At 40.0% G+C, this 51,523-nt stretch overlaps 2 protein-coding genes across 5 annotated transcripts; both read left to right on the top strand.

Moving 5' to 3' along the window:
* Positions 1 to 3,503: 3,503 nt before the first annotated feature.
* On the top strand, positions 3,504 to 21,812 carry dcp2 (decapping mRNA 2). 2 transcript variants are annotated; one of them, XM_084694058.1, is made up of 11 exons: positions 3,504 to 3,792; positions 4,218 to 4,369; positions 4,729 to 4,856; positions 5,736 to 5,834; positions 6,361 to 6,513; positions 6,654 to 6,766; positions 9,403 to 9,507; positions 11,986 to 12,112; positions 13,396 to 13,485; positions 16,294 to 16,345; positions 18,707 to 21,812. In XM_084694058.1, the coding sequence occupies exons 1-11, from the start codon at positions 3,740 to 3,742 to the stop codon at positions 18,844 to 18,846; spliced, it is 1,212 nt and encodes a 403-aa protein (XP_084550184.1). In that variant the 5' UTR covers positions 3,504 to 3,739; the 3' UTR covers positions 18,847 to 21,812. The 2 variants fall into 2 exon arrangements, with proteins under 2 accessions (XP_084550184.1, XP_084550185.1); XM_084694059.1 differs by lacking the exon at positions 13,396 to 13,485.
* Positions 21,813 to 24,063: 2,251 nt separating this feature from the next.
* Positions 24,064 to 46,373, top strand: ca9 (carbonic anhydrase IX). Of its 3 annotated transcripts, none has more exons than XM_084693967.1 (12): positions 24,064 to 24,388; positions 27,538 to 27,567; positions 28,323 to 28,493; positions 28,767 to 28,909; positions 29,162 to 29,254; positions 29,402 to 29,468; positions 29,632 to 29,789; positions 30,375 to 30,501; positions 44,652 to 44,726; positions 45,166 to 45,180; positions 45,342 to 45,435; positions 45,773 to 46,373. In XM_084693967.1, the coding sequence occupies exons 1-12, from the start codon at positions 24,271 to 24,273 to the stop codon at positions 45,831 to 45,833; spliced, it is 1,152 nt and encodes a 383-aa protein (XP_084550093.1). In that variant the 5' UTR covers positions 24,064 to 24,270; the 3' UTR covers positions 45,834 to 46,373. The 3 variants fall into 3 exon arrangements, with proteins under 3 accessions (XP_084550093.1, XP_084550094.1, XP_084550095.1); XM_084693968.1 differs by having other exon boundaries at positions 45,342 to 45,483; XM_084693969.1 differs by lacking the exon at positions 29,162 to 29,254.
* The last annotated feature ends 5,150 nt before the right edge of the window (positions 46,374 to 51,523 follow it).

Genomic DNA, 51,523 nt, shown 5'->3' with positions numbered 1-51,523 from the left:
TTGTACATTTTAGTAGCTTTGTAGAGGTGGTAGAGGAGAGGAAGAAGTCTTATCCTCCCCTATCAAGGTTGTGGGCTGTTGTTCTGAGGACTTGACTACAGCTTTGACAATGTCCATGTCAGCATCACCTGATGCATTGACAACAGTGCATCAGTGCAACATTCTCCAGCTCCTCGGTCATAACCCTAAGTCCTTGTTTGTTGCAAGATCTGGAAAGGAAATTCTTCCTACAAACTCAGTCTCTGCATTGAAGTTAACGATGGGGTGGGTGCTTTCACTACGTCTCTGATGCATTTTGTCTTTGATGGAAGGACCGTTGCTATAACTTCAAAAACAACATTATTGCTTAAGCAATATAGTACGAGTGCGAGTGGGATTGGTAAGGGTTATTCCCACGGGTGGGGTTCGGCCGTAGCCACGAGGCCAGAGGCCGAGTGGCGTAGGCAACATTGTGTACGGTTGACAAACAGTAAATTTAATTTTACAGTATGTTTGACAAGAAGATTTGCTAGCTAACCAGCCATGTCACTGTCCCAAAATCAATATAAACATTTTCACGAACAAAGTATCGGCCATACTAGTACTAGGCTTCAGTACGGCCACAGCCTGTGGAGCGAGTTGAATAGCAAATGGATGTGAGATGACCACATCAAACTTTACATTTTGTCCAAACAGTAATTATAATTTTACAGTATGTTTAACAACAAGACTAGCCAGCTATCGAACCCTGCATTGTCCCCAAATAAAATCAAGATTTTTAAGAAGAAAATAATCGGCCATGTGTAGAGTTGCTGCTGCTGTCGTGTTGGCCGCAGCCCGTCTGAAGTTGATTGACTACCGAGATGAATAGCGAATGGGATGTGAGATGAGCGGTTACGTGACACTGACACAGTACAATTTTTCAAATTGGTTAAAATAAATATTCTTAAAATCTCTCATTGTTGTAAATTCAAGTTAGCTTGTTAAAGTCTTTTCAAAATTGTAAATGGAGGCTTTGACAGGTTTACATCGTCAAGGATGAATTTTGTTTAAGCAAAATGGTGTACACTGTGCTTCCAACAACATTTCAACGAGGCAAACAATATCAAATGTCAGTATTCTCTTCCACCATCTTCTGAAACGCTGATTTGCTTAGTTTTGTTGGGTTTAGTATAATGCCACCTATATACTCAAAAACATCTAGGCGTAACAATTACTTGGCGGGCCCGAGTGCAGATCTCAGCAACGGGCCCCTTAACCGACCTATCGTCAGGCGAAATTATTGAGTGTTGATCTTAGCGAGGCGCATGGAAATGTACTAATGTATTACTGCCTGATGAACGATACTGTGCAGTGGACACATAAATTCTGGTGTCTGTGAAGGGCACGTTCACTCTTTTTAATTTCGTTTAATAATGTGCCTTATTTCTAGAGAAACACACCGTTAACAGTCTTGTGTCCAAGGTTACCCAACCTGTCAATCGCTGGTGTGCTTTCTTTCTTTCTTTCTTCTACTGTTTATGCATGGCAAGTGTGTGAACGCCGCATCGCGTAGAGGCAGAGAGTGATATTGCAGACGGCAGCCACATATTGAAAAAAAGAACTGAACTAACCTAAGCTAGTTCATTATTTGGAGCTTTGAACTTATTTCAACATTTTGAATTATGAACTTAAGTAGTTAGTTCATGTAGAAAGTGAACTTTCCCAACACTGCTTATTACAATACACATTGTGAATTTATTGGTGAATGTTTGATTAGATTTTTGTTAGCTAGATATGCTAGCTTAACGTTTAGCCTATCTAGCTTTAGCTATTTTCCAACAACATCCTGTACATTGTTTTCAATATCTAACCTGGCTGCTGCCTTGTGCCTATACGTGCATTTAATGACGTTTAATAGCCATGTCTAAATGCATTCAATAGGCTATACCAGACAGTAAACGTTAGCCTACCCTGGTCGCTGAGTTTCACTCATTGCTGTTGGGCTGGGGGTCAGACGTAGCGTCCTCTTGAACACCTAAATAAACAAAACAAATCCAAAAGAAGATAATTTTGCCGGTTTTGCCACCCTTTCATCCTGCTCTTTTCAATCGTGCCGCTTCCTGCAGCCACTTTTGTGTTTTTGAATGAAGGGCATGGGGTAGCCTACTTATCGCAATTATTCAACATGCAACGCAATGCAACACACCAGGATGGCAAACGATCACAACTTGTGGGTGGGCTATAGAATCTTTGACAACATATTACACAGACAATATTACTTAATAAAAACGAGATGTGTTTCATTCAGCAAAAGGCAAATGAGGCTAAATGAATTATTTGCTGTTGTTAAGACTGACTATTGTTAAAATGTTTATTGGACAGGTGGACCATAATTGAGAAATTTTTGCGAATTGATCGGACAGGATCATATGTTAGCCTTTCTGTGATTTACGCGGAGCGAGGGGCCCGGTCAGTTCTTCAGGTAGAGTTCTCACTTGAGATCGAGGACGGGCCCACTTTCGCCACGGGCCCTAGTGCAGCTGCACTCCCTGCACTCCCTATAGTTACGCCACTGTGCATGACATTACCTTATTCAAATTGAAATGAGTGACCATTTTAGAGGGTTTACAAGCCTGTGTTCGGGCTAATTCAGAATTAACTTTTATATTGAATGTCAAGTCTATGTTTTAGCAAAAAAGGGTATGTGTCCAAAAACATGTTCTGGGTAGGAGTTACATGACATAAGCTAAATTGTTTACATCTCACCCCAAACAAAGATAAAACCTTACAGTAATCTCACAAAATCATGTATTCCATAAGTATGTAATCATGCCAATGCAATTTAGACAAGTCCAATGGATTCATAGACCCAGAAAACATGGGGTTAGACACCAAGATTACCTGGCTTGGTCAAATAACGGAGTTAGGATATTTTAAGGGCTTCCAGCCCATCTTGGACGCCATCTTGAAAATGACACCTTTCTAGTGGTCAAACTTTGGTAAACTTTTAGTATGTTATTGAGGACACATTGTACTACAAAAAACAGCTGAGAAACCTTTTATTATAATTTTTTTAGGGCTAGGTGTTTTTTCATATAGGCAGCCGCCTAAAAGCACTGTATTCATGTCACATTCTCATTGGGGGCTGAGCACCCCTAAATGTCTGATCCTAGAATCGCCCCTGCAAGTGTGTATGTATGCTTCTCAGCTGTATAGGTCTTTTCCACCCCAGACTCGAAGAAGACTCACTGTTTTCTGTAAATACATTGAAATAGCTCGAGTCATTGACACGAGTCTGACATCCCATGAGAAATATCCATGTATAGGCTAGTATTATTGCGGTACTAACCAGAGAATGTGTAGTACTAACCGTTTCCATGATCTCTCAACCGAACCTAATTAGTTGCGCACGACTAGTTGCGCAATTTGATAGGACAATGGATTTAGACAGACAGTACAAGGATCGAATTGTATTTCAAGTTTTCTAGTTGGTCCGCTTTTCTCGACGTATGATTGGACGAATAACTTTTCTTTGTGCAAGTCCAGCCCTTATTTATTATGGTGCCATCGTGGTTTGTTTTTAGTTAGCTAACTTGATAGCTTCATGTATTTAGCAGTTTGTCTTATGATATATTTTATGAACCTGGTACTTTTACACGGCCGGATCGATATGCAGATGTTTAGTAACTTGAAGGAATCGTAGCCTGCTTGCTCTTGCGCTGTTTGTTTCTGCCAAAATTAGCTTACATTGCGTGCTCGGCATGTGTTTACACTCAACATGGAAACAAAAAGAGTGGAGATTCCAACAGGCGTCTTAGACGATCTCTGCAGGTAAACTGTTGAGCTTTCGTTTGTTATAATACTTAAACAGACATAATTTTTGGGAAATAAATGTATGTATGTTAATGCTAACAGCGTTTGTGGTCCGTATGCCTGTCAGCATAACAAAGGTGAGCTACGCGTCATGCGGATGTTGTCTTCCTCGGCGCTCGCCAGCTCGGTTCTGTTTTATGTAGTAGAACATTTATTTACCGAAATTGTTATTTTGTTGTTGTTCTGCCAGCTATGTAATTGTCTTTTGTGTGCGCTGTTGTTGGTGTTAAATGCATGTTTACAATATTACCTCACTTTAAGTAGACTGTTGCATTACATTTTGGGCCTAAAATCCATTTGGGAAACAGTATTTATGCTTCATATTTGTCCAGAAGCTAATCTCCCTCCTTAATATCCCTCTCTTCTTCACGTTTATCCTCCAGTCGATTCATCCTCCACATCCCTAGTGAAGAGAGGGACAATGCCATTCGTGTGTGCTTCCAGATTGAGCTTGCACACTGGTTTTACCTGGACTTCTGCATGGAGAATGCACCAGGACTACCTCAGTGTGGGATAAGGGACTTTGCTAAGGCTGATATCCTTTTCTGGCAATAATAATGCCAAGTAAATAGTAATTTTATCATGTGTCAGCATGAAATACCTTGATCGGAAATTTGATTGGCACGTCAAATTTTCAAGGTATTCTCCAGGTATTCTTTAGGCATTCTTTAGGCATTCTTTAGGCATTCTCAAGGTATTTTATTCTGATTCATAATGATGTAATGGTCAGATATGCATTGATCCCTCATAATTACCCAGTCCATTCACACCTACATGTATCAAGGACATTGTCAACGATTTAGCACTTCTAGCTTTATGATATTTTGATAAAACTGCCCTAGTCACTTTTTGTTGACCAAAGCGTATACAATATGCTCCTTGACCACAATATACTTTTTAATCATTGTCCATTCTTGCTTCCCCAAGGGGGGGATGTACAGAGAGTTTTAGAGCAATGGAAAGAGTATAAAATGGGTGTTCCGACCTACGGTGCAATTATTCTAGATGAGACGCTGGACAATGTAAGTATACTGGAGTAATATTTACTTTGAGCTACGGAATATGTTACAGTGTTTCCCCTAGGATTTTTTTTAGCAGTGGGGACAAGTGAGATCTGCCCCCACCCCCACCCCCCGGGCCAAAACAAAGTGCTATATTTCGAAGCAGCTTAATGTAATAGCTAATGTAATATTGCACATATTTTTGTCCTATTTCCCCTAAAGAAATAACATTTGCATACTTAGACACCTTACAGTTTCTAAATGGCATAAATGCTGCCAATTAATAATTGACGTAACAACTTATTGTAAATGCAGTGGCCCAGCCTATAGATTAAGGCCATTCGGAAGGATGTACACTGTCTGCTTCATTTGATCTTGATAGGCTAAGCATTCTGTAGCAAATAATAACAATATACCCACTATATTTATTAAAACTAGGATACTTAAGCATAATAATGCACCTAAAATACAAACGTGAGCAAGGGCAGCAATCGCTATCGAATCAACAGACGTGCAATTTTGCTAGCAGGGGAAGAATACAAACAATGAAAATCACCAGTTAGCTTAATTTAAATTTACAAAAACTATAGACTAATACAATAACAGGCTTAAATGAACTGACAACATAAGTTATACGACTTACAGTTGAGATTCACAGCGCAATCTCAACTGCGCTGTGAAGCGCGCCTGTGCTATTCTCCGACATGCGCTCTAACAATCACAGCTGATAGACGGTCTAAAATTTTGTACAGCTGTAATTCTGATAACGTGGCGGCATAAATTTTACCGTGGCGGGCCGCCACGGAAAAATCAACATAGGGGAAACACTGTGTTATTTTTATCATTAACATGCTAATTAAATATATGGGAATGGCCCATGCTTTGTATTTTATTCTGCAGGCATTACTTGTTCAGGGCTATTTGGCCAAGTCGGGGTGGGGTTTTCCAAAAGGAAAAGTCAATGAGGATGAGGCTCCCCATGACTGTGCAGTTCGTGAAGTGAGTAAATTGCTGAGTGTGAATAATTCCATATAATAGGCCATATTGATCACCACAGTCTGTCATGTAATCAGGGCTCCAGACAAAACATTTTTACAGGAGAACTGTAGGCACTAACTGAACTTAAGGGGCACAGGCAGGGAGAACATCATAACCAACTCAACTTCATCTTTATTCTTCACTTTAATGCAGATTTTTTGATATCGTCAGATCACCCAGCCCTAAATTCACAGTCACATTTAATCGTCATGTTTGACTTTTATGGACAATTAGTGTGACGCCATGAAAGCGAAACACATGAGTGTAGATGACGTAACCCACGCAGTTGACTAATCAATCAGCGACCCTCACCCCTCACACACATTGGCCAACTCTGGCAGACTTTCTCCCTCCTCGTTTTTCAACAACAACAAAATAAAGTATAATTTGCAGGTCGCACATATGCGAGTAGTTGTCAAAAATACTCGCATGGTCTAGAAAAACGTGGTCGCAGTCTGGAGCCCTGAGGTTTGTCTTTCCTGCAAAGGTTTTGGAGGAGACTGGTTTTGATATCAGAGATCGCATCTGCAAAGACACGTACATTGAGCAGAAAATCATGGATCAGTTGGCCAGATTGTACATAATACCAGGGGTATCTAAGGAGACCAAGTTCAACCCCAAAACAAGGAAGGAAATAAGGGTACAGTTGCTTCTCTATTTTCCCATCTCTTATTCCTGTTTGTGGTAGAATTTATCAGTGTAACTTTTAACATTTAACTCAAAGTTAAACCTTAGTGACATGATGACCAAAATGTATTTTTGTCAATTTTTTTTCCCCAGAATATTGAGTGGTTTCCTATTGAAAAACTACCTTGTCACAGGAGTGACATGACGCCGAAGTCTAAATTAGGTCTTGCCCCCAACAAGTTTTTCATGGCCATTCCTTTTGTAAGGTAGGTGCGTCCTGAAGAGTGGGGTCATCTACTGATATACACATGGGTATATGGGAAATTATGGCATCATTTTATTACCTTTTTTTAAATACTCAGGGTTCGAAATTAACGTTTTTGATCACCAGCGTGGCTGGTAAATTTAGAGTTACCAGCCACGCTGGTGATCAAAAAAGTTCATTTCGAACCCAGAGCATTCACAGAATTTCCACTAGCCAAATTTATTCCAGTGAAAATAAGAACAATTATGAATTTCACTGAATGCCTTTGATCATTTTATTAACATTGCTGCCATGAAAAACACATAAAATGAAGCACAGAAGTATGATGCAAGGGTATCTGAAATCACCAACACGTGACTAAGTAAGGACTAATATACTCGTTATTAAGAGCAGTGTATTTACATTACAGAAGACTGTCAGTAAGCTACATAATGTTTTTTTCCTCATAGACTACATGTGGCAATCCTTACAAAACATGACAACATTTTCATTGTCAAACACAAGCCATTCCCGACCCGTCAGCCATTTGGCATTACATTTTCTTTTCTTCGTTTCTCTAGTGCTATCAATATTCTCATCTCCTGCCTCGTTCCTCTTCTCGAACCCAGAAGTTTGTCTTAACCACCGCCGCATTAAGATAACTTTTTACTGTACTACTCTAGCTAGCTCTTATGACCTCCTATGATCCTCTATGCTTCGTTTGACTTCTTCCTTGTGTTTTCTGGTGGACGCTCCGTTAGGGCTGGACGATAAATCAATAAAAATAACTATCGAAGTAATGACTTCCCTCGATAAAGATATCGTAAAATTAATTCATTTTCAATAATATCGATAATGTCGATAGAGAATAATTAGGAACAGCAGTCCATTTAATTTCTGTGATGCAGCAGGAAGTTGCGGAGAAATAGCCTACGCTCACTAAAATATACTGAGCACGTCGAGTGGAGTAGCTAATGTAAACCGCGGAAAATTAGTCTTATTGCCGAAAACAGTGGCAGCAATAGCCATGGCGAGGGAGCAACTTCCAATGAAGAAATTGTTGATAAAAAGGGTTAGTCTTGTTCAGTAATTTTTAAAGTTGTTTGGCTTTTGGAAATCCGACAAAGAGCAGGCAATGTTCGGTGCAAGTTGGTGTAGTAAACAAACAGGTGGTTACCAAATCTGGTAATACGACAAACTGCAAATGTGGAGTTCTTGTTCATTGAATGTAAAACTGTAAAATTATGAACTTTGTGACATGACATTTACATTTACATTACATTTAGTCATTTAGCAGACGCTCTTATCCAGAGCGACTTACAGTAAGTACAGGGACATTCCCCCCGAGGCAAGTAGGGTGAAATGCCTTGCCCAAGGACACAACGTCATTTTGCACAGCGGGGAATTGATCCGGCAACCCTCTGATTACGAGCCCGACTCCCTCACCGCTCAGCCATCTGACTCCCACATCTGACCTGAAGACATGGTTGCCGCTCGACTATGCGTCTGTACCAGCGACATTCTCATTCAAATTTCAAGACTTTTGTGACCCAAATCAAAATTCTGATGCGACAGATCATTGGGTAATCGTTTTCTCTCTTAAAGGCTGTCCTCCTCGACCTTTTTGATCTTTTTAAATCTAACTATTTGTATTATCCGTGTGTTCCTTTTGACATTTAAAATGATATCCGTTCCCGGTTTTCTGCAACCACGTTGCGCGCGCATCCCGAATGTTTACAAACAAATAATTGGTCTATTGATAAAAAGCAAGGTTTTATAAAGCTTAAGTTACTTGACCCCAGGTACACGCTCCCTGGCTGCAAACATTTCTCTCACACTGCTCTGCTTAAACCTTATGCCGAGTGTAGGGAAAAAAGTTGAGGAGGAGACTTATTTAGCGACTACTATAGATCTGTGGTCTATCGTTTGATTATCGTTATCAAATATAAATATCTATATCGCTAATTTTTTACCCATATCGCCCAGCCATACGCTCCGTTCGTTTCCAAGGTTTCTCGCACTGGTTTCACTTCAAACTGCGCGCAGCCAATGGGTGTATAAAACGTTATGTAGCATTACGGCACAGTGTTAATGGGAAACTTAACTTTGGAAAGTACTGGGGAATAAATGACCGAGAACCATGCCGAGAACAGAGCCTTATGTATCATTCATGTATCACCGGCCAAACTGGCCAGTGAGTTTTTATTAACACCCTCCAAAATGAATTTTAACCCGCATTTGGCGGGTGTTAATTTAGAACCCTGTAAATAATGTACTGCAGTACATTATTAAGTATTATAAGAACTCATCATGGAGCTCTTCGTAAAGTGGGAACAAGATGAATCTGCAAGGTCATGTTTCATTTGCTCTGGCTTGTTGGTTAAGCCATCCTCCCATCCAAACAGATTTCCCTCTGGCATGGAAAGTGCCTGGCCAATCACAATCATTTATCTCATATGGAGTGGGTTTATTACAATGACTGCACAACGTCTGCGCCTGTTGATAATGTCACTTGGAAATCGAAAATTAACTGAGAGGTTCCAGACTAATACGCATGTGCGAATTGGTCTGGTAAGGCCAGGCTAACAGATTTAAAATCTCAATGAGCTTTTCCTGGTCAAATAGATTTGAGTATTCATTTTTCTCTTTTACCTACAGACCACTCAGAGAATGGATCAACAAGCTCAAGGGAGAGTCCACAGACAGCGATGAGGATTTTGCATCCAATGGCAGTACTCCATGCAAACCTCTGGACAAAACTTGGTAAATTTCAAGCCTTGATTGAAAGGATCTCTTTATGGCAGTGGCTCTCAAGTTTTCCTTTTAAAACAATATCAGTGTTTCCCACACACAGACTAATTTGTGGCGGCGCGCCACAGAATCAAAAACTGCAGTTTTTTTCACTATTTAGGTTAAAACACGCAGCATATTCGTTCAGCTGCATTTCCTTTTCCTGCTCTCCCTCCGTCTCTCTCACTCACGTGTCTTTCTCACATACACACACAGTCACAACGTCAGCACACGTTAGCAACGATGCATACCTACGCCGTTCTAGTAAGACCGACAGCTATATCAGCTAGCCTTCAGCATTAGTGCCGTAGCTAAAGGTCTAGGAAAGTTGAGGCTACTTTTCGCTAGGTACCTACGAACATGTCTTAACTGAAGGTTCCCCTTCGTTTGGTGAGAAGTCTCAGGAGATAGCTACTTACCCGGCGTCATGGAGCCGACCAGTTAAATAGTTATTTAGCACTAGCGTTGCTACCTGCATATGCAGAAATGATTTGTTTGTTGTTTTTAATTTTGTGACGGTGTGAATCATTTTGGATAAATATTTAATATAATAAAGTTCTGTGTAACTAATTATTAACAAAGGAATTATTACGACCCCCCCCCCCGTCTGACATGAAACAACCCCAACCCCCCCCCCCCCTCCCCCCGCCACAAATAGCTTTCTAATCTGTGGGAAACACTGAATATGGGATGCCCAGTTAAGCATATTATTGGTACCCTAAGTAGGGTATGAAAGCTGAAGATACAGTTAAACTTCATTATAGTTAAATGTAAGCACTCAATGAAATGTAGAAAGTTGTTTTCCCGAACCAGTGCTATGGTGGCTCCCCTTACGGAAAGAAAATATATTTACCAATATATGATTTTAAATACATTTTAATATATTGTAATTTATTATTTTCCATTACATTGACGAATATATTATATATGGAAATACATGTGATAATATATTGATGACAAATATATTACTAATATATTATAAACTATAATATATATATTCATGTAATATATATTTCAAAATACAGCAATGATTGCCGTTTTCCATATATTGCAATATATTGAACATGAATATATAATATATGTTGTTATATATCCCAAAATCTATGTAATTATGTATTCATAAATAACCACCATAATGTATGCCGCTTTATATGGGGAAATGTATGGGTTATATATATATATATATAAGATATAGTGTCACATGTATGCTTTATATATGGTAGAATATATTTTAAATATATGTAAAATTGTATGGAAAGATATATTGTACAATGCATGTGTACACATATGAGAACATGCCCATACAATGTACAGACATAAATGGTGATATTTACATTCAGTCATTTAGCAGACGCTCTTATCCAGAGCGACTTACAATAAGAACAGGGACATACCCCGAGGCATAAATACCGTAAGATTGACATTTATTTAGGGGGAAATGGCTAATTCAAAAGAAGTTTGCTGGAAGCGATCATTGTCAGTATATATTTCAAATATTTTTCCATATAATTTTACCCATATGTAAAATATATTCCACAATATATTGAACACATATCTGTACATTTATATCATGTATATCTTTCCATATAATTAGGATTCCCCGTCAGGAATAGGCTTTAAGGTGACTTCCCCCAGCAGTACCCTGCAACGTTTCACCTTAATATGTGAAAATATGACTGAATTAGTCACATTTGGTCCAAGCTCAAACAGCTCTATGATTGCCATAGGAGAAACGTCTTATTTTATTATTCAGTAACTGAACACTGCAAAGTCGAGATCTTGGAATGGCTCAATTGAATGAGAGGTTGTGCTGGTAAACGGGTGCCAGGTTCAACTCCAGACATGGGCATTTTTTTTTTTTTTTGACAAAACAAAGTTTCTAGTTTTCTGGGTAATCCCGGTGTAACTACCTATTATGTCAATTTACAATATTTTGCCATTTTGAAGGAGGAATTCGCCATTGCAGCTATGCAGCTATATTTTTTACATGTAATTCAAATATATTCTACCATATATTAAACATATATGTGACATTATATCTTTACATATATTACCAATACATTTTCCCATATAAATCGGAATACATTATGGTGGTATTTATAGATATAAAATTGCATATATTTTGGGATATATAAACACGTATATAATATATTCATGTGGAATATGTTGCAATATATGGAAAACGGCAATCATTGCTGTATTCTGCAATATATTACATGAATATATATTATAGTTTATTATATATTAGTAATATATTTATCATCAATATATAATCTCATGTATTTCCGTACAATATAAATATTAAATACCATATATATATATTGCCTAATATATTACATGATATTTTCGAATATACAGCAATATATTTTCCTTCCGTAAGGGTCTCCACACCAAACTAGAAAAATATTAGGTATTGTCTTTTAATATTGATCACGGCCTCTCCCACTTAAGGTCCAAGCACAGACGGGCCCAGCCACTAACTGAAGCTTCTCCAGGAGATTCTTGGGGCAAGCACAAACAAGCCAAGCCTCTCGGACAGCTGAGCCAGTATGAACTGTCGGAACTATTAACAGTCAAGGTTTGTCACTTAACTTGCATTTATTATGTTGTATAATTAGCTTTCAGTGAATCAGACATGGACGGATAAAACACAGAACCTTCTGACTTTTTTGTGTTTGGATACCGTCATATTATTTAACCAAGCAGTGTTTCCCACATAGTGATTTATATTTGTAGTGGTAGGCAGGGGCGGAGCCGGACATTGTAAACATTTGGGCCCCAGGTCAAACATATGTCCTAGTATCGGTTAGATGTGAGTATTTAAAGGGACTTCCAACAACAAATGCAAGTGCGCGTTGCTGGCGAGAATTAATTTTGCATTAGTTTTAGTGTAAAATAGTTTTTGGAGCTTTACGTAATATAAAGTTGGACTCATCGTTATATTTGCCGAATGTATTTAACTATGAATATTATATATTTAATTTGAATGTATCTGTTTTGGACACAATTGTGCAGAGAATTATGATACTAACTGTTCGTAAACTCTGGATTGATTCTCCTGCCGATTCTCTGAAAAAAACGTTTGTCCCGCTCATTGATTCAGAGTGTGCACGGAGAGAGGGGGCTATTCTCAGACGTGTCCGTTATAGTGAGTGAGAGAGAACGCGAGCGGGAAAAGAAGGGGCTGAGTGAATCAATATGCTGTGTGCGCAGCTCTACAATAATTTTTTTTTTTTTTACTATTTATTGTCGGCCACCACAATTAAATCAATGTGTGGGAAAATAAGTAAAACAGTTGTGCATTTGAGCATTGGTTCACTCGACAGTAATATGTTTTGGTTTATCAGCTTGACATTCTTGTCTGTGACCATCAGAGGGGGATGTGTACACACTTTCAGTGGATTCTAGCCTGACGTTGTCATACTCATAATTCTAGTCAGAATATGAGTCTGAAAACTCTCCGTTAGTCTGTGACTACCGAGCGTGTTTCAACCGAACTCGTAAAACTAATGTCTCTTTGCTCAATTGGATAGACCTACAACCAATCAGAGCAACGTAATATGTTGTTTGTTGAAAACGAATTCAACCCAAGGGCTCTTTCGTGACGTTGTTGATTACGTTACTGTTGATCTGTCCATCATCGTATAAAGCCCACCCTGGCAATTTCATTGGTCCGTCCCGATCCTGGTTTTATGTAGTTGTTCCCAATACGAGACCCTCCAGACCCAACTTTCCGACCAATTTTTTTTGTGGGCGGGGAGAAGTTGGGCTGGCAGCCAGGCTAAGTGTATTCCTCAATAGTTCCACAATATGCCTGTATACCTGTTCCAAACCTCTCAAATATGTGTTTTTTCATGACAGAATCCCAGTGTGAAAGGCAATGGAAAGAAACATCAGGACTCTGTTAACCTAAAGAAAAGGGCCAATGACAATGGAGTCAGCAGCCAGCAGGTGAAACTAGCTTCAATGAGTATCAATATCACCCTGGGTCCAAATTGAAATAATCATTTTTAAATGTGGTTTGACTATCATTTAGTCAAATCAAACATCTGTTGATGGATGTGGGCATTATCAGGGTTATTTAACTTCCCTAAAACATGAATGCTTTAGGGATGCATGATAATATCTGCCCGTCATGGGTATCAGCAAATAAAAGCTTCAAAACGTAATTATCGGCATCTGCAGATATGAAACTTTCTGCCGATGTACCTGGCTGATAAGGTGACGTGCAAATTCTGCGCACGCAAAGCAAATGTTTAATTAAGCAATAAGCCCTTTGCGTTGTGCCTAACAACTCCCCTTACATGTTCTAAAATCAGCGCAAAACACGGACTTGCAGGCCTTAATGCTTTTCTAAAACTAACTACAAATATTTGATATGGTTTCCTAAATAAAGACAATCAAAATTAAGAAACAAAAATATGTAATAATAAACCGTCATTCTTCCTTCACTTCAAAGTATAGTTCCTACATAAATCGTTGCCACGCAACAGATTGAAAACAGTGGGCGGCCCATATCGTCTTTATAGTGCCTGCTTCATTCCTTGCCTTTGCTAACGCTTCGATTTCAGCCTCTGTCTTCTCTGCATGCCTGGTCTTTTTAAACTCTTTCTCCTCCATTCTGTCAATAGTCTCCCACCACTCGTCAAATGTCAGCCCACCCAGAAAATCAAAATTCACAACAAATGTTGCCATTCTCTTTACGACTAGGTTGCTTGCTACCGTGTAACTTTGTAATGTCTTTTTTAATTTGAAATATTCGATGCGCAGTAATATGGAATGTTGAGAGGACAACTTGAAAGGTTATGCTGGATTTACAACAGCATGGAACGCAATATAGCCATCAGAATCAAGGATTGGAACAATCAGTTTTAGAAGTTACTATGAGAGCTTGAGAGTTTGTAAAGTGTCAGTGATGCGATACATTTTAAGTTTACAGAGTTACAGCTGCATTTCTGTGCATGTGTCATTGTCAACAACACAGTTTTAAGGAAACTGTAGTTGTTCAAGTTCAAATCGTGCAACCCTAAAATGCTTATATTGTTGATTTATGTAATTTTACTTAAATTGTGGACATATGTAATAATGTGTACACATATGATTATGATTTAAATTAGGAAAAGTCAAGAACAATGGCCACGAAAAAGATAACATAATCATCAAGAAATTATTTAATTCAGAAACATTAGTCTCACAATTATTGGTCTACCCCCTAGCCAATACAACATTTCTCAGAAACAGAGACAACTGTCTCTCATAATATTTGAGAATATAGAGGAACTAATAACTAAGCCATTTTAGCCTGGGTGGTCAAAGATGACCAAATGCTCAAATGAACTTAGAGTTCATAAATTAAAATCTTCCTTGGAGTATAGTAATTTGAAAAAGAAAGTACACCCTCTTTTAATTCTATGGATTTATGTATCAGAGCATAAAAAAAAGTAATCTGGTACTTGGCAGGTCTTCAAATTTGATTAATACAACCTTAGAACAGCAACACATGACATATTGTGTGTCATGATTTATTCTCCTCACTGGAGAAGCCATCTGTTCACCCTTGCTGCGTTCCTAGTAATTTAGAGGCTAAGTAGTAGCCATGTGTTTCTAATCAAATGCCCTAGATTAATGGATCATCAGCAAGTATGACCACCTCAATAAAAGCTGAAGTTTTAGTAGGTTGCTGGTCTAGAGCATTCAGGTGTGTGTTATACAATGGCAAGGAGGAAAGACATCCGCAATGACCTTACAAAAGCAAGTGTTGCTGCCCATCAATCTGAGAAGGGTTATGAGGCAATTTCCATAATTATACATACGAGATGGAAAACATTCAAGACAGTTCCACGTCAGACACGCCCCAGCAAATTGTCCACGACTTTTGGAACAATGTCCTTTCGACAGACAAGACCAAAGTAGAGATGTTTGGCCATGATGCACACTGTCACATTTGGCAAAAACCAGACACAGCATACACCTCATACCACCTGTCAAGCATGGTGGTGGATGGGTACAGTAATGATTTGGGCTTGTTTGCAGCCACAAGACCTGGGCACCTCAATCATTAAGTTTACCTTGAACTCCTGTATTCTAGAGTCAAATGTGAGGCCATCTGCCCGACAGCTAAAGCTTGGCCAAAATTGGGTCATACAACAGGAAAAGGTTCCCAAGCACACCAGCAAATCCACAACAGAATGTCTGTAAAATAAAAGAATCAAGGTGTTGCAATGGCTCAAAGTCCAGACCTCAACTCAATTGAAATGCTGTGGCGGGACCCTAAGAATAGTGGGCCAAAATTCCTCCACAACAGTGTGAGAAAGTCTTAAAGAAAACAATTACTTTAAGTTCTGCTAAAGGTGGTTCTACAAACTATTGAATCATAAGATGTATTTAGCTTTTCACACATGGCTTTCCATTTTGGCTTTATTTTTGTTAAATAAATCATGACATTGTGTAAAATGTCATGTTTTGTTGTTCGTCTGAAGTTGTATTTGCTCATTTTAAGACCTGCTAAGGACCAGGTTATTTTATATTATGTCCTGATGCGTAGAACCATAGAATTCAAGGAGGGTGTACTGTCTTTTCACATGACTGTACATCAATTCGATTTAGGTCATCCATTACTGGCAAGACCAAATGCAACATGCATATTTTTATTAAGTTTGTATACATTTTTTAAGGGATCTTTTACTTTAAATGTAAGATTGTTATGCTATTTTGAGTGTTTGTGTGTGTGTATATATGTATTATTTTCATCTTTTACAGAAAGAGGAGAAGAAACTTCAACCAAGAAGACTACAAGACAATTTCGACACAGGTATTTCAGGATTACGCTTACAGTTTAAAGCCCCAGGAAGCTCAAATCCATGAAATTGTTCAATGTAATTTAGGGTCTTATGTACATATCAGTAAACATCTAAAAGTATTAGACATTAGTTTAAATTTAAATATTGTAATTTAAGTTTGTGTAACGCTCCTGACAGTGGGTTTTAATTGGGCGGGTTATGCCAGGGTATTTGACAAAATAAATTCCGCAAACCAATCGTCATAGAAGTTGTCCCACCCCCAACAGACGCAACTGCAACAAATCTCAACTCAAACTGAAAGATATTTGGAATAAAATGACAATATGGCACTAGTTATCACTCCAGAGCCATCATTTAGCGTTGTATTAAAATTGCTAGCTTGAGGGTGGCATCTAATGTTGCATTTGTAATGTTGTCCTAACTAGATTTTACTCAGGAGTAATATACCGTAATTTCTACCGCAATTTCTATTCACGTTATTCCACCCGCCCACTTTTTTCATCTTTTTGCACTTCCGTTGTATTGGCACTTCCGGTTTACCGGGGATATCATTCAATTCAATGGAGAGTTGCCGAGAAGTCCCGCTGCTCTGCGCTCTGCTGTGCTGCGATAAGCAGGCATTACATTAGCCGCAAACATAAGATGTTCTAACGATTTCACCGCAGGGCATATGCATTTGTTATACCTTGTTTGGAAGCTTAGGTCCTCCAGAATTCAGTTGTGCGATTAATTTTAGCCACATTTGTGTTTTTTTTTTTCTCAGCCACGAACTGCACAGTTGACGCTGGGCATCTTTATTAGCCTTAAATTAGTACCAGAGCCTGTTTAAGACATTCTCTTTTACTACTGTTATAAAGCGGCAAGTAACTAAAACGGAAATGAGAATACGCGGATGGCCACGAGCCAGTTTATGGAGAGCCTGCCCACTCTCTATTAAGCCCCATTGTACCGAATTTTGTTGTAGTTTCACCAGAGGTCCACTGGGATCCCATCTCAAGCTTTCTGGCAGAGGCCATCAGGTTTTTATTTAAAATGTCCGGTAGTTCAAAGCATTCATAATGCCATGCACCCTAACAAGGTTCCCAGGGCATTTTGGAAGAGAAACAGGCCCACAGCATCACAGATCCTCCACCAGACTTCACGGTGGGCATGAGGTGCTTTTCGGCATACTCATCTTTTGTTTTATGCCAGACCCACTTAGTGTCTGTTGCCAAAAAGCTCAATCTTAGTCTCATCCGACCAAAACACACGATCCCAGTTGAAGTCCCAGTGCCGCTTAGCAAACTCCAGACGTTTATGTTTGTGAGTGTTAGTGAGAAAAGGCCTTTTCCTTGCATGCCTCCCAAACAGCTTGTTGGCATGTAGAGAGCGTCTGATGGTTGTTTTGGAGACTTTGTGACCCCAAGATGCCGCTCTTTGATGCCATTCTGTGACAGTGAGCTTAGGACTTTTTTTTTTTTACTACTCTTACCATCCTCCTCACTGTGCATTGGTGCAAGATAAACTTGGGACCTCTTCCAGCCTTGTTTGTCACTGTTCCAGTTGTTTTAAACTTCTTAATTATTCCTCTGACTGTAGATATGGGCAAGTCTACACAAAAATGTTTCAGCAGTCATAAACTCAGGGTCCTCCCATGGCCATCTCAGTCCCCAGACCTCAACCCAATCGAAAACCTGTTAGACGAGCTAAAGAGGAGAGGGCATAAGAGACCCAGGACACTGGATGATCTAGAAAGATTGTGCAAAGAAGAATGGTCAAATATCCCTCTCTCTGCATTGTGAAATATTATAGGAGGAGATTAAGTGCTGTGTTGTTGGCAAAAGGGGTTTGTACAAAGTATTAACATCAGGAGTGCCAATAATTGTGGGACACATGATTTCATTTTTTTTTTTTTTTTTTTTAAGGAACATTTTTAGAAATCCATGACCACTTCTTAAAGAGGGGTGCCAATAATTGTGGGCGGCACTGTATGTGTGACGGTACTCCTTAACCGGTCTAAATAGCATTAATTGAAAAAGTGTTTCGACTGTTGTTTTGTTATAGAAAAAGTTATATAAGCCGCTTCGAAATATAAACTGCACCACCACAAGAAAAATGTAAAATCGGGTTATAAAGCGCAGTTTTATTTCCGAAAATACAATAGACAGCAAAGCATTTTGTAGCCCACCATTCAGTGATGATGCCTACACAGTCTTGAGAATGTTATTTTCACTCAGATTTGTGTGGATGCTTAATGAGACGCTAAATGTTTATATCATAAATACATTTTCACTATTTGAAACCATGTTTCTTGTGGCTTTAGTTAAGGTTTCCTGTTTGTGACGCCTTCCACCAGCCTTTTACTTAACCTGTTCTTGTTCTCTCCAATGCAGTCCCACCACCACATCCAGGTAGTTCCATCAACGGCCACCAGTTGCTTTCAAATGGAGACTGTGATCATTTGCTTTCCTCCAGATCCTTCCTCAACTTCAAGTTCAACAGGGAGGCCATCATGAAATGCTTTGACTCCTGAAAATGAGCGAAATGGCAGAACGATGCTTTGGTTCTGTGACATCCCACTGGCCTCTCAATATAAAGGGGCCTATGAAAAATTGAGCCATAAGAGTTTTGACCATTTGCAAGAGCCTCTCAAAGGTTTTTGAAATTTTAAATCCAGTTAAAAACAAGTGAACGAGCTCACATTGTTTCATTATTCAGGGCTTTATTGTAACTTGAGTTATGCATTAGTTAGGGGTCACGCAGTGAATCATGCATTTATTTCAATGGGGTAATGTAGGTGAAAATGTAGGCCTTCACAGTTTTCACTATTTAGGATCCAGCTCCTAGGTCATGGTTTGATAAACCAGCTGCAAACACTTATCTGTTAAATGACTCAATAATACATTAAATAAACAAGAAGACATTTTATTGAAAGCTACATTATAAGACTGGGATTCAGCCCTTGTAGAAAAACAGGTGTAAACACTGTCTTGGTCCTATTTCAGCACCAGACCACGTCCTGTTCAATGTTCTATTGTGTGTCTTCAAATCAATATATTTCATTCCTTCGTCCAGATGTTTCAGTTTTGCCACTTTACCAACTGAGTTCCCAGTTTAAATGTTTCCAGGGATGCTTGTGTGAACTGAAGAGGGGATTAGTACAAGTGATGGTACTATGCTATGCTTTACACCAAACATGCTAGAGCTCAGTCTAGGTTGGAAGGATGGAATATTTCAAGTGTTCAGATGATCATTTCCCTGTCTGTTGGAAATGCGTAATATATTTCTCATGTAATAACGGCAACTTTTAGTTGTATACATGACGTTTTTACCTGCGAAGCTCTGAATGTTTGACTCAGCTCTGATGTAGCCTCAACCTTCTGTATCTAACTGATTTCTAATGGCCTAGTCTGTCTTCCTGTCAGGGGGTCTGTAGCAGAGCTGGGTGCAGCTAGCCTAACTTGAGAGGCAAATGGCAGAGTTGCAGGACTCTGAGCAGCTCCTGTTAAGATTTCTCAGACTACTCTATGAACTAGATGGCTTTCACAGCTGCACTGATTTCCTAAGCATATGCACCAGCATGGTGTTGTTTCCTTGCAACAACATGACAACAATTTTATGAAAAGCAGAAAGTAAAAAAGGACCAAAAACTTGCTATAAGTGTGTTTGGTCAATAAATTTTTGTTCTAGAAATACAGCTAAGTGTATGGGTCTCATGTAAGTATTTCTCCCATAGATAACAAGGTAATTGTTTACAGTATATATATGGTTGTGGCCCTGGCCTAATGTTCAGTCTGTCATACCCCTCTGTAAAACATGGTGTGGAACTGCGTAGTAAATCTAGGCCCATTTTTGTGTGGTGCTGTGCATAGAACAATGAATACAGTACCATGTTTTAAGTCACAGGGGCCCAAAAGTGACCGGATTCTATTTTAAGAAAAATAAAATAACAAAAACGCACCATACTTTTGAAGAATTGTTTTTCAGAGATAGAATCTTAGTATTTTGTGGGGTGAACAAAAGGTTCTGATAAATAAAGGGGCATTGTGCAGTGCAATTTTGCTAGAAACTTGTTGCATAGAATAGTCAAGTGATGATAATGAATCTTGTCAGGATGTGTTTCATTCTCTATCTGTGACTTGTTTGTTGGTTAGACCCCTGCTGAATAGGGAAAGTGATACAATCTGACTGTCAGCAGGAACCTCTTAAGAGATTGTCAAAATTCACCTCCCCACTTTGGGAGAGTAGACTATTTTATCTTGAGCTGATGTCTCATCCTTGCATGACAGTAATTTCCCTGTCTCACTGTGGTAGACCTTCATTTTGTGTGTGTGTGTGTGTGTGTGTGTGTGTGTGTGTATTAGGGACAGATGTCTATGTTTGTGTTGGTCGCTGTCCATAAATATTGGTGAGACCAGATTCAGCTTATATCAGTGGTTACATGGTAAATACATAGGTTAAAAGAAACCTTTACCTATTTTACAGCGTTTCTGTAGTACTAAAGTGTACCAACATGTTAGTAATACTGTTAGATTAAGTTGATTCCACAAGCTACTGTCTGTCTACTCCAAATTTTGGTTGCACAATATTTAATGGTACTTTTGATATGTGTGATAGTTTTCACCATCCACTACATGGTAAATATATCATGGAATGTAAGACTTAAGGTAGCAAGTTTCCAATGGGACACATTGAATAACATCCCAGAAAGTCTATTTTATCATCTAATGCACACATATGTTCCATAAAATAAAGTGCAGCCGAAAGAATGATAACTTGTCAACCGAATTGTTAGCTATTACTGTGGCCTTATGATGAATGGAAGGTATGGGGTGTGTGATGTGCTTACAGGAAGTATGAAATATCAAGGCTTTCCTTTGGTTAACATAGAGTTCTATTTTTGAATGGATAGTTGTGTCACTTAGGTGCATATAAGCATGTTTGCTGAGAGACAGGTAATGCTTGACTTTTATTACACTATTTGATTTATGTTAATGTTATTCATGTAGATGATTTAAGGCACATTGTCAGAGATGGTCCAGTTTTTAAGAAAGTTAAAACATCCTATTGATTATTATATATTTTTTTACTTTCTTTATTGCTGCTCTACTGTTTTCTCTTTATTCTGCTCTAAGATTATGTCTCATAAGTCATTCGTATATATATATATTTTTTTTAAACAGGTTCTGTTCCATGGCACTGACATTGTAAAACATATACAGTTAAATAGTTTGGTAAAGGAGTTTAGCATACATGTTGCTTCTTATCTATTTTCCCATTAAGCTATTTCCTGAGTTATGTTTTCTATAAAGATACTTTCCTTGTCAGTCCTAATGGCCTCTTTCTTCCTCATGTCATTACGATCATCTGATTAACCTGTCTTCATCAGTGGAAAAACATGTTTTTTTAGAGACTAGGAGTAACTTTCCAATGGTTTATACAGTTTCATATGAAAATGGTCTCAAATAAACTAGTGTCATTTTATTGGTCCTAAAAGATCATTGTTTTTGTGTTATTATTATAATTTTTCATGCTGTGTACAGACAGCTAAAATAATTGTTTCAACAGATACAAGTACACATGATGGTGGTATGTAGTAATCGCAGGAAATGTCTCAGAACACAGACCCCTAGGACCTCCTGTCTCTCCCAGCACATGTTTACCCCCCTTGTCTCTGTATACATACGCCTGTATGTCTACGTATACATGCGCTTCATATCCTCGATATGGACCATATACTGTAAAGATAACAGAAACTTATAGATCAGCATCAGACACGAACTCAGTGTACCATTTGAATAACACTGGCATTTCATTTTGGGAGATGCATGCTTTTTTATGTTTTTTATTTCCCAATGAAGAAAAGAAAGATATCTAGTGCAGTCTCACTGCAAGCAAAAACAAATTCTGAACCTTTTTTGAGCACAACCTATCCAAAGGTATCAATGAAATACACTGAATAACTGTCAAATGCCCAATATTAAATTAAAACATTGATTCCATACATATGGATTATACACTCCAATGTTGAAACCCTAACCCTGTTGAAATCTACATCCAGCAGTGTAGGCTACATACTTTCGCTATACTTTTGATTTCATATATTTTAACCGAAAATAAATCAATCACTCTTAATCTAAAAATGTGTGCTTGATACTTGTGCTATTTATGAAAGTATTTCATGCCATTAAATAGCTAAACAATAGTACCTTTTTAAACCCCCTTATTAAGTTCAGTCAGCTGGAAGTTTTACACTGGCCCATGTATAATTGAACAGACAGGAGTTATTCATTAAAACTTCCTTCAGGAAAGCGTAAATTTAATGAGGGATTACCATTGCGAATGTAGCTTTTAATCCTATTTATATCAGCAAAAAGCATCTTTTCCCAACAATCCACCCTCGGGTAGGCAGAAGTATTAAGTGTTGCTCAGAACTAAAATATTTGATTGGCCTTTTATGAAAGGTTCAAAATACATAATGAATTATGTGGATCTGTTACATGGCTTTCTTAGGACCTAGGCATTGAGATTATATGGTAGATTTATTGGACTGATGCTCTTTGGGATTTGTAGTACTAATGGCTTGTGGTCTGGTTGTGGTGCTACTTTGACCTCTGAAATATTGGGAGGGAAGGAGATACAAGGAGATACGATGAATGAGTAAGAAAGAACACTTGAGTCATTCCTCTAGGTGGAGGTGTATGGTTTAGTTACTGAAAAACATATTATTGTATACTCATACTAGACCCTATGGTATATAGAAAACAAGTACTGACATTAAACATAACATCCAGTTTTAGCAATTAACATAATCTATTTAAATCTAAGTATTATGTAACATTCACTTAGGGTCATGGAGAGTGCCATTTAATGTATTGTGTCAAACATGATTGATTGTGGTCACTCTTGACATTCTGTACCTTGTTATCAGTTTTTCAGGCATTTCAGGCATTTAAAAAAACATTCCAGTTCCATTCCTGGAACAAATTGTAATGTATTTCCCCGAATGAAAAAATGAGAACTAGGGTGCTTTATACTCATGTTTTGTCAAAACATAATAATATGTACACATAATAATAATTGGCTATTTGTCCATATTAAATCTGAAAATCACCACTAACTATTAACTAGATCAATGATATTATGGTATGGTAAAAGTTGAGCATGGAAAGTTGCAAATTTACAAACCACTGAATGCTCAATATATCTTTAAAAACGTATACGTTTTACATTTAGTGTTTCTTGGTATGAATTCTTTCAACATGGTCACATCACACTGGACCTGGACTTTGCTCTTGCCTATAGGTGCAGGTAGAGAGAGAGTGAGAGCAAGAAGAGAGGAAGGACACGTAGTGATGTTCTAGTTTGGGCTAAACTGAAGATTAGATAAAACTGCTTTGGATAAGAGCGTCAACAACATAGATAAAACGTAAATGAAAAGGTGACAGGGTTTGATCCCAGAGAAGAGGGGGGTTGAGACTTGGATAGAGGAGGAGGGAGGGAGTTAGTGAAAGAGAGATGGATAGAGGTAAGAAGATGGGGGCGGGATAAACTGGTATTTTGAGTCCCTCCTAGAGCCCCTATTGGTGGCTGGGCTGTCCTTAGAGATGCCTATATAAAGCCCAGCCCAGGTGTCTGGGCCGTACAGTCTGAGACGCAGGTCATTTATATTTGAGAGAGAGAGAGTTTGACAACTTGAGAGTGGACAATTACAGATCGCCATATTAATTCATGACCTGTCCTTTTAAAAACATTTTCTATTGTGTATTTGCACTAGACTGAGAAGCATATTGCTTCAGACTGACTGGCAGTTGATAAGATACCTGGATGTAGATTACTTTAGATCCTAGAGAAAAGATTAAGTAAGGACTGTCACACTGATTGTGGAAAACCCAGCCACTTGATTAATCCAGGAGAACCTCACTGGAAAGAGTTTTAAGTAGACCATTATCTTCAAATGCTGCTGAAAATAGTCCTCAACTTCCTCTTCATCCACAGTCTGATCATGAGTTCATCCTCGGAGGAGGAGGACACAGGGAGCAGTGAGAATGAGAGTGAGGAACATCACCCCAAGGGTAAGTGTTAACATGGTTGATTCCTACCATCATTGTACAACAATAAAGGTAAAATAATATTGTGTGTATCAAGTGCAACATGTTGTCTTTTCTTAATAATATCGAGAATCAGGGTTAAAGCGGTGCAAAACTAAAAACAAAACAAAATACTTAATTCAAATCAGGCTTTTGAAAATTCCTGAGTACTTAAAGTATGTTTGAAAGCCGGTAAGAGTTATTAGGAAAAGCTGCTGTTGAGCACACGTGTGGGTATGTTTGAACAGTAAGAAAACAGAGGTTGTGTTCATCACCCCTCTTTGTCGTAATCACATTTTATCACCAAGCTTTTAATACTGAATGATAAAATCATCAGAAAGCATAAAAATCTAAAAATTGCCAGAGACCAAAAGACACTCAATAGACATGGACTGAAATTAACATTTTAAATGGCATTGTTATTCTTACACATGTAGATGGATAATATATAATGGTAGATGGATGGACATCATATTGTTCTTTTATTATTACATTGTTAAATAGTACCTAGTTCAATCCTATCAAGATATTACTTTTTTTTTTCTTGGCTGAGGTTGACAACACTTGTCCTTATTGGACATGCTGTTGATTGATTCATCACAATATGTTGGACTGCTGATAACAATGGTCCCTGGTTATGGTCCAGAAGAATGGACTGTTCTGTGGCAGGAATACCTTGTCAAAACTATATTTTCTGAATCACTAAGCACATTTTTGCACACAGTTTTGAAATCCTGGCAGACAGATTAATGATTCAGAAGTTGCTTTCATCAACAAACCTTTATCACGTGACAAAAAACGAGACGCAACGTAAATATTGGTCATGTGACGATGACTATAATTAAATGTATAATGCAATATTGTTGACGAATAAAAACGAGAAGAAATGTGGTTTACAAAATAAAAACGAGACTAAATGTTACAATGTTATTTTGTCTTGTTTAGTCGCGTTATTATTATTAGCCAACTATGAGGCTGTGGTTAATGTGTCTCATTTTAACGTTAGCTTTAGGTGTCAGCTTTAAACGTTAGGCACTGGAGCTGAAAACGACTGAGACAAACGTGTGTGACTAGCGTGTGTGTGTATGTTTGTGAGAGAGTGTAAAGTGTGTTAACATGTGTGGCTTGTGTGTATACTCTGTGTGTGTGTATTTGTTTGTATGAGAGAGTGTAAAGTGGGTTCTTAGTTCCTACCTGACTGACTGCATGTGTTAAGCTAGCCTGGCTCTGCCGTAGGACGTACTAACCCACAATTTGGATTTTGCTGCTGTACTCGGCCTGGCAATTCGGTCCGTAAGACAGATTTTGCATGCTGATTTTCTACCGGCGAATCAGCGAACAGAGGGAGTGGCTGAGAACGATTACTTTGATGTCATGCGCTAGCTTGTGTTGTAGTTAAGTAATGGCGGCGGAGAAGATGCAAGCAAAGCCATTCGGTCCGTTGTGGCAACACTGCCGAATATTTATAATCTAAAGCCGGAGCAAGAACAAGTTTTGCTGAGTTTTGTTGGTGGCCATGATGTTGTGGCCCTCTTCCCCATGGGGTTTGGGAACAGTTTTCCAGCCACAGCAACTAGCTCTGTAATGGTGAAGGAATTGGCTAAGGCAAATGCTAGCGATTGGTTATGGCAGATCACAGTGGCTCTGGGCAGATCCAATAGTTTTAAACTTCAACAGAGTACCCGCCTACAAGGAAGTCAACGCTTGTCAATGGAGCGAGGCCAGACTCTGTACAAATGAAATGTACGAGTCTGGTTAGAACCAGGCTATTGTATGCCTCTCTCAGACTCGTTAGCATCAGTCAGACTCGGGTCGCTCACTGGCACTGTGCACAATGTTGTAAATCACTCCATTCTACACTATAAAAACGTCTGGGAGGACTGCCTATTGTAGATGCGAGCCTGCTAGCCAGCATCTTGGATTTCTTTAACCAAACCTGTTTCATTCATCATTTGCCTGAGAAAGCGACCTCCGTTAGCCAGGCTAGTTTTGCCCGTTCACTCCATTCTACCCCAAAAACATCAGGGAGGACTGCCTGTTGTAGATACAAGCCTGCTGAGGACAAAAGCCTCAAAACGTTAATGTAAAGCCCTGCAATCCAGGGGCCAGAGATATATGATGACCTGATCGACACTCCAAGTGTAATAGACCCAGGAGAAGTTTGTCTTTTGCAACCGACATGCGCAGTTGAGCCTGCTTGACAGTCGTGTGATGTAGGGTGATAATTGGTCTATAAACTCCCAATAGTTCAGTAAAATATTCAGTGACCCAAAATAACCCAGCAAACAATGAGTGAAAACTTTTCTCATTTGCCTTTTGGTTTACGACAAGAAGCTCATAATTTATAAAGAGATTTTTTGGAATATCTGGGCAAAACTATAAATATGTTTGCTGCAGCAACTAATTTTGGATAGGCTTCTCTCTCATTGTGTTCCTTTTGCCGTTTTTTCCTCTTGACCACAATCCAAGCATGACCTAAACTAACTGCTGTGAAGACCCTTTTCTTTGCTGCAGACAGTGAAAGGTGCAGACCCCCCCCCCTCCCCCCACCTCCTGCTGCACCAAGGGAACCGGACCCAGCACCATTTCTCCAAGACAGGCTTTTGAGTCCAGCTTAATAATGGACACATTCACAGAAGGGAAAACAGTGAGGGTTGTGTGTGGGCTTAGTAAACCCATGGAACTCAGGAAAGTTGGCAGATATCTTGAGTCATCTGGACAGCTAGAATGTCTTGATACCTTGTACTTTTAACTATGGTCACAGAACAGTTCAACCTTTAGATATCTAGTTTAGTTGGTAGCTAGTTGTTACCCATGGTGTGAAATATTATTTGGAAAGTCTGACAGTACTGACATTTTTAGGTGGCCTGTTATAATGTGTCATGCCCCCAAACTCCCCCACCCATTTCAGCCTTTGAACCAACTCAATAGTCCAACATGTTTGAAGAGCATATTGGTTTGCTTTTTTCAAGGTTATCTTTGAGCCTTTGTAGTAAGTAATTTTTTCATGACTGTGCCAGTGTTGCATTAGTTCTTTCCTTCGACTGCAAAATGTCTTCTAAATGCGCTCATTAATAATGAAATGACATTATCAATGATGAAAACTAATTTTAGTTTTCCTTGTCCATTCTCAGGTGCAGCTCATGGACACTGGGGATATGAAGGTAAATATAGATTGGTACAGGTCTTTTAACTGCTATGCTTCTCATGGATCGGTTAGTAAAAAAAAAAAAAAGGCACCCGCCCACTATCTTGGCTTTCATTTCTGCAACATTTTGATACTCAGACTTTTGTCAGGCATACAGACTTTTTGTCTTGAAGGCAAATTAGACTTTCCTCTCCTTATTAACATTGAGGCTCTTACATGGACAGTCTTATCATCACATAAGGTTGAGTTAAAAGCTTGCAATTAGAGATAAGATAGTCATATTAAAAACGTTGGTCAAATGATATAATATGGGCCACATGTTTGAACTACAGACACCTTATCAGCATATAGGCTACACTGACATCAGGGAAACATCCACAAAACTAAGACTTCGGTCACATCCTGGCAATATTAAAGTAAAACGTTTTGTTCAGCTTTATAGAAAAAGGCATCAGATAATTCATTATCGAATTAACCTTTGCTGACACACATACACACACACCACACATCTTATCATTACCCCAATGTCTGAAGTGCTTCAAATGGTATGTACAGTAATACATCACTTTTCCAAGTATTAACCCCTTACTTGATTGTTGACAATTTGACTAATTTAGAAAAAGTTTTATTATTATCAAAGATAAATGTCTGAAAGTCATGTCACGTCAATAATTCTCGTTTTTCACATTCATGCTTGTCCTTGTCCACCTCCTCATTTGATTTCTTATCTTCCTCCTTTTCTTCCTGCTCATTTTTCTTTCTCCTGTGCAGATCAGGACGAATGGCCGGCTGCCTTTCTGAATTGCAGTGGAAATTCCCAGTCCCCCATTAACATTGACACAAAGGCAGCCATCTATGGCCCGAGTCTGCCATCTATAGTTTTGGAGGGCTATGATCTGACAGATGGGTCACCACTGATGCTGCTAAATAATGGACATACCTGTAAGTGGAATAAGGTGTCATGATTTTATCAGTGGGTTCGCTGGTTTGTCTTCAATAGGCCATGATATAAAAAACATATGGTCTAAATATGTTTTTTCGATGTGATTGCACATTATACATTATATTATGTAGTACTTTTCTGTTCATGACCATTGTTTATATGTTTAAATAATGAAATAAAATGACTAGATATAATCTAACCAAAAAAAGACATTATGAACAAAGTATTGTAATTGGACTTGAAGTTCTATGTCATCTTGCATGTGTCTCCAGTGCAACTGAGTCTACCAAGTACCATGCACATTGTCAGCGGCTTTGACCATGTTTACCTAGCAGCCCAGTTGCACTTCCACTGGGGGACTGTTGAGGTGCCCGGCTCTGAACACACTGTTGATAACATCCACTTCCCCGCTGAGGTGAGGGGGACAGTTAGGGTGAGGGGGTGGATATATGGATATATATCCAATATATACTACACACAATGCCTGGAGATATATCAATGAATTATATGTAATAGAGGATAAACTGCCATCTTTGTTTTTTTCTTTTCTTAACTACCCACCATTCCTAATTGATTTACTAGTATTTATTCATGCATTCATTTGACCATATATTTCATTCGGTTTTTTGTGTTTTTTTACAATTTAAAACTTTAAAAAAAATTCCAGATCCACATAGTTCATTACAACTCTAAATATGCCAATCTGTCGGAGGCAGCCAACAAACCTGATGGCTTGGCAGTACTAGGGGGCTACATTGGGGTCAGTAAAGATTGTTTAATATTAGCAAAATAATTTTCAATTGCTGAAATTTTGACCAAACTGAGCAGAATATTGATGGTTGTAGTCATTTTTTGATTGGAAAATCTATTGTCATTATTCATAGCTTCAGATGTTTTTTCTTTATAGGTCGGTCTCCATGAAAATGCAAACTATGAGAAAATCCTATCAGCGCTCACTGATATCAGCATTGAAGGTAGACTCCTGAATAAGACAATACATGTTTAACCATTTAACTTGGAATATGCTCCCTCTGTACACTCCCTGTACCATTCCTTTCCTTGGGATTCTGAAAGCTCAGTGAAACATTAAAGTGCTTCTGGGTTTGTAATATTTTTCCTTTCACAACTGTATTCCAGAGTCAAACACTCAGATCCCAGGCTTCAACATGCGTCATCTGCTGCCCAAAAACCTGAAACGTTTCTATAGGTACAATGGCTCCCTGACAACTCCACCTTGTTTCCAGACGGTCAACTGGACCATTTTCAACGACACCATCACTGTGTCCAGGAAACAGGTCTGGTTCAAAAACAATCCAGAAAAAACACAAAGAAAATATAGTCTGACAATTTGTTTTGAACTTTCTGTTTTGAACTTAAAGTTCAAAACATTTAGAATTTGCACGAGGGACGATAGTCTCATGGTCAAGCAGACTAAAGGCCGAATATGCTTATGCGTCTCCGTTTATGGATGGGCAGGCGCACGGATACGGACGGATAGACTGCGTTCATGGTTCTTCGTAGGCTGTGGGTGCTGAAAACGATTCACTGCCAGAAGAGTAGGTGGCGCCTACCCGCCCCTGACGCAAGCGGTTCTTAATACTGACTAATCACAGGCAAGGGGGTCTCCGTAGTTCTCCGAAGTTACGACGGATAGTTCGAGGCTCTCTGAGGGCTGACGGAGAGCTCGTAGAGGGTGTTCAGCAGAGACGAGGGCGTTCCCATTTGTCAGTTTTTTGAAAAATGCAGAAGCTTATATCGGCCTTTAGCGATCCGCTGATGTCAGCTTTTGAAAGTTGAATTAAAGCTAAAATATGACAAGGTAACAAGGAGTTAACAGATTTTGCATTCCTTCGTTTATGCTGAAATTGTGTTTTATCCAGCTGGCAGCTTTGGAGGACACTCTGAAGGTTGGACTTAGTCAGCACCTAAACAAGAACTTTCGAGCTCCACAGTCTCTTCATGGGAGACAAGTTCTGGCTTCTTTCACAGATGCCTCTGTTCCCGAAGGTAAAAATTACTTGTTTTTTTATGTTCACCTGAGACTAATCTAATCGATCATTGATTTTCTAAAAAATATTTCGAGGTGTAGGTTAAAGGTTTGCCCCTTTATGGGCCCTGTACCCAAACACACAGACACACACATATACACACGTAATCTATGCAAGTGTCTATGGGCAAAGGTCCTACAGCGCACACAGGTAATGTATATACTTCAAGCGTTACATGAGTTAATCCAAGCCTTTGTAGACAACGTGGTAGCACTTTCTGTACTTCACGAGGCAAACTTAAAAAGTCAGGGGTACTATACTGTACAACAACTTGTTTGTCAATCCTTCTCAAGCTCTTAACCAATGTATTTAAAGTGAAAGTAAAACTTAACTCTAGAATTCAACTAAGATATGGATTCCCAGAAACCAGATAGAAAAACAAAACATTAAATATAGCTGCAGGCAGCAATGGCGGGTTCTTCCTCAACATTGCAAACTTTTGCTAAATTGACATTATACAGACATGTACACAACATTTCAAGACAATTGAAGCAATGGCTGATTTTAAGTCATTTTTTGAAATTCTTCACAAATTGCACTGTAGAGAAAAATCCATGCTGCCGACATTATGGGTTCTTAAGCCTTTTTCGTTCCCCATGAGCAATAAGGCATAATTACCAACTTTCAGACATCTTGGCCTGATGGGGTCAAAATGCCATACTTTTGAAAGTGACGAGTTTGAAGCATGTTCTGTAAAGCCACCTGTGCTCTGGTCAGGCCCATCATGCAAAGATCCATTCTTTAAAAACTTTGACTCAGGACTGGGAATGACATCACACCTGAGTACAGTCAGAGCCTGTTTAAGGAGAGCCTTGCCACTCCCTATTAAGCCCCATTGTACCGAATTTGGCTGCAGTTCCACCAGAGTTCCACTGGGGGTGATCGCGAGCGAGTGCATGTTGAATGGGAGTCTATGGAGCTAAAAGGTTAAATTAGTCTCTTTTGCCTGATTGTCGTTAAGAAATCTCCGATTTGATTGTAGTTTTTGCATGTTCAACATGGATTATAGGTCGAAAGTTGAACGAACGTTGTCCTTTTGATTTCTTACAGGGTGAGTCGTTGTTGCCCATAACACGCTAGCATTCTGCTAATGAATGCTGATTGGTTAGTGAAGGACTGATACGGCCAGAGCTCCCGCTTGATGGCATCCGAAGTGGAATCAGAATGTCAGAGCATTAGCACCATTAGCAACAACATTAGCAAGCCAAAACTCTTTCTAGCATGTGTATTGACAGGGAGAGCCTAACCTGTCAGCTGTGTTGTCAATGCCCTGAGAGAAAAAAGTAAGTGACCAGAGCTTGCCGTAAAGCAGTAGCTCTGGTCGTAAGATGTGTATGACGTCGATTACATTTTCAAAAGCTTTTTAGAACAGAAAGGCGACTTTAAAACAATCTAACAGCCAGCAGTGTGTATTTTTTTTGCCTCCCCTTTCAAATTCAGAATTCAAATTACTAGACAAAAAATTATATCCTGAGAAAAGTGGATTTTGAGGGGTACCGCTCCATAGACCTCCATTCATTCTGCACTCACTCGTTAGCGCCCTCACATGGAACTTCAACCAGTTCAGAACCCGGAAGTTTCCAGAGAGTGGCAGTTCTCTCTATATTAGACATTCTCTGGTACAGTGTTCATTTTAGGACATCCTCAGATCTCAGATGTGGAGTTTGTTTGTAGTATCCATGGCAACCGGAGGACTACACATGGGTTTACTTTGCATGAGTGAACTAGCTTGCAGAAAACAACTATTTCATAAACAACTATTTCATATTATATCAAAAGTAAGTTTTCTTGCTGTACCAGTTAACAGAAACAATACCATTAAAAGTTGCTACTTTAGCTAATTCAGAAAGCTAGTCAACAGCTCCATCATCTAGCTAGCTTTGACAAAAAAAAAGTTTAATTTGAGGGTGTTTTGTCTGAGAATGACGGCGTTTGGTTTGAGAGCGTTGTCTGAGAATGATGCCGTTTAGTTTGAGAGCGTTTTGTCTGAGAATGACAGAGGTTTTTTATGAGACTGAAGCCGTTTCATCCAAGTCTGACGACTTTTGGTCTGAGACTTGACGCCTTTTCGTTTGAGTCTGACACTTGAGTCTGAGATATGAGGATGTCCTAAAATGAACACCGTACTTGAGTTCAGGGTTGCCAGGTCCAGCGAAAATTTCCAGCCCAACGAGTGCTCAAGAACAGCCCAAAATGCTCTCATGTTTCATTGGTTCATTACAACAAATGATCATGCCGCTTCCTATCACCACCGAACAGAGACACGGAGCAACAATTACTTTATGAAAGTGAGGAGACACATTACTAAAGGAAGTGTGTGTAGGTTATGAACTCTTTCTGTTCGCTCTCCCAACACACTTTCCCCATCCATGCTATTTTCCTCTCTCCCAGCGTAGGTCACCCAAGGCAGAAATGCAGTGGCTGCATGAGTTTAGAAGTAGCCCAAAAACATGTACGGTGGCCCACGGGTGCACACCACAGCAACATTAGCGAAGCCAACAAAAGTTGAAAACACAACAACATTAACATACAACACAACGACATTAACAAAAACGAAAAATTTATAAAAACGCTACATAAAAAAAAAATCGTACTAGGCCTACTTACAATACAACAGCTTTGGTTCACACCACCAACATCATCCGAGAACACCCCAGCATTAGCCGAGAACACTGCAGCATTAGCTGAGAACACCACAGCATTAGCAAAAACACAACAACATTTGCAGAAAGGCTGCATTTCAAGTTCAGACCAAATCGTTCTCCAGACCACTATGGGCAGTGCAAAGTGGAATTAGTTGGGTTCTCACCAAAATAAAAACTAACTTTTTGACAGCCGGTCAATTTGAAATAATTCAAATCAAGAACATCAACCAAAAACACAACTTAAATTCACCAATGAAAGTTGGTTTTATAATATTTTAATTATAATCTTATGTTTTACAAAATGCACGCCCTCTCTTAGTTTCAGTGATGTTGTACTGCGTTATGTTCGATAGATGTTCGATAGCAAACCTCCAAGAGGTACGTAAGCGTGGTCCCGTAGAGTTAATTTACTTCACTTGATTTACAACAACAGGTAAAACACCCCACTTTGCATGCACTGCCCCTACTGGTCTGGAGAACGATTTGGTGTGAACTTGAAATGCAGCGTTTCGGCAAATGTCGTTGTGTTTTGTGCTAATGCTGCTGTGATCTTGGCTAATGCTGCGGTGTTCTCGGCTAATGCTGTTGTGTTCTCGGCTAATGCTGGTGTGTTCTCGGCTGATGTTGGTGGTGTGAACCAATGCTGTTGTGTTGTAAGTAGTAGATTGTTTTTTGAAATGTAGAATTTTTATAAATGTTTAGTTTTTGTTTATGTCGTTGTGTTGTGTGTGTGTGTGTTGTGTGTGCATTCAAGCAAGCAATTTAGCCAAATCCGACGGCAGTTTTGTACACCATAAGTACTGTTTTATGGTTGTTTGAGTTAAAGAACTTGAAAAATGAATGTCTGTTAAATGTCAAATCCAACTCAATGTAAAAAGAGACCAATCCAATCCAAACATAATAAGGTTTGAAAGGCTACCTCAGATTGGTTTATAAAACAGAGAATATGAAATTGTACAATTTGGACTATACAGTACGGAGCACAATGTTGATAGACTGCTTTACTAGTTTAGATGAGCTAATGATAAATAAGCTGTCTTTCTTTCTGACACTCACTCTTGGATGTCGCACATCACGTGAAATTTGGTAGTTCCATCAATGGTTGCGTGCTGAAGGGGCTGTCAAAACTTGGAATGCAAATGAAGTCAGGGCTCTGAGAAAATAGCTTTGTTACTTTTGTCCCGCGTTACTTTTGCCCCTGTTCTCCCCTTCTTGATTGGAACTAATTGTTGTGTACACATTTATATTCAAATTATAAATTAATGATTGACCTTCACTGCCCTGAGGAGAATTTGTTTGGCACCAAGAGCTTAAAAACAGAGGTACATTCAACACTGCAGACAGGACAGTACAGTGGACATAACACAATTATTAAAAAGCACAGCGAGAACATAAATGCAAGAAAATAATAATAATACAAAGATACAACTGAAGGCATCACAGGAATCACTTAAGAATGTCAGCAGGTCCAGTACAATGTAAAGTGCAGAGTGCCAGAAAGGATAAAAACATTGTCTGATTTGATTGAGCAGCTGAATACTTCTTGGGACAAAGGATGGTTCTTGGTCCTCATCCTTGGCATCATGTACCTGCGTCCTGAAGGTAAAAATGCTCAGACCACAGGGGGTGATGTGAATCGGAAACAATCTATTGGGCCAGATTTGCAGTGTATTTATCAGTCCGCAATGAAATACTGTTCATAGTTTCACCTGTGATTTTGGCAATAACTTGCTAACAACTTTGTCTAATTTGTTTTTGTTTTGTAAAGACAGTGCTCCGCCCCAGCTCTGAATACAAAAAGTTAAAGTACAAAACTTTTGTAAAACAATCTCAGCATTGTACTATTCACGTTAAAACTTCGTAATTTCCTTAAAAAATACAGCCATTGCTGGGCTTTTGCAAATCTGACTCCAGTTTTGGAGTTCCACGTCAACTTGTTGTCAATAATTGTACCTAGGTACTTGTATTCAGGTACAATTTCAAACAAAAAAATAAAAATTGAATGTGGACAAAGCCGCCCTCTATTTGCATTCACTCTTATTTCCATAGCTATTGTGGTCTCAAACTAGCATAACTAAAACCGTGGCCAAAAGTATTGGGAGCGACATACATTTTATGTTTGCAAAGCTTGCTGGGCCTTGGCATAAAATGACTGCTAACATAATTTCAGTGAGTCATATCATCTGCACAGGTGAAAGTGTGAACTATTTCTAGCCAGGTGAAATCACTCTATCATTAGGGGCCAAGCAATAGCGAAGCTGCTGTGGCACCTATTGTTTTTGTTAGTTTTATTATTATTATTATACTTAGGACTAGGAGTCTATGGCAGCCCATAGAACCGATTGGTGCGAAGTTTTGAAATTTGGCACACTGATTTGGAACAGTCTCCTGATTATCGTCACCAAGTTTCATGTTGATTCCTGAAGCACTATAGCGCCACCAAGGCCTCAAAGTTGGAGGTGTGTTTATGCCCATAACTTTCGAACCATGAGACCGTTTCAAATGAGGTTTCATTGGATTCCGTAAATGCAGACGATTCGAATTAACCCTATGGCATCATTGTCGTCCCGAAGGTGTTTCCGTCATTTGTATTTTAAGAAATTGCTACTTTTTAGAACTCGTCCTAGGCCGTTGCTCCAATTTTCATGAAAATCAATGAACAAATAGCCAGAAAAACAAATAGCAGTCTAGGCTATTGCTTAAGACTGTAGAGATCAGCCAACCCCAATTTGCGGCCCGTGGGCCAGATCCGGACCCCAAATGTCTGGCCCACGCTGACAGATTTAACTCTATTCATGCTGCCAGTTTTGATGCAAACTACCCTGAAAAATCTGACCAGAGCAAACAAAAAATTGCAAGCATGTTAACATCATACAAGCACTCGGTTTTAACTATGTGTAACACAACATCGGCACGAGAGAGCGCAACAGCTGTCTCGTTACACGTTTCTTGGAAGCTTGCAAGAGCTAGGAAGCCATTCGCCGATTGCCGAGTTAAATAAACAATGTGCAATTGACATGGCTGCCTACGTTTGAAACCAAGAGGAAAAAATTAAAGTAAAAGTTGTTGAGCTGTTGAAGCAAGTTCCGCTGTCGGCTACCATGACAACAAGAAGAGTCAAAGTTTTAACAGCATTGCCACAACGGGCCGAATGTGGCTTCGCTCGCATCTTTCTCTGCCGCCATTACGGAACTACAATACAAACTAGCGCACGACATCAACGTCATCGTTCTCAACTCCCTCTGTTCGCTAATTGTACAGGTAGAAAGTTAACCTGTGACATCTGTCTTATGTACCTCAATCCCAGATGCTAGTGATGGGAAGTTCGGATCATTTTACTGATTCGGTTCTTTAAATCTCGTTCAGTAAAATGAACAAATCTTTTTTCGATTTATTTGTTCATTTCAACGGGGAGGGGGGGGCTATACGTCCACTGCAAACACGCATCATATTCTCATGTAGGTTAGTGCATGACATGTGGACCAGTAGATACTATTTCAAAATAAATTCCTGCTTTAAAATAATTTATTGTGACAGTTTGTATGATTTGGTCATTTAGTATCACACTAGCATTTAATTATCACGGTAAACAATTACACTGCACTAAACTGTAAGTGTAAATGTAAAGTGAAAATAACAAAACCAATCAGTATGATGACTTGAGCGAATATCATTCACGTCCTACTAAAACAGCAGCCACGGAAAAGGGAAAGAGGAAATTCCTCTACAAAGAAATGCAATGCGGGTCACGTGAAAAAAGGATCCAAAGACTCCTAGAAAGACCGAGTCGGGAAATGAACGAATCATTCGCTTCCTCTAGCTACAGAGCCTTAGCCTGACGTTGTCATACTCATAATTCTAGTCAGAATATAGAGTCTGAAAACTCTCCGTTGGGCTGTGACTATGGGGCGTGTTTCAACCTAACTCGTAAAACAAATGCCTCTTCGCTCAATTGGATAGACCTACAACCAAACAATGTAATATGTTGTTTGTTGAAGACTAATTCAACCCAAGGGCTCTTTTGTGACGTTGTTGATTATGTTACTGTTGATCATCTGTCCATCATCGTATAAAGCCCGCCCTGGCAATTTCATTGGTCCGCCCAGATCCTGATTTTATATAGTTGTTCCCAATACGAGACCCTCCAGACCCAACTTCCCGACCAAATTTTTTTGTGGGCGGGGAGAAGTTGGGCTGGCAGCCAGGCTAGCAGAGCCTATGCAGGTCACGTGAAAATTGATCCAAAGACTCGTAGAAAGACCGAGTCGGGAAATGAACAAATCGTTCCTTTCCTCTTGCTACAGAGCCTATGCAGGTCACGTGAAAAATGATCCAAAGACTTGTAAAAAGACCGAGTCGGGAAATGAACAAATCGTTCCTTTCCTCTAGCTACCAGTACAGACACTATGCAGGTCACGTGAAAAATAATCCAAAGACTTGTAGAAAGACCGAGTTGGGAAATGAACGAATCGTTTGTTTCCTCTAGCTACCAGTACAAAGCCTATGCAGGTCACGTGAAAAATGATCCAAAGACTCGTACCCGAAGACCGATTTGGGAAATTATTGAATAATTTTTGTTTACTTGGACGAGCCTATGCAACAGTCCCGATGCGTGGCCACGAGAAAATTAACGATTCACTCTTTGAGAGGACTCGTTACTCCCGAGTCCTTGTAAGGATTCGTTCTACCAGACGCAGTATAGAAGCAAAATCAAAATTGAGCGGAAGTATGTAGGAGGGCAGAGCCAGGCTACCTTTGCTTGGCATGCCTGACCAAATTTGGCCCTTTTGGAAATCAAATTGGGGAACCCTGGTCTAGATTATCTATTTGAAAGAACTGGAGAAAGGCAGGTGCTAGATACAGGATACGTTAGCATTGCTAACAACTGTTACCGACCAAATCATACTGCAGCTTGCAGTTGTGATGAACATAAGGTCGGAACACACCTCTTTTCAGCAACAGCTTCATAGCAAATCCTGCTTTACATTGTCCCAGGTTTTCAAAATAGTCCTTGGTGAAATGGTTTGCGCAAATGTGTCGAGGGTCAAACTGCACAGGGATCTTCTACGCTATGGTATAGACAAACATCAGCCATGCCCGTCTAGTCAATGTTAACTAGACTCTAGCTCATCTTCTTTTTATTAACGCTGATTTGCAAGGAATGCAAGAACAGCTAGATAGCGAAAACACCTAGACTGTAGGCATGTTAACTAGTTTAGCTTGTTAACGCAAGAGCATAGGTAGAATGTGTGATGATTTAGCCTAGTTTATTGGCAATGGGGCTAACGTTATTTCATGTGTTTTGACTGTGTTTCATTCAAACAAAGAACCTGTGTTGTCATGTAAATCTACAATTCAAGATGCATAATTGTCCAGATGTATTTTTCAGCAAGATAGCTAGAGCTAACTGAAGCTGAGTTGAATCATGTTTATGGTTGCCAAGCTGTACGTTTATGGTTGCCACCCGTCCCTTAAAATACGGAATCATCCCGTATTTGAGAATAAAATGGCGAGGCCCGTTATGAATCAATACGGGACGGGGTTTGTCCCTTATTTTCAGAGTGGTCTTCAAAGCAGCATCCTATGCAAATCATCTCACCTGCATTCTGTTAAGACTCGTCCTATTCTACCCCTGATTGGGTAATACTCGCTGCCATTGTTGGTTTGATCGGTTCAGGCAAGAGTACTCAGTACGGTTGTTAAAGGTCACATGACATGCTGTTTTTGGATGCTTTTATATAGGCCTTAGTGGTCCCCTAATACTGTGTCTGAAGTCTCTTTCCCGAAATTCAGCCATGGTGCAGAATTATAGCCACTACAAGTAGTCCCACAATCAGCTCTCCTCAGAACGCGCTGTTTCTGTGTCTGTAGCTTTAAATGCTAATGAGGAGGAGAGGGCCGGCTACATGCGCTAATGTTTACAACGGATGTATCGCAATGGCTCGTAGCCCCGTTGCTGTAAGATGCCTCGAATTTAGCCATTCTCATCTGATCACCCTGGTTTGCAGAGGTGCACACTCAGTCATTTCAATGTGGAGAAAGGCGGATATCGCGAGCCATAACACCAACAGCAGAACGGTTATCCAAATAACAAAGAAGTGTACAACACTCGCGTTACAGCGTTTGTATACACACACACACTTGATGCCATCTACCTTTACATTAGCGACAGTAACTCAGCTGGCTCGTAGCCCCGTTGCTGTAAAATGCTTAGAATTTGCCCATTCTCATCTGATCACCCTGGTTTGCAGAGGTGCACACTCATAATAATTTCAATGAGGGGAAAGGCGGATATTGCGCACACTAAACACCAACAGCATAACGGTTAATAAAATAACAAAGAAGTGTACAACACTGGCTTTACAGCGTTTGTATTCACACCAACACTTGATTCCATGTGCATTTATCTTTACGTTAGCAACAGTAACTCAGCTGTTGGCTGCAGAGCTAATGTTACAGCCACATTCTAAGGGTAGCAAGCTAGGTAACCATATACAGTAAAGCAACAAAATGATATAGCGTTAGTTAACTTACTTGTCCAAGGTTTGTAGCTTGACCAAGGAGATTTAGTAATGATCCAGAATTTAATTTCAGCAAGGCCAGCTTTGAGTTGGCTCAAGTTGAGGAAATGTTTGGCGCAGACATACAACACTTTGGGAAGTTGTGTCGGCGCATTTCCAGCGAAAATACAATTAAGATACGGGTTGTGCAGAGGCTCGGATGAAGGAACAAAAAAAAAAAAGATGTGTGCTTGCATTTGTATATCCAAGCACTGAGCAACTGTTATGCTTTGTTTGTTTGCTCGCCATGATGTCTCTCCAGGAAAAACCGTTATCGCACTCGCCCTTGCACGGTGGTAGCTCAGTTTCTCATGGGCGGGCCAGATGATCTGGGCGGGCAAAGCAGAGAGAGGGGAGGTAACCTTTCTCGTATCTACGTCACTTGGAGGAGATTTTCAAACAGAGCGTTTGAGCCTTCATTTTGTCAAAGGCGGAGAAGAACACCCAGGGCTTTGTTTAAACCTATCGAAAATTCGAGCCACTGAGGGACCAAAGGCAGGCTAGGGGAACTCATATTAATGTTAAATAACCTCATAAAATGAAGTTTTCATGTCATGTCAACTTTAACTTATACTTTATTCCACACAATACAATACATTATAGTAATATTTGATTCGGGGTATGGTTGTGCTTGCAGCGGCTCCCTGCCGCACCCAACTGAGACACGGTCTCGACATCTAGGCAGAGAGCAGCGAACGCATTCCTCCTGAGAAAGAAGAAAAAAGAAGAACCAGACAAACGGTGGAGGCCGTGGAAGCAGAGGCCGCAGGAAACCGAGAGTTTCTGTGTTGCACAAGCAATGCAGGAGCCGGGATCCCTGCTATATACCCCGCCCTATTAGGAAGGTGTGCCTTGACGCATGATGACACTTTGCTGGTGACGCGCTAGGTCTCGCGTCCCCCTGCATGAACCAGCTCCACTTGTTTTGTTTAGGTTCATGGCCAATCAGAGTCAGAGGAGGGCGGGTCTCTTGGCGGAGAGTCAATTTGAAAGAATGGGGGAGGCAGCTCCAGATACCCCCCTGCATAATAAGAAGTACACTTATAAAAGGAAGTAGGCCCGACATGCTCCAATATTGCACACTCTACTTCTGATCCACTGATTTTTCATGTTCATGATGTTCATGGAATATCCTTTGCAAGTCTCCTGCACTATACATTTTTTCCAAGATACCTTTTTGAGTATAAAAGCTTTTGTTTCATTTAAAGTTAATAAGTTATGGCTCTGTTAATTTGTTAAGTAAATGAAATATGGTTCACATCTCACAAGTTCCTCCAAAAACCTATTTTTTGTGGTGTCACTGTCAAGCTTTTTTGGCCTATGTTTATTATCGTCATAGCTGTGTTCAGCCATGATGATATGACCACTTGAGTTGTGATATAGAGATAGATTTAAGTTGTGATTTACCACCACTGGCACGTCATCGGGCCTATGGTCTTCGTGGCCCCGAGGGGTGTGGCCCCCGCTCCGGCAGGCGTCCCTTATTTTTCAGTATTGAAGGTGGCAACCCTATGTACGTTACCCACCTAAGGTGATCCTGTTTGCTTTGACCACAGAAGTTTAAACATCTAACGTTTTGAAATGATATCTAGTCAGTCTGTTGAAAACAGTGTTGTGTAGACACAATAGATTTATTTGTACATTTTTATTTCAAGTCTCCACCTTTGTTGTTTCAGTGAGTGCTGTGGCCGTGTCGCGTCTTTGCTTCGCAGCTTCACTCGTTGTAAACCAACCAATCAGCGCGCAGCTCATCTATTTATTCATGAGCATACCATAAAAGGAGAAAACCTAGCGTTTTTTCCCAGGAAAATTTCACTGGATGTATCAGGGGACATGGAACAGCCACCGGGCCATTTTCAGCCCAACCAATGTTACATACCCTATTCGGAGACCTTAAGGAACAGTGTGAAATACCCCAAAAACCCAGTCAATCACAATCACTTTCGTCCCAACTTGTATTCCAGTATTCTATAGAAACATGTGAAAACATTTTCCTCAAATACTGAACCAGCAAACTTTGCAAAAAACATCATTTGTCATTGCCAAAACGTATGGTCACGACTGTACATATGTGTCTCACACATACATATATAATTCTAAGTAAATTGGAGTCAGGGTTCATAAGACATATTTTACATTTTTCAAAATGTTTTACATTTTCACCGTACTGTGGGGAAAATAGAAATGCAATTACACTAAGGTCCACAAGGGCCTATGCTAAAAACCAAGGAGTGTGGCTTTTCAAAAAAGCTTGGATGTGTGTGCGACCATTTGGAGCACGTGCACTGAGGAGCAACGGAGCATTTTCTTGGAAAAAAAGCCCTAGCAATTAGCCAAGCATGCATATTTCAAATATTGACAACAAATCTATTTTTCATTATTCATTCAACCTTTCTCAGATTTGTGTCCTAAACTTTGTCAAGAGTCTTCATATGAACTTGTGATTGAATCAGAGTATCACTTTTTTGCCGGCGAATGTGAAGCATTATTTTAGTGATCAATTAGATTTCCTTTATTTCAATCATTTTTTGAGATATTAAGTTGCCTTTGTACATAGTAACATGTTGTTGCGTCTTCCTCATGTGTGGAACAGATCAAGTCCCTACGACAATGTGGCACATATTTATGGACACATGAAATATGTGCCACAGGTGCAAATTCACCCTTTGGCCATTTTGTAATATATTACTCAATGCTTATCACCCTATACAAAGACATATGTCTTACAAATCAGTAGTATTTCAAGTCAATCGGAGCTATAGTTCATGAGGTGAGGAATTTTGTCATTTTTGACAAATCTTTATTGTACAGAAAAATCCAATATGGCAGCCGTTTTTTTTTGTTCCACATGATCTGAAAGGCATATATAAAAGATTTCAGAATTTGGGGACTTATGGCCTGCAAATGGCATTACTTTGAAAATTGACATATTGGGGCGTGGCCCACCTATTGTCTCACATGGCCCATGTTTGGTATGGAAATGACTAATTCTGTGCAGTGTCAACATGCCAAATTTCTCCTACCGGAGGAACCCTAATAATAAGAATACTAACAAAAACAATAGGTTTCCTCCTACTGGAGGAACCCTAACAATAGGGTGCTCCTACTGGAGGAACCCTAATTACATTCACACCAATGGGCTGTGATTAGATGATAACACTTTTCTCTAAGGAGGTATTCAGTAGCATACATTTATAAAGATTTTGTTACAGTCAGTCAGTTCCAAGGACATTACATTTACATTTAGTCATTTAGCAGACTCTCTTATCCAGACCGACTTACAGTAAGTACAAGGACAAGTAAGGTGAAGTGCCTTGCCCAAGGACACAACGTCATTTTGCATGGCCGTAAATCGAACCGGCAACCTTCTGATTAATAGCCCGATTCCCTAACCGCTCAGCCACACTGTAAAAAAAACAGTGTAAAAAACAGGAACATGCTGGGAGAGATTACACCCATTAAATTACGGTAAAAAAATTGTTTTCATTAACATCAATTAACCGTAAAATAATTGAAATTTTCCAGTACCAAATGTACGAGATATATCTGTAATATCACATTACAGGCTGTTCTTTGCCGGTAAATATGACTTTTACAGGCTTTTGTAGTCTTTGAAATTGACTGATGCATGCTGGGATTGCATGACGTCAACTACCCGATCTCAGTTCACAATTCAAGGTTCCTATGTCTAAACCAAAAATGATCTTATTAAGTTATTTGTCCGTGGGATGAAAGTAGGCTAAATATCTGCAAAATAACAGTTATAATAGCTAGTTTTGATAAAGTGAAGTTATGTGTTTTAACAGAACATTTTCGTAAAAATGTTATTATTATTTGTAAAATAAACAGACATTTTAGTGTATTTTTAAGTAACATTTGGCTGTAATTCTTATGTAAAATTCTAAATTTACAGTTTGCCATTGTCTTTCAATCTGTATTTCCTGTAATTCAGAAATACAGAAAAAACACGTATAATTTACAGAAAAAGTGCAGTATTTTGTATTTATTTTTTACAGTGTATCTGACTCCCTATGTTAAGGTACAAAGCTTGCATTTCTATTATATGGTTCCAAAGGATCCCTTTGTAGGCTACACACACCGTAAATAGCTAACTAGAGCTCCAAACACAATTCATTTTTATCCACCTAAGTCACACTAAGCAGGATGTTTTAGTTTATCACTGTCTGTAAGACATCTCCTACTGCATTGGGCATAATAAATATTCTTCAGCAAATGTGTTTATCATTTTAACCTTACAAGCACTCTTTGGTATACCTTTACATTACATCCAGGTGAGACAGGCTAGAAAGTAATTACTGTATGTATTTTATTATGATAAACATAGTTGTGAAGGTCTTTTATACTTGCACATGTAAATGTTTTATGAATGTTTGTTAAGAGACTTATCAAGCAGTGCCTACATTAGTTTAGGTGAACCTTTGCCCTGTGTTGTTGTAAATTGTGACATATGTTCTCTTTTACTTTTAAGCACCAAATGTATACATTGGTAGAACCAGTGCAAACATGTCTTATCTTTTAACTTTATACATCTGATGGCATGTGCTCTGAGAAACTCTGAGCTCTAAGGAGTCTTTTGGTTCTCTAGAAATACAGGTTTTAATGTTTTGCGTCATTGGTGCATGTCTCACTGAGTGTGTCCCAGTAGATCTCTACAAGCAGGAACTGACAGGTGTTTGTAACCAAGTGAAATGGGTGAATTAGTGCTTCAAAGTTGACATTAGCATTAGCATACAGTAATGAATAAACTTTACCAAAAACCGAGCACATGGTTTTACAAACCCTCCCTGTCAAGTTACTTATATAGTTACTTGTATATTATCTGGTCAATAAATGTAGATAGAACATTGACTTGAACAGTAACAGATAATGGTATTTTCTTGCAGGTCGTGTGCTTGAAGAATTGGTTCAGGAGAAAGATACCTTAAAGAAACACATGAGAAGCTCCTCTGAAACTTCGGGTGAGCCACATAAAAACACATCCCTTTCGAAACACATTTGAAGGGATCAAATATATAACAGGTGATTGTTTTTACAAGGGCAGGTGTCACATGGTAGTCCTATTCTCATATCTTGGTATTACAATTTAATGTGCCCCTTTGCTGTACAATTAATTGGAGTATGTGTGTGTTCTTCATCTTGACTTTTCATTGGCCTAACAGAAAACTGTATTCACGTCAGTGCTTTTATTTGCTATGTACACAATTGCCACTAACCAGCTAATGGTTTGTGCTTTGATGTAGATTGTCCAACATACGGTATCTAAAGTTAAACAATGACTTGTGGTCCATGCTTCATACATTTGTTTATAAAGCAATGGGGATTTGGTTTTGTGTGTGGTTTTGCTCTTGGGGTAAGGTCAATTAGCTAAAATTTGTGTTTGCTTTTCATGTTCCATAGAAGGGCTGTCAAAAGGTAAGCATTTTAACAGATCTCATTGTTTATAGTATGTGTGTTTTTCATGTCTGTTACCACCAGCTTAATCAATCTAACAAATTGTACCACAACACATAACGCCAAACCACATGTAAATGCAACTTTGAAAATACTAGCATTTAGACTCTCTCCTTTTTTAGGTGATATTCTTGCCATTGCTTTTGGAGCCCTTTTTGGAACAACCTTGCTGTTATTCACAGCCTATGCATACCAACAGCGTAAAAAATACTCAGAGTAAGTCACAGGATGATTGACTGGCTGTCATACCATAAAACCACATAGGTACTTTGTATTCACTCTCTCACACATAGAAACATTTCAGTGAGAAGCAGCATCTTACTAAATTAACAAATGTACTGTTTGTATATTAAGTTGTTGGGTGACACTGTCCCCTAATATCTATAAATCACCTATTGCTGTGATGCAACATGATGTATGTGCTAAATGTCAGCAAATGTTCTGTGAAATCTGTCACTGTTAACCATTGTTTTGTCAATTACTCATACAGAATGCATTTCATACTATAAGCTGCACATACACAAGTTAATTTCCATATATTTTCTCTTTGCAGTGTTAAAAAGGATTCCAAACATAACGTTATTTATAAGCCAGCATCCAAAGAAGAGGTATAGTAGAGAGGATTCAACAGTCACATTTGTTTTGAAAATATATTTTTTACATATATAGATGCAAAAAGTCTGTTATATAGTCCCATTTGTCACTGACATGAACCATTGTATGTGAAATATGCAGATAAAATGCAGCAGTTCCAAGTAAACATTTTATATACAGATTATCTAACAGTTTGTACAATTTATGGTGGTGAGACGGTGGCAAAATGTATTTGATTTGAATGAAACTGCAGTATCAGTAGCCTATTAGATGTACAGGGAATTTTGATGCTACCTTTTTTCCATATTTTTGATAATTGAGTCGAAATACTCAAGAAATCCATTTGTTTCATAAAGTTGGATACTTGCAGGAGAAAGTGTTGAATTGCATTGGAATTTGGTTGCATGTGGTTTTTATGAGTATTATAATATTCTATTATGTTTTTGTTATTATTAACTTCAAAAATAACATTTTGTAGTTTATAGTTACTTTCTATTTAGGCTTTACACAACTGTATTTTGAAGCTAAATATAACCTTGAAATGTTCAATAAATGTGTCACGTTGCAGATCTTTCTGTGTACTCTAGCCCATTGTTTCTCAAAGACTGGGTCGCGACCCTTAGGTGGGTCGCAAGAGATTTTTTTGGGGTCGCCTTTTCACGATCTGCATCTCTGCCAGTGGCCAGTGCTCGAAGTGGGCCGATGTTGTATCACCCGATGGATGACTCTCTGGATTGGCACCCCCTCGCCGGAGCGCGTGAATTAAAGAGTGAAGAATTTTGTCTTGATTCAAGTGCTATTTTCAACACAAAATCCTTAAAATTCGTCATTCAAACGGTATAGTAATGAACGTGAACCAACATTCTTGCTCCACGACATCGCATTCTGAGGAAATATACTGATTATACTGAATATGATTACTGCTACACAAAATGTATTTTGTGTAGCAGGTTCAAAGTATTTCACATGGTATGGCTCTTCATACTAATGTATAGGTTCAAAGGCATGCGATTTTAATGCAGTTAGCCTACGTGTAGGGTGGGTTACTCAGACAGGTCGAAAACAAAAGCCTTCTGATCCAGAATAGGCGATCAGCTGTCCTGAAAAGGGACCAAAGGTTCACATGCCTAGCCTACAAAAGACAAGTACTAAAAACAATGTATCAACTATGTATCAACATCAAAAGAACCATCAAATCATTTTTTAAGATAGGAAATATTATTCATAAGCGGAGCTAGTTCAGGCATGGAACTCGGGCAGCGTGCGCCATATCACCCATCGCCGTGTTCTCAACCCATAGGCTTAGCTTGATAGGCGGCGCTATAAAGTCGCACACATGCACGCACACGCGTCCTCGCCCCCTTGTGTTTTGCGCTGCTGCCGTTGCAGTGCTTTACACTCCCGACTGCTCCCCGTTCTCTGTGTTGTGTTGGCCTGTCTGTAGTTTCCCTGTCCGTCTCTTCGGTCCCAGCCGCCGTGTGCGTGTTTTGGGGACCTGAACGAAAGTTTCGAGCTGCTTCCCGATGATTCGCCGTTCCATCCGCTCCCCTGCATGCTGCCCGGGGAAGGCTCCGGCGAAGGGCGGCTCCGTTTCCCGTGCTGCTGTTGTGCTGTCCACGAGCACTCGCGGCATATACGAGGAGCGACATTTGTTTGCAGGTACCATCGCGAATCACGTTCAGGTTTTCTCGGTGCACAGACCTGTTGGATTGATGCTTTGCTGGCTAATATTGTAGCCTATCTGCATATTGTCTTGTGACATCCTAAGAGCAATGTGTTCAATTGGAGCATTGAGCTGCGTTTTCTCAAGGCAGAGAAGAATACCCTGGCCCGGTTACTCCTGTAGATATACCAATGTGAATGAATGTGTGTCTGATGTAATCAATGTGTCAGAAATGAATAAGGATAACGATGAGCCGAGAAGCTTGTGAGACGGACCGCACAAAGCCAGCTTTACTGATTGAAATAGGTATCTGCATGCTGCAGGTAGCCTGCAGGGCTTCCCCGATCTGTGCCCTCGTCAAAGGGCAAGTGAATACCGTCAACCCCTGCCTAGCTTCGGTATTCTTATACATACCTTGATGCGTTCTCTGCGAGCCCACTGCCTGTAAACATGTCTGTGCTGTGCTCTTTGCAGGGTGCACAGTTTCGAGTCCCGCAAGCTGCAACCGTGTCCAATCAAAGCATTGGTGGCAGGTGTCCAGTTGTACGTTCGGTGTGCGGCTCCTTCATCATACAGCCTTCTGGGGAGCCCGTCTCTCCGTCTTGTAATGAGCGGTTCACGGAAGCAGCGGGCCGAAAGCAGACAAACGTCTTCCTAACACTCCACCTTTACTGCACAAACTACCACTGAGACAGGGGTGCTTCGTGCTAAGTCGACACCCTGCTCGATAGTTTCTCGGGTGCTACGGTGTAAAGGTACCCCCACTGTGATGGTCCACCCTAACTACCTTTTGTCCCCTCTCCTTCATGCGCCAGTACCTGCTGTGCTGCCCCGGGCGACACCCGATGAGCCCCTGTTTACCAGTGACGCAGCCGGCAAGGCCACAACTTGTGTCATGGCCTGTCCCCGGAGCTGTATACGGCGTATTCCGTCCGGATTGGGGCAGCTGCTTCTGGTGTCCACGTCCGCGCTGGACGTCGTGGAAGCGCAGAACTCATGAGCGCTTGAGAACATAGACCGGGACCGTGTTGGGCGATGCTTGCAGCCGGTACACAGAGGCTTGCATTGGTTAACGCTCTGCGACTATCTACTCTAGGCCGAGCAGCCGAGCAGGAGCTCGTGAAGAAGCCGAGCAGGAGCTCGTGAAGAAGCCGAGCAGGAGCTCGTGAAGAAGCCGAGCAGGAGCTCGTGAAGAAGCCGAGCAGGAGCTCGAGAAGAAGCCGAGCAGGAGCTCGAGAAGAAGCCGAGCAGGAGCTCGAGAAGAAGCCGAGCAGGAGCTCGAGAAGAAGCCGAGCAGGAGCTCGAGAAGAAGCCGAGCAAGGCGCTCAGGCTGGGCGGGGCGCTCAGGCTGAGCAGGTCTGAGACCTCCGGTGACCAATGTGGTCCGCATGTATCTGTGGTTGGGTGGCTTCATACATTGCAATCGTAGTATGTCTCTTCGGATCTCCATGCAGCCGTGGTGATCCACAGACGTCCTCTGATGCGCTACGTCGCCATCAGAATCCAGTGTCTACACAGGGACGTCCGTCCAGATGCCCTGGGAACAGCGGATGCACCACTGATTTGTCTCACACATAGTTTTGTTGCTAGTAACAGTGGGATGTCATGTGGTCCTCCTGAGGCTCAGGAGGCGCGACGCTCCGCTCTACACATAGTATAGACTGGCGGAGTGTCTGTGTTTTGGGGATTTAACTTGTTGCTCCCTGCCTCATGTCATGCATGCTGCAGTGAAGGCAGGGAGCGCTTCCCCATGTACATCCATTCCGCCAATGTGAAACCATTTGTCATGTGTATGAATAAATGGTGAAATCAATCACGTGAGTGTCTTGACTGAAATAAGCGGAGCTTGTTCAGGCATGGAACTCGGGCAGCGCACGCCATATCACCCATCGCCGTGTTCTCAGCCCATAGGCTTAGCTTGATAGGCGGCGCTATAAAGTCGCAAACATGCACGCACACGCGTCCTCGCCCCCTTGTGTTTTGCGCTGCTGCCACCCACCACCATCCCCTTCACCCCCATGTGGTCCGTCTGTCCTCCCCGTGGGGGATTCAACTTGTTGCTCCCTGCCTCATGTCATGCATGCTGCAGTGAAGGCAGGGAGCGCTTCCCCATGTACATCCATTCCGCCAATGTGAAACCATTTGTCATGTGTATGAATAAATGGTGAAATCAATCACATGAGTGTCTTGACTGAATTATTGTTTAAGTCAATGAAATAAATGAAAAAATAAAACATAATAATCCCACACCTACCATAGACTATTCTGTTTTCAGACCTGTCCACCCTATGCATACACATGTATTGGTATTAAATGTATGCTATTAAATGTAGATAATGCTGGCATAGAAGGATAGAAACGTATGCGAGGGGAGTGCATTTCATGGCAGGTTTTCCATTAGATGTAAGTGCAATGCACCCCCTGATAACCCTGTGGTTACTCATACTAGTGCCCCCAGTGTCCAGTAAGAATCATTTGTTGCTGGGATATACAGAACACACAATAGAGGGGGGTACATCCCACGACAGGTTTGTTGTATTCCTTCTTGTCACGAAATGCACCCCCTGCTAACCCTGACTAGGAAAGTGTCACATGCCTGAACTTTACTGTGGTTACTCATACCAGTGCCCTCAGTGTACAGTAAGAATTATTTGATGCTGGGATATACAGAACAGACAGCTCAGTCCCATCGCGGATTCTGTAAGTGTAGTTGAAAGACAAACTGTGGCAACCTATTTCTTGGTATTTGCTTGGCGAAGTTGCTAGCAAATTTTCATCATACATTTCATACAATTATAGCTACACCACATGTCTTGTTTCAGTTTAACCTAATTCCCACATTTTCTTCGAGTTTAATATTGTTTCGTTGATCATTCCTTCATTCATTCATTAATTCATATACAGTAGGTTAGTGTCATAGGGGGTAACTAGCCAGTGAACTATAAAATTAAATATACATCCCCACCTCCATCAGAGACACAGACTGTCTCTCCACCTTCAAGAGAAGGCTCAAGACGCACTTGTTCCGGGAGTACAATGGTACTTAGGAATGGTTTGCTGAACCCAATGCTAGTTTCCTCAAGGATCACAATGACTCTTGCTTACAGACTTCTTGCTCTTGTTGGTTAGTGGCAACTGATATAAACTGTTGTATTCGCTGCCAAATATTCCATTTTATTTAATCGTATTTTTATTTTACTTTTTCTACAGGTACACTTGCACTTACAGATTCATGTTGTTTAATTGTAACTTGCTTAACTACATGCTCTTATGGTTCTTCCCTTTGGCACTTATTTTTTTGGTTGTTAACAATGTGTGCTTCTTGTTTTGGCTACCCGCAATGCTTTGGGGCTATCTTGTTGTTATTATCAGTGACCTATGCACTTTGTAAAGCTCTCTCTTGGAAGTCGCTTTGGATAAAAGCTTCTGCTAAATGAATAAATGTAAATATGATTTAGGCCAAAAATGAGCTACCCCTATTTGAAAGACCAACAGCCGTCTGCGCTTATTCAAACTCATGTCGTTGCGCTTATTGAGAACTTTGATCGCTATTTTCCAAGAGCATTATGCCATTCTGAATGATAAAAGGTGGATGCAAAATCCCTTCGAAATTTGAGGCAGCTCAGCTGGACTCGCACTGATGCCATAGATCTGTGGCCTTATCATTCTGGATAAACATTTCGTCTATGGGGCTATTATTGTAGCAAAAGTATTCACAAATGCACAGCACAATCCACGAATGCACAGCAAGATTCACAAATGCACAGCACGATCCACGAATACACAGCACGATCCTTGAATGCACAGTAAGATTCACGAATGCACAGCAAGATTCACGAATGCACAGCAAGATCCACAAATGTGTACGATCCACAAATGTGTACTATCCACAAATGCGTACCGTTATCCACAAATGCGCTCTCAGATTTGTGTATGTGTAAAACCTTGTCCAAATATGTAGTCACAAAGGCTGGCCTCTCAATTGGCTGTGTTTTTTACACGTGACTTTTGCTACACTTCTGCCGTGGTAGAAATCCACAACTTGTG

The sequence above is a fragment of the Hypomesus nipponensis genome, chromosome 27, assembly GCF_054491055.1.
Source record: "Hypomesus nipponensis isolate SF chromosome 27, ASM5449105v1, whole genome shotgun sequence".
Classification (NCBI taxonomy): domain Eukaryota; kingdom Metazoa; phylum Chordata; class Actinopteri; order Osmeriformes; family Osmeridae; genus Hypomesus; species Hypomesus nipponensis.
The sequence above is the reverse complement of the archived record's forward strand: the minus strand, read 5'-3'. Positions and strand labels throughout refer to the sequence as shown.

Coding starts and splice junctions, on each gene's coding strand:
- dcp2 (XM_084694058.1), top strand. CDS start 3,740: ATGGAAACAAAAAGAGTGGAGATTCCAACAGGCGTCTTAGACGATCTC. Junction 6,514..6,653: donor AAACAAGGAAGGAAATAAGG/GTACAGTTGCTT, acceptor TTTTTTCCCCAG/AATATTGAGTGGTTTCCTAT. Junction 12,113..13,395: donor CGGAACTATTAACAGTCAAG/GTTTGTCACTTA, acceptor TTTTCATGACAG/AATCCCAGTGTGAAAGGCAA.
- ca9 (XM_084693967.1), top strand. CDS start 24,271: ATGCTGCTGAAAATAGTCCTCAACTTCCTCTTCATCCACAGTCTGATC. Junction 29,255..29,401: donor TACTAGGGGGCTACATTGGG/GTCAGTAAAGAT, acceptor TTTTCTTTATAG/GTCGGTCTCCATGAAAATGC. Junction 30,502..44,651: donor AGATGCCTCTGTTCCCGAAG/GTAAAAATTACT, acceptor ATTTTCTTGCAG/GTCGTGTGCTTGAAGAATTG.